This window comes from Scomber japonicus, chromosome 23, assembly GCF_027409825.1.
Source record: "Scomber japonicus isolate fScoJap1 chromosome 23, fScoJap1.pri, whole genome shotgun sequence".
NCBI lineage: Eukaryota > Metazoa > Chordata > Actinopteri > Scombriformes > Scombridae > Scomber > Scomber japonicus.
In genome coordinates, this window is record NC_070600.1 from 11946349 (window position 1) to 12018437 (window position 72089).

Here is a 72089-nt window from a genome sequence, read left to right on the forward strand (position 1 = left end):
CGCTTTCTTTTCTCCTTTTTTTTTTTTTTTTTTTTTTTGAGTTGCTGCTCAGGCAATGTGACAGGTGTCGTTCTATGTGGTGATAGGGCCGCAGACACCGCAGTGAGTCGGTGGATGGTTGACAGACTTCTGATAGTCGCCCATACTGTAGCAGGAGTGTTCATTAAATGTCTTATTTCATGCTGCTTCACTGATGTGCACCAGACCACATGTTGAACAATTTGTTTGTATTGTGTGTTCATCCATTTCATCTAAAATGTTTGATATCGTGGCCAACAGTGACTGAAAACATGCAACAAAACCATAGCACAAAAATAGCACATTAATAAAAAGAGCACAATAAATAACATTCCAGAACTAGACAGTAACCTCCAGTAACTTAAAGCTATTTTACTACACTGTTTTATAGTCTAGTATTACACAATAAACAGTCTCCCACTATTACAACTGATACTAAGTAAAAACACCTGCCAAAACTCTCTTTCTCTTTATCAGTTTTAACGTATCAAACTGTAAAAAAAAAAAAAAAAAAAATGATAGAGGGAGAGAGACAGAGAGATAAAAATCCCCCAAATTCAACACGCTTAAAATCCGGAGATGTAAATCAGGGAACTATATTGAGCAGGAATTCATTAGAAAATGGGCAAACCAGCTGGAACTTGATGAATGTAAAACTAAAAATATTTTACTCCACTGCATAATAAACTGCCTTCATTTAGCAGAGTAAAAATATCAATGATACCACTGATACCCAATCCTATCCAACAAACTACGTAGCACAATGACCAAAGAACTTTGAAGAGGAGATATAATTGATGAGTTTAATTTTAAACTCCTCTCCTCTGCACTATTCAGTCCTCGTGGACATTTCAGTGTGGATTAAACCTATTGATCACCTCCACCAAGTCGGGTGGAGAGGTTAAGCAAATTGCTCATCCCATACCACTCTATAACAAGTCTCCTTCCCAAAGACACTTTCCTCCCAAAGCTCATGTTTCCTGCAGTCATTTGTATTAAACACCCATGAGTGAAGCCACAGAAGGAGTGATAGAGACTCCTCTGGTCTTCCAAAAACCTACTTTTCCCCCATAGTATGATGTCTCTTGATGGACTGGATAGCCTGTGATCCCTGGGTTTATCCCCTGAAACTCTGGGACATTTCAACCAAGCAGTCTGGCAAGCTCTATTGGTCCTCCCTTTCGTCGTTCAAAGCACAGAGAGAATGAGAGGTGCGCCTATATATATATGCATGTGAGGGTGCACGCGTGTGTGTGCTTTCTTTTCCCACGTGCTGAGAGTGTGTGCTCATGAGCTTGTGTGTGTGTCGGTGTGTGTCGGTGTGTGTGAGACAGAAGGAGAGCCCAGAGGATTGACAGCTCTAGCAGTCATTACACGCTGGATTGAATGCTAGATTAGTCCAAAGTGGCTCAGGGTCAAGCGGCTGCCTGCTCCCTTTTGGCACTCAATGACTTTAATACCCGCTACTGTATTAGTCAATTACTTCAAAGGCTAGGCTGCCCTCTCGTTACCTCTCCCACAGTCTTGGTTCTTTTTTTTATCGTATTTATTATTGATTTGTCTTTATTTATACAGGATATATCCATGAGAGAGAGTTAAATGTATTTTAGGGAGTTATTAAAGCATAGGACTATGTGTAGTTCATGTTATAATGTTTGTAGGAAAAGAAAGTTTCTGTTCAGTCTATTAATGTATTTATAAATAGTGATTTCATTTAGTCTTTTGCTTGTAAAATGAATTGAGTAAGCTTACATAGAAGTGCTCACAGGAAATCTATTGCTGATATAGATGAAAATGAATGTTTCCAATTATGATTTCTATCTTATTCTGACAAAATACCACCTTCAATTTATATATATATTATATTAAGAAGGCATCATGAAGGCATTTAATATAAAAAGGAAATGTTTCAATAAATAGATAAATAGAAAGAAACAAAGCCAGAGCAGTAAAGTTTTTCAGTCTTTGGTCGTCTGACCATCAAAACATCACGTGAGGACTCAGTCATGAGATCAAGCTCCTCTGCTCTCCACCTCTCTACTATTCTCTCTGTCTATCAGAGCTCCACTCCTCCCATTAGCTCTGATGTTAAATTGCTCTTGTGTGATTGTGTCATTGGGCTCTCCCTTCCCTTTCTCTTGGGTGACTGATATGACCTTTAGGTACACCGACTGACAATTACTGTCACCGAGAAATTGAATTATTAGCTTTCTCTGCCAACGGAGCCGCGGGTAGGTGTTTGGTAGTTGAGAGTAAAATGCTGTAATTACTTAGCTAAATTGCCATATTATATTTTTTCGCCACTCCTTTTTCCTTTTTCATTCTACTTAGTGAATGATACAAAAGCAGGGTAAAAAAAGAAAAGAAAAGGAAAGGTGTTCAGCTGTGAAGCTTATGAAAGAAGGATTTCGAATGCCTCCCATAACCTTTTCAGGGTGTTGATTGTCAATAGGAACAATTTAAAAATGTCTACAAGGATGGATGGAGGGGTCCGACGGAAAGGTCGCTCTGTACTTGGTTTTTGTCTTTTTGCTTGTTGGTCAGTCTCTCTTTTTATATCTCTCTCTGTCTATTCTTTAGCCTCTCCCTTCCAAACAGTGAACAGCTGATTTGACCCTAACAGTGTTTCTCTTCTGTGGGCCTCCCTCGTTATCACACACAACACTTGCACAGACGCACCAGCCAGGCTGAACATAATCATATTTTGCTCTACTCCGCCTCTGAACAAGCAAATAGGTTCTTTTGCTTAGCAGCTTGTATCGCGGCCTGTCAGATCCCGCAGTTTGATTACAGTATCTCGCTATTTAGCAAAGCCTAAACTGCGCTGACGTTAATTAACCAATATTCCAGGGGATGGATGACTGCGAGAGCCTTCGGAGGTCACATGGTTTCCTCTGAAAAGCCAGAGGAAGAGGACGTGGAGATTTAAAACAGGGGGGAAAAAAACAGAAAGATATGTATACGACATGGAGTCTCAGGGCTCCTTGTTTTCTCTTAACTCTCAGACATGCACTGAGCCTCATCATCCTCGCCTCGCACATCTCTATTAACCTTTTCATCTCTTCTCCAAATACGCAGATGCACGCATAGATGCACAAACACACATCAGGCCTGCAGAGAGTAAACACTCATTAAAAGACACATCCTGGAAAGATCTTGCCCTGCCTTCACAGTATTTGCCTTATCTTAAATGTCAGAAGGTGCACTCATTAGACCATCTGTAATCAGTGTCTATTGTAAGCCTATAGTGAATGTGTTTTGTGTATAATGAATGCAAATCGTGATTACCGTCTTCATTTACAGTAAGTAGAGTTACTGTGGAGAAATAAGAGTCACACATTGTTGTGTTATATTTTTCAACTCCCCAAGAACTTTGAAATTCATTCAACACATTAATTGTCCTTTAAATGCTCCGTTTAGGTGAGGGAAAGAAAATGCCACCGCTGTCATATGTTTTTCTATTTATGGGTGCAGTGATATGATAAAGAAAGAGTTAGATATGAGTACATAGCTGTTTTAGTAGGTTGTGGCTATAAAACACTGCTGTGAACTGAAATATATAAGAAACAGGTACATTGTATATATAGGATCTGAGCACTGAACAATCATGGATAGAGTGATTACGTAATGACCTCTCAACAAAACCTGTACAGTAGATACTTTTTTTATTTTAAAAAATTCCATTTATTTTTTTATTAAATTGCATTTACACACCTATACTGTTGCACAAATTAGCCTAAAACTCTTATTACACTTAAATGTACTTGTTATTCCATGTTATGTGCTTTATATAAATCCCTCTTCTGTTGCCTTTCATGAGATCCTTCCCATCTCCCTCACTTATAAGGTTAGTCAAAGGTCAAAGGTGAGAGGGTGTCATATCTTGAACAAATTGTAAAACCATCTGAGGCAGAGTTGTGATTCGGGGGCTGTATGGGGTAAACTGCAACTGACTTGACTTGAAAGTATGGTTTTGTCCACCTGTTGCTATTTTATTGCTTATCTGGGCTCGGGATATGAATGACTGAAAACCTGGGGGGAGTCTTTACTGCATTTTTTAGGGATTACAGGACACTTCAAAGACTTCGTGATATGTCATGTCAGTGCCATTGCCCCTTGAGTCATTTTGGTCATAGTGGGAATCCCATCTGAGACTGAGACCCACGCTAAAAGTAGTGTGATGGACAGGTTAAAGGCTTGATGCTGTGCTGTGGTGTAATCAGCTTCATTTTCATCAGTAATAAGGGGTTAGCAGCATAATTGTGGATTAGGAGGTTTTAATTGGTGATTGGACTGCTCTGCTAAAGTTTTGGTTGGTGACTATGTGGTCAATGATGTCTGCAGATAATCATCTATCATAATACCATTCAACCTATTGACTCAGTATTCATTTACTTCAAAACTTCCATTAAGATGCTGAACAATTAAAGTAATACTTTGTCATTAATGTCACTATGGCTTTATTTTGTGGCTTGATAATTTAAAATATATTTTACTTTAATCCTTATTGTGCAACTTTGAAGGGTTTTTCAGTACATGCTTTCACAAATCCTCTCCTTGAGTTTTGTGTGGTAGGTTTATGGCTTTGTGACTGAAAATATTTTCTCATTTATGAGGTAGTGCACTCTTATTCTATGATCCAGCATTTTCCTATGAGTATATACAATCTTGTCTGTTACTTTTTGTAAAAAAAATAAAAAAAGTGAAGAAGCAACTAATATTCTACAGGTCTTATCGATTTTTCTGTTCATTCACTACATAGCATCTAAAATAAATGTGCTATGAATCTCTGCTTGTTACAAGCCAGTAAAGACTGAAAGAGAAGTGCAAAGTGAGATGGAGAAGCAGGCAGAAGATGAAAGACCAAGTTGGTGTTTTATTCCATCAGCTATCATGTACAGTTGAGAAAGGTAGGGGCCTAAAAATATGTGAGCAAAAAGTTAGAGGGAAAGACAGAGTGGGGAACAGACACAGAATGAGAGAGCCGACGGAAAGAAGTAGACCATAAGAGAGAAAGACACTGTAAATGAAAAGACGCAGAAAATAAGAGAGATGAAGAGAGGCGTTTGTATGATTTTTCTTCCTTAAGGTCGAGCCTGCTCAACCGCCGTAAAAGAGGGACAATTTGCACGCGCCATAAAGGACATTTATGCTCATTGCTGCGTCCCAGCAGAACCCCATTGCTCTTTGTTTTAATTGTCCATGAACAAGGCATTGTTCTGCAAGATCAGGGTCTGGAGAAAATTTCCTCAAACTTGTTCATTGTTACAAGGAACACATTATAGGGCCTTCATTATTTTCACTCTGATATAAAGAATATGTTATTTGAATTTACATAATTCTCAGAGCAGCTCCAAAGCCACTTCTATAAATAGCTTTATTCAACTTGAGCGCTGATTCAAATGAAGGGAGAAGTCATAATCTCTTACAGTGTTGTATCTTTGTCTCTCTCTCATACCTCTTTTGTGTGTATTTCCACACACAGTAAAGCCTCACAATATCAAGCCTTTGTATATTTTTTATTGTGTTTCTTATGCATGTCAAAATCCCAGTTTTGTTTAGTTTTTTATGTTGTTGTGTTTTTTGGGATAAATGCCATGTGCACACTAGCCAATAGAAAGATGAATTTGTTGTCGCTTGCCAGATCCATCTTGTAACACGGACGACTTTCTGCTGACTTTGCGGCATTTTAAATCAAGTTGTTGTGTAGTACAGAACATTTTGGCAGGGGGTTGTCCCACTTTCAAGCACTTCTCTTGTTTCCAAGATTGGCCTCGGGGTGCTGTAACACAACTCCCCTCCAGCTCAAACACACTGTCGCACATCCGCAGCACTGTCGAGCAAACAGACAAAAATCACACACGGCCCCCTCCTCTGAAATGCACTTATGCCCGGCCCGGTTTGCCCTGAAGTTTGGTTAAAAGTGTCTTATAAGCTCTCGCTGCTTCTGCTTGGCTAGCGTGGCTGTGCCTGAGGACATGCAGTTGATCAACGTGCCATCACAGACGGAGGCAGCTCCAATAGCAGCGCATGACCAACTCCAACCTGACTACTCGGGGTGAAATAATTATATTTTTGTGGTTTGTTGGAGTCCAGAGGTTAGTCACAATGCTTGAAGAATATCAGTGCTTTTTTCCCGCTACAGGAATTACATTTATAGGCAACTCTAGTTTCATTACACTTGATGTTGGCACAGCAATTTGGAAAGGAAGGATGTGATATATTAGCAGTATGTTAATCCCAAAAGAGCGATAAAGTGTATTAAAAATGAAGCCTTGTTAATTCTAATGTTGTTGGTGTGTGGCCCTTAGCACAGAACAGCCCCTCTGTTATTCAGTATTCACTGACGGTAAAGTTTATGTGGTTTCAGAATTATTTCACTACTCAGCCTTATTCTGCTCCCATGGCCGGACCACGCTGCTGGGCGCTACAGTATCCATAAACCCAGCCCGCAGCCTCTCACCTCTCGCCTCTCATTTCTCATAGTATTAATAATACAAAGGCATCCATAAAGTGGGAGCTGTGCTTGTATTACAACAGCACTGGCCCAGGATATAGCCAAGGTCGCCACAAGGCTGAACTGTTATTCTCCCCGCGCGTGGTGAGAGGCGAACCACCGGTCATTCCAACAGATGGAGGTGAGGGCCAAGACTCTCTCTCTTTTTTAAATATGCAACGAGTCAGCCGTCAGAGACCTCTCTGGGTTGTGCCACGCGTAACCTTTTTATGCAACAGCGATGTCATCTGCATTCTTTGTTGTGTTAAGAAGAGTTAAATGACCACTTGGGATGGGTATGGTCTGACCTTTAACCCGCAAGGATAATGAGTGAGATAAGGAGTGTCAGGTATAATAGACTGTTAAGGTTGATAGTATAGCAGAGGGCAAGTAGGCCTCTCATGCTCACTCTCTCTCGTCTTTGCTTTCTGTCTTTTTCTCGTCTGTAAAGATGATGCAGACACAGAGGAGCAATTACAGAGAGAAACAGGCTTCCATTTCCATTTGACAATGGAATAAAAAAGTCCTTGGCCTCCTTGCTTAGGCATGCAGACAGCCAGAGAGTTACAAGCAGCTGAGGAGGGTGACAAAGGCCAACAGTAACCCAGCATCTATTCTCAGACTAATGGTCCTCACAGGTTTCAGAAATATGGTCTCGAAAATGAATTTCATGATATTTCTATTATTCATTAATTCCCAGACAGAAGTAGCGAAAGAGGAGAAAGGAAGAGGCAGAAAGGCGTATGTGATTATTGATTACAATGCTGAAAATATAATGAACTAGGTATGAGGATTGAGTTTTCCTCATATATTTGGTGGCCCCCGCCCGCCTGACTGTCACAACTGTGTGTCTGTCTCGCCCGGTGTCTCCGTCTAACCGAAAAGGGCACATTTGTTGTATCCATGCTGTTGTGTCAAGAAGATGTGTGAAAGAATAGATCCCTCTCCCCCACGTTTGAAACAATCACATGCCGAGGAATTCATTTGTCTTGGTTTGGCTTTGTCTCTGAGGTGACACACAAGCGGGGGGCTCCTTTTGTTGCGCAAAATTGATGCCGCTAACAGTGTAATAAAAATGTCCAAAACTTGCAACGCTGTTTGAGGAAGAGCTTCTTTTGTTCCTGGAGAAGCTCTTGTACAGAGGAGATAACTGCAAGCTGTGTTGGTGGCAAGATTAATATGTTGCCCAGTTAGACCAGGGTGTTTTCTTACTCGGGCTATATCTCTGGTGTCAACATCATAGCTCTTCTTTTGTGTTCCCCACACTTTGAATTTGGCTCTTGATTGTGCTGCTGAGAGGTAAACAGTACAGTGTGCTGACAGATAGCACATTTATCTTGCTGTATAGCCTCCTTTGGTGCCAAATGATATTGCTGCCATCAGGTTTAAAATACTCCACTGCGACAGAGTAGCCTCATTCAATCATTAAAGGTTGACTTATCGGGGGAGTGGGATGATAAATATCATATACAGAGTTTGCAATTGCTGAATATAATTGGTGACAAGTTTAAAATCAGATGAAGCTAATGATTGTTTTTGTTTGTTTGAGGTTAAATAAAGGAAGCAAAGGGATGCTTTAATACTATTCTTTATTTATTTAGTTTTATTTTTTTTCCTATACTCTTTTTTTTTTTTTTTTTTTTGGTTTCATGACAAACGGTAACCTGACACGGCTGAATTACTGAACTGTGTCTGAGGACTAATGAGAGAAATTTCCCCAGAGAATCTTTATCTATTGCTCCTCGGAGAGCACCTTGGGGACTCACTCTCCTGTCTGTCACCTCCACACACACACACACACACTCATACACACAAGGTGCCCCCCCCACCACCACCCCCCATCCCCTCCAACCACCCCACCCCACCTCTCAACACCGCTCTACCCTTCTACTTCTGCCCATCATCCCCTCCCCACCCCTGCGCCACCACCCTCACTCATTGACACCCCTGTTTCCTCTAACACTATCATGTAGCACAGCCATTTCACTTTTGCACCTTGCAATTAAAATCAGAGGAGAGGCGGAGGAAAAGAATACTCTTATACTTTCAACCCCTCCTGCTCCTCCTCCTCCTCCTCCTCTTCCTCCAGCAGCCACCACTCTCCTATCTGCAACACAACCTTTAATGGTTCCTTTTATATCTTTTTTTTTCTTCTCTCCTACGTGCGATACACATATACATAGTACGTGTTAGAAATCCAGAGTTTACGTGAATGGCAGGCATGGAATTAATTAACAAAGGAAATCTCACAACAGCTTTCAGTTGAGGTAGATAATTTCAACGTTTTAGTTTCTGCTCCTACGATAGCAGCCTGAGGCAGCTGTGGTGAACACAGTAGTAAAAAAAGGAGGAAAAAAAAGGTAAAAAGTGAGATTTGTTGTGCCAACTTAAAAAGCATGAGGAGAGTTGAAGAGTCCGTTCTCTTCAGCCCAGCAGACTTAACTCTTGTAGACAGCGTGTCTGTTCAGAGAAGTGGTTTTACTGTGGTGGGCAACACAGACGTCTTGTCCAGCCTTAACGCACACAGACACACACAAACACAGAGATCACATACAGTCGTGCACACCCACACAAACTCACACACCGTCGCACAGTATCTCTCACACACACACAAGCACACACTTGTGAAGTCAAAGAAGCCTTTGATCTTCGGTGTTGCTATACTGATCTCTGCAGGATCCTCCCACAGCTCTCTTGTGTTTCTTTTTTTCTTTTTTTTGTGCATGTATGTGTGCATGTATGCATGTGTGTGTGGCCTGGCATAACTGCAGTGTGAAATCCATGTGGGTGCTTTAGGTTAAAAAGGTAGCATTAAAGTTGATGACTGTATTGTAACTGTTACAAAGAAACATTGTAAAAGAATAAGTCTGGTTATATAAGTATGTTCATGTTATCAAAGCCTGATGCATTATAGTGTATTCCTCTGTGCCAAAGATTTCCATTGTTGTCCTACAACTATTTAAAAAAACAATGTTGCATTGTATAACATGTTCCTTCATTACAAACATAGGAAATGTAGTTTATTCTGAGTCAGTGCCACGATGTCCGCTGCTACAAATACTCACTAGTGCACCAAATCCACAGCTCAAAATAGTCTCCCAAAAAAATGAACAATTTACCCCTGTGACATTTGCTAAAAACTAAAGTATCCAGCTGCTTTAAGAAGTAGTTGAAATGAAAGGATATAGTCATAAAATCCATGGTTTCTTAGGATTTACAGTCTTCAGTAGGATCAAGTGAGTCACAGACAGGCTGAAGAAGTTTGAGGGTTTTTTTCTGTTGTTCATTGTATTTTATTGGCAAAATCAGATCACAGAAAGATCACAAACTAGTTATTGGATTGGAATAATAACTGATTTTCAGATGTAAGAGATGACAATCAGTCTAATACGGGTATCAACATGTGGAAAACATTACTGTTTGTGTGTGGTTTCTAAGGCTGAGTAATTCAAAAGTTGTTCAAAGTAATTAGGATATTTCACATAATGTGGATGATCCAGGAAATTGCCTACAAAATGAAACAGGTGGTAAGTAATCTCTCGTGAAACAAGCCTCGCCAACTGTGAGCCACTCTCTTGCCAGACAAGTTAAGAACACCGCCTGTGTTTTAATAAATGTGAAAGGGATCTGTGGTGTTTGGCTGGAAGGAACCAGTCAACAAACAAGAGCAAAACTGCCGGGTGTAATCTAGACACACACACAAACATTCACACACACCGAGGCCCCGTGGGAAAACATCATCACACATCGAGTCAGAGATCACAGCTATGTAAACAATAGCTGCTGATTAGTGTTACATTACTGTTCAATTTTTTATTTGTACCAAATTGGAAATCTGAGGGGCGCTGAGTTCCTTGATATTAAACATGGATTAGCAATGTCTAAGCTCTCGTTGCCCAGACATGAGGGAGTGTGAGGGGAGACGGAGGGGGGGGGGGGTGTAGACGCTGCTCTTTCCCCTTGGAGGCCATTGATTTCCTGGCTACTTACGGCCTGTTTGTATGTACGGACACACTGAAGTGTAAGCTTGTTAAATGTGAAGTGCATCACCTGTCACCCGCTGGTCCCCGTCTCATCTTCCCGGGGCTTATCAGCGCACACATACACACAGAGGGATATCTGGCCGTTCTGCAAATCAGATTTAGATATTGCATGTGCTGCAGCGTCCTCTGACAAGGCTGGCTGTATCAAGGTCTCATCTATGATATGACGATGGCTGTTACGGTTTGAACACAAGCTCGGAGGGTGACACGGCACAGACTAAATAGGGTGATCATCCACCTCCTCTCCTTCTTCAGGCATCAGAGATAGGTAGCTGCTGTTTTCACTTTAATGGAGCATGGTTATGTATGGATGGTGTGTGGTTATAGATTTGATCTAGAGTTATTCTTCTTTGAACTAGCTAAGAACACTGGTTGAGATCTCCTCCATAGATTCAAATTGTGCTCTTATAATTTATAAATGCATTTTTCATCTCATCCTTAGTAGAATATAGTTTGACCTGACCCCAAAACTATTCATAAGGGAAGGCCCTCTTTTGATTGTTTCTGTTTGTTCCTAAGAACTGAAAGCTTATATTTCTAATGAAACAAGCTTTTCTATCTGGCCTTGGTGTGCAGTAGTGAAGGATAGCCCAGGTGATTACAGTCTGGAGTCTGCTCCAGCTTATTATGCCAAAACATCACTGGCCCCTTCTCCAAATATATCATAAATAATTATTACAGAGTGCATGTTCAGTGCTCTGGGCCATGGATATAACTTGTTTAGTTTCAAACACACCCCAATCAATATAAGCCTGTCATCTAAAATTTATGAGAACACCAGCTTGTATTTTATTTATTTATCTATTTATTTATTTATTTCATTTGGCTGCTTGCGTCCAGCCTCTTGTTCTTAACTAATCTTGCTGAGTGTGTGTACTGTACATTGTTTGTGTGTGTAATTTTCAAGAAACGGCTCGTACCTTTTTGTGCACATGCCGACGTGTGTGTGTGTGTGTCTGTGTGTGCATGTGTACGGCAGCTCGGTCCAGCAAGCAGCGCCACTCGAGGGACCCTGGAATTATGGATTGAGGACAGGAGTCATGCGATGATTGACAGCCGCATTCCGTTGGAGGTGATTAGGTGCGCGAGGCCCAAAGAAAACAGACATGATGGAAATTTCAACATCCCTACTCTAATTTCTGCTGTGGGTAATTATGATACATGATGATCTGCAGACATCATTGGCCACACAGTCCGCTGTGCTCAATCTCTCCCTGCTCTCGCTGTCTCTCTTGTTCTCTCTCCACCTCAGTATCCCACTCACACATGCAAACACACACACACACACACGCTGACACACTTCCATATAAGCAGCCAGGCATCATAATATAGCAGTTTTTCAGTTTGTTTTTCAGTTTGATCGCTAAAGATTTGAAAGGATGAATTCACCACTTACAAATAAATATGTGCATTTACACTGTCACATTTATACTTAGGAACCAAAGCTAAGCTAACCAGCTGCTGGCTCTAGCTACATATTTATTGTACAAAGTGGTATCGATCCTCTCATCTAACTCTTGGCAAGAAAGCACATGAGTGTATTCCCAAAATGTCAAACTATTCCTTTACACAATGGTGACACAGAGTTTAAATTGTACATCTTGGAGTTAGTCCTTCATTCCAAAACTATCACATTTCATTTAACTAAACAAAATTGTAGTCAAAAGCGTAGTGCAGTTTATTGATGGCGAAACTAATCAGGGAAGAATTTAACTGCTGCATTAAATCACGCCGCCAGCCATCCAAGAATCAACAACCTCAACATACACACACTCTTACTCAAACACACACACGCACGCACGCACACACACACACACGCACGCACACTCCGGCAAGATCTGTGTAAGCCACCAGTCTACTATCATAGCTCCCAAGCCACAGTGGAGGTGTTAGGATCTGAAAGTTACAATATTCCTCCCAACAGTTTCTCTCAGCTTCACCTCTCTCATGTACTCTTCACTCTCCACCCCACCCCATCTGACAAAAGCTGCACGTCCTGCTCCCTCTCCCCCCCATGTCAGGTGCGTTTAGCATGGCTTTGAACGCCATGCCTCCATATTTTATTGAACACTTTGTTGGTTGATGCTGGATTCTTCCACAATGCCTAGCGATGGGTTCATGCATTAGAGATGTGAGCTTTGGATGGGGGCCAGAGTAGCATGGAAATAAAATATAAAAGATATTGAGGGCCGGAGTGTGTTTCTCTCTCTGTTTTGGTGGACTGTATAGAAGTCATTGTTATTTAGCATTTCAGTATTAGTTCATGCTTGCTGCAAAAATCTATGAGTGCTCTCACAGATTCTCTCTCAAGGATAAGAGCGCTCATAAAGCTCTTATCCTCGGTGTATCTGACTGTTGCTCATTGACTTGTTTTCTTCTCTTAGCAGGCATGTCTATTATATTGTTTTTCTTTTTTTCAGGGTTTTCCTTGCATCTGAACTCAGTTTTGGCAGTGTGAGGTATTTGACCTCCAGAAATGGAGAGACAGTTGGTTTTACTCTCTGCCGTTCTCATCCAAACTGTTGCTTTATCTTGTTATGACGTTACAGTCTAGCATAAGAAAAGCTGTAAGAAAAAGTAACTGGAACGCATCTGTTACAGCTAACATTATGACACATCTTTGTGACCTTTTGCTTTCAACTGAAACACATTCTTGAGTTGAGTGTGTATAGACTGTGGTTTATTTGCATATCTAAGGTGAAGCCCGTTTGCCCTTCATATACAGCAGGTGAGAAAATACTGATTAATCCCCCAAAGGGGTGAGTGTAAAACACATATCTGCAACCTCCTGATTGTAATGTGTAGCAATAGGAAAATTAGACACTGAAATGTGTCAAGCCTTGAATTAGCACTCCATATTTTAGTACCATTTCCAACAGTGGCACATTGCAAAGGCCTCTGCAGACAAGAGGTATCTCACTTGTTGTCAGACAGCCTCCTATCACCTCTGCATCACTTCTCATACATTTACATGTTTCTATCAGAGCCATTGAGTCAAGAATTGGGTTTTTTTTTTCCACGCTATTTTTTCTTTTGTTTTCACGCAACGTTTTGTAGAATTACAACCAACCAATGTTTGAAAGTAATCTTAAACTCAGAAGTTAATGTTGGTGTTTAGCTATTGGATTCTTGACAAACATTTGTAAATATGCTACTAGAAAATCTGTTCTTGGCTTTTTAATGCTTCCCAGTCATGGTTGCTTATTTGTCTGAGGGCTGCTGTAATTGTTGGGGCATTCTTCGACTACGACGCCACAGCCAAACAGATGTTCCATTTACAACTAACAATTACACACAGAGGAATCTCGGGGAGAGGGAAACAGCACAAGTTTATTTAAACTAAATCTTCACATGACGTGCCCTCTCCAGCACCTAGCAGATTTATTTGAGACGAAACAGTTTGTGCTGATTCTCTCATTTACTTCTCAACCCCCTCAGTCCGGGGAGCAATAATCTGGCTTCCTGTAGACTAAACATAAAATTAAAAAGCAATCTGGCTGTGCCGTATGTTTTATAGAAATCTCCAAAAAAAAAAAAAACTCACATCAGCGACTTTTACAGATAAAAGTGCCACGGCTCGCCAAGTGAAAAGGCGGATAAAAAAAATGAATATCTCTTTTTTTTTTTTCACTCTTCCTCTTTTCTCCTTTGCATATGTTAGAGCAGCTTGATTAACGGCCGGGCCGACCAAAAGCTAATTATTTTATTGAGTTGGGGGACGAGGCAGGATCCCACCCCGGGGATTTGGCTTTGGCTTTGGCTGCAAAATAAAAAAGGGCCCCACGTGTGATGTGTGATTTCTCCCTCCTCCTGGTGCCCGTCCTGCACAGTGACAGCAGGATGAGCCCCAGGTATGGGTGGTCTCATCTCTCGTCTATCAATAAGGAGCTTACTAGCCGTACTGGAAATGGGAGGGAATACAATACCGTTGCAATTTGATTTTAAGCCCCACAGGTCAATCTCCTGAACCCCTTTTTCAGGCAGTTCCTTTTATCATTCTTTTTCCCCATCCTTCAACTCTCTCTCTCTCTTTTGCTGTCTCTCTCTGAATCTTTATCACTCACTTTCTCTTTCATTCTCTTTTGCACTCTCTCACTCACCGTCTGCACTCTTTTTCACTCTTTTTTTTGTTCTGTGCTAAACTGTTACTGTGATTTTATTCTTTTCAGAGCTGCTGGTCTATAGGGGTTTGTGGTTAAATCAAAAATATGCAGCAGTCAGAAGTTCACAATGTGAATGTCATAATGACATTTCTTTCCTTTCTCTAGTGTGATCAATGTTACTCTGATTTCTTTTGTGTATGTAATCAGCAGTTAATAACTATTTTACCTTGAAGTTTTGATGGCTTTAAGTTTCCAAAGAAGTAGTAATCTATGTGTTTGTGCAGGGACTACAGGCTGGTCAAGTTAAGATTTCATCAAAGCAAACAAACATAGATAAGCCAGTTTCCCTTTTAACAGGAGTTCTTGTAATTCTATATCCCATCAACACCTCCCCTGCATCTTTGACACTTGAACACATCTCAGAAGACTGTGTCGTCAGAGTACATTTTTTCTTCATAACTGCATTTATTACATATCTTAATACATTTATGAAAGCCTCAGCAGTATTTGTCTATTTACTCACCCACTGATGATTAATTCAGTAAGGTAGAGTTACTATTTGATGATATACACCATGCAAATCTGCTTATAATGTGTGTCTGTGTGTTCTTGTATGCACCTGCCTTTCCTGGTCTTGTATCTGTGTCGCTGTATCTGTAGTATCTGATTGACCTTGCATCCCTGTCAACAAGATGTGGCCCCTGGGCTGTGAGCTCCCTCAGAAAAAAAAAAGAGACGAATACCTTTTATTGGCCACTTTTATCGAAGTCGACGTGCATGGTGGACAACAAATTGGCTTCTTCGTGTCTCCCTCTCCAAATGCTAAGGTTAGGCTTTAATTGTGGCACCTGGGTTGGAAACCAGCAGAGTTATAGACAAAATAGCGATGCTCATGTCAGTGGACGTGTTGTGAATAGTTCACATAATACCAGTGTATACACAGTGGACACGGAGCCAGCCACCTTTGCTCCTCTCCCCTGTTCTCGCTGAATAAGAATCTGACATAAATTCTGCACATATAAAATTAGTAAATGCCACTGTAGCCGTAGTTAAATATCACACAAACCCCTGGGGAGGAGGGCGGGGGAAGGTGCCGGCAAGTTACCTTGGCCTATTTTTTTGTGTGTGTGTGTGTGGGGGGGGGGGGGGGTGGAAAAAAGCCAAGGGGAGGGGGAGGGAGTTTGACTAAAGGAAAGAAAAAAGGAATGGCGGGAGGTTAGAGAAAAAGAAAAGGGTGAAAGAGAAGGAAAGAAGGAGGGAAAACAGCTGTACATCGTCAGAGAGGGTGGGGTGGGAGTCGTGGCGGGCTGCCTGCGACAGAACGTTGCTTTCAGATACAGAGCTGTCATGCTTCACACTGCCTCCTCTCCCCCCGCTGCTCTCTTTCCTTTCTTCATATTGAAACTATCAAATAAAACAGCGTCGTGCAGAAAACCTCTTTCTTCAGCCTCTCATATGGCATCATTAGGGGTTAAGTGCAGTCTAATCTCTCCCCTAATAAAGTTACTTTGAAGTGAGGAAAAAGGGTGGAGTGGGGCCAGGGGTTGTTCACACAGACTATTTAGTAAATTAGCTCAGCCCAAGCTTCACTTGGGAAGGCTGGAACACTGCTCAATGTGAAATCTGAACCATCATTGTTCAGCTATGTTGATCCTTGACGCAGCACATCAGACATTCTTGCAAAATGTTGGTTGGTGGATTTGGTTGTTGGACACATGTTTGCTCCGTGATCAGTTTACAGTTCAAGAAATAATTTTGTTTGATATTTTTCATTTTGGTTGTTATAACATTTTTGAGCAGGAAGTACCACAAGTAAAATACTTTCACACCAAGTGGTGGCTGCAGACTGTAGAGTTATTTGAGGTAGAGGAAGTCTTGCTTCCATTTTTATCCTCTCACATTAATCCTGCTCCATCTCCACAGGGTTTTTTTTTTCTTTTTCATTTGCATGACTTATTCTCTTTCTATCAGTTTCCCCTACTTTTCTGTCCTCCCACTTTCAGCCCCTCGCTGTGCCTTACCTGGCCCCTCCATCCTCCTATTTCTGTACCAGCCTGTTGCTTCCACAGCCTGAACCTGGCAAGGTGCCAGCACTGGGCGGGGATGCCCCCCTCCTTATTAATTTACCAACAGATTGCCGTGGGCTGCTCACAGTTCACTGACGGGGTGTTTACAACAGTTAAATGACGAGCCGACAGCCATTAAAGCCGTAATGTAGCACAGCATTGCAGAGCAAAGACTCAACTGCCCCTGTTTTGTCTGGCACACAAGATGATACCGAAGCCAGTGCCGTGCCTGTTGTTGGCATTTCAGCTTAATTGGAAGTCCTGGGCCCCAGCCAACACCAGCAGCCAAGATACAAGCCTGACATACACAGTCTTGTCAACAAATACACACAAATTTAATCAACATGCACACTTCCTGTCATGAGTGAGACATGCATACCTACACTTAAATTGAGTGATCTGAAATGGGTGACCTATATGGGGGAATTTAATTTACATGTTAAAATGTTTGTCTTTGATATAGATTAAGTATTGACTAAATGTTTTCTAATGGAAAAACATTTTTATTAATTGCTCAATTTGCCTTAGAAAACATTCATATGTGCTACAGATTGTGTTAAATAAACCTATCATTCTCTAGTTATTCCTTCATTAATTGAAACATAAAGTACAATTTACTCTATGAACAGCTATTGTTACAGCGGCTTACCTGATACAAAGCAGCTCAATGTGGTAGTGATTTGCAGAGTAAATGTTATTGCACTTGCATGCATCAACACCACATGGTTTTGTGTCTTTTGCTGGAAATTTTGCTGGAAGGGGGCAAGATTCTTTCTCCAAAGGGATAATGTTAAATTACTCCAAACCGTTTAGTGTCCAACACACAAAATGGCGTTTTTTTGACCATATGGAACCCTTTATGTAATGTTTTCCTTGTTGATATACAGAATCTGTAACAAATGATAATGGTTTGCAGCTGCAGATGGATGAGGCGCGGTGTCGGTCAATGGCTTGATGACTTCAACATGAGTTGTGTTCCCCATCCTGATGTTGCTCCCCACCCAACATTACCTGTCTTGATGTGAAGTTTATGACTACTTTATTCTATCCAGTTTGGATAAACTGGCAGATGGATTTAGGATGGAGATTAAAAATTGCAAAGAGAAGGTTTGTACAATTCTGAGAAAGGTCGATGTGAGAGAGTTTAACTGTTAACTGTGCAACTGAAACAGGGAAGTAAACAATGTCTTTGCAAAGGAAAAAGTGATTCAATTAGGCCACTTAATAAAGAACGCAATGCCACATTGCTTGTTTTCTAGTATCATATTGATTTGATCTTACATGTCAATGCACAGAGGGATTGATTTTGTTGGTTTTTGAAAAGCCCACAGCCATGACAATATCTACCAGTGTGTGACAGAATCATATCAAAACAATAATAGAGTATATCTTTGATAACTGCATATCATTTTTGGAAGACTGAACAGCTGGTAACCTGATGATTACTGATGTATGTGCATATTGATCCTGTAGATCCACTAACAGATGGATACAAATGCACTTCATGTGAAATCTACTCCTTTATTTTCACCTCGAAGAAGGTGAGATGTCTGGATGTAAAGGAGAGATAAGCAAGAGATGTTGTTAAACTCCTGTCTCAGTCACCTCTAACCAAATTGTTCCTGAAATGGACATAATGCTTGGTACAAGAGGTGGCTTGATAGAGAGCAATGACTGCAAACAGTAAAGAGGAGATGGGGGTAAAAAGGCTAATAGTGACATCTCCTTTAACACAGCATACGGAAACGTGTGCTCTATGAAAGGTGTACTGTCAGTGACCACCAAAAATATGGAGGCAAAGCGGTGACAAGTTGCATTACGGGGCAAATAGCCGAGTTTTTGAGAGGGCCCAATTTGTCATCTCCAATAAAGGCCATTGGTGCTCAACAGTCTGGGCTCATTGCCCAATGGCTGGTTAGAGCCAAACTGATTGGATGTAATGTCTGACAGCTGTCGGGGGTCTACATGAATTGAGTCAACTTCTACGTGTCATGCCAAGTTTCTGTACATCAATATGTATAAGGCGCACAAAGAGGCAGAGAGGGCAAAGGAGAGTGAGAGCAAGAGAGGCTGTTTTACAACAAATGCGCGACTGCCTGTTGTGGTAACAAGAGGCCCCATCTGGTGCTGCTTTAGGTCCCCCAGGCTCTGAGTGTAGACACAGAAGAGCTTGGCGAAGCAGGAGTGGTGATGGTGGTAGTATGCGAGGTTAGAGGGTAGGATATGGTAGGTGGGGGTGTTGTGTGGTTGTCGAAGGGACACCCCAGGCTGTGGAGGCAGTTGGGTGAGAGAGTGTCTGGGTCAAGAGGGTCGACTCTATGGATTACCTCAGGGGTCTGGAGTGTGACAAATGGGCTAATGTGGTAGAGGGAGAGATGGAGGGTGGGCATGACATCAGCCCTGTAGGATAGGTTTAGTAGTTATATACTGTATCTATGTGTAGCCAGTGTGTGTAACCTGGTATGAAGCTTTGTGAAAATGAGCATGATGTGTTAAAATTCCAATACATTGCTCTGTGCACGAGAAGGACCATACTTCCTCACTCTGAAAATATTATGGAAATGTAACTTACTATCAGGGTAGTGGAGGGTGATACATGTTTCCTCTGCAGGTTCATTTGCTTTGCTTGACTTTCTTGGTGTGTTTTTTCCTGTGTGAATCATACAGGTTTAAACTCAATGAGACACTAAATGCTAAGGTTGCATTTATTTGCTTTTGTTGTGTAAGACTCCCGTAATGGTTCAGTTTAGCCAAGACAAAGCAGTTGGTTAATCTACTGCCATTCAACAGTGTTAGCATTTAGTATAAGTATATAAGTATGTATGACCATGTGTAACACTTTTAGGAAAACAGGAAAAACACAGGTGTAGTGCCAACTGTAAACCTGTCAACTGGTCCACATGATGAACACTTGAAAAAGGTTGTTTGTGTTTTTGTCATTTAACACTATTATCACCACTTCCTTATGTAACTGAGAAAAAGAATCTCATTATGTATATACTGTACACCAGATTTCACTTTCTACTGTAGTGTTTTCTCGTGTTGTCATCACCTACTCACCTTTAAAGCAGGTCATGCATTCTTCTTGCAGGTGCATTTATGTGCAGGTAGACTTTTTCAAGGGTGTGCAGTTGCTTGTAACACTCGTGCATGCACCCCCCCTTTTGCCCTGGGGTGTAAGGTGGATCAAACCCTTGGGCTTTTAGTGGATTTTAGAGCTTTGTCACTGATTATCCAGCCATTAGCAGTCTCTGTTTGATTTCCTCTATCGATTAAAGGCAATCCCCAATCAAACAAGCTTTATTGATGAAACAACATAACCTGACCGGGGCCTGGATAAACACAACGAGGGGGGGGGGGGAGCAACACCAGTCTTGTTCTGGAAAAGTCTCCACATTTCATCATGACTGAACACACCGCTGCGGTTTCCCATTAGAGACATGTAGAGGAACTATCATTGACAGCACAAGCAAAGTGATAAGATGCCATATTGTTAGCGCTGCCGTCTTTTATATACAACATGTATCCTATTGATTTCCTTTGATTCAAAATCTAAGCAGGCAGCGTTTGTTTGTCACTGTGAAAATCTTCATATTTCCCTCCTTTGTTGAAGGATGTGTGTCATGCGGATTAATATTTCAAAGTGTGGTAATTCATTTATGACAGGCAGGGGGCTGCTACTGGGGAGAGAGAGAGTAAGGAAGACATGTTTTCATAAGGCATATTGAGAAAGAACAACAACCGTGTCTGTTGATGTTTTCATTTATGTGTTTGTCAACGAGGTGCCATGAACTGCCAACGAGGGAGTCAGAGAGCGAGAGGAAAAGAGAACATGCTAAATAATACAAGAAATTACATGGCAACTTTCTTCCTCTGTGTCGGGAGAACAGATTTGTGTATCTATTATTTACACAAACATCTTGTTAGCTAAAGAGTAAGCAGTTTGTTTACTAAATATGTGTTTTGGGTTGGAAGAAAACACTGCAGTTGCATAATTCATGCACCCCGGCATTGTTTGTTCACACGACTCAAGCATTGTAAAATGTTGTGGTGTCAGGCAGATCCCTACACATTAAAAATAGACTAGTGCAACACAGCTAAAGCTCCTGCTTTCCAGTCGCTTATTCAGACTCACTTTTGCACATTAATATTGCAGATTGTACACTGGCACGCCGAGGCTTTGTGTGTGTGTTTGTGTATGCGCACACGCTTGCATGTGCCTGTTTTTACCTCCTGTTTGCTAATACGCCTTGTCTGAGAAAACAGAAGCAGAGGATTTTTCTGCTTCCCCACCTAAAATTAATCCTCATTTTAAACGTCTGCTCTGGTAGCAGATCAGGCCAGGTGAGAGATTGTCTTCTCTTCCCGCCTTCAGGGCATCTCAAGCTCCATTTAATCCAAATGCCAATTTGTAGCACACAAATCGGGAGAGGTTGGAGCCAGCTGCCTGGTTGGCTGGCTTGTTTGGGCATTTTGTGCACACAAAGGTGTGTATGTATCTGCATACAAAGGTGTGTATGTATCTGCATGTGTGTGTGCGTGTGCACATGTGCGAGCTTCTGTATGAGGGTTTACACTGGGCCTTCTCAGCTTGGTGCATCTATAATTGGAGAGCAGGGAGCGTCCGGAGGTGTGGGGTTGTCAGTCACTGTTTAGGTTGCCCCGGGGCCCCTGGCACTCCTGTGGGTATCAAAGTGGTGCTAATTAAATGTGGGCCCCGCCGTACGGCCCTCCACATCACAGGGCCAACGGAGAGCCCCCGCTCGGCTGTCCTCTCCGTGCCTTTGAGAATCTACTGCTTGCACTAATTACCCATTGTCCAATTGACTTGCCCATTCTCACAGAAAATTCAACACACACACACACACACACACACACACACACACACAGACGAACACATTTCATCCCCTATCCCTCTACCAACCCCCATCCCTGTCCCCATCACCAGCCCCCCACCCCCTCCTCTATATTTATTATTTTATATTTTCCCTGCCCACTCTGTCTTTGGCTAGCCAGCCTAATTAATCTTATGGAAATCTCCTCCAGCCAAGGTTGGCCTCCGATGTTTGTAATTTGATTTGGGGATGATAAAAGTGAAAGCCAGGTTCTGGGATGGTGAAGGAACAGTGTCATTTCTCTGTCCTCTCGCCCGTCCCCCTCCACATCCCAACACTCAGGAGACGCGTGGGGGCTATCAATCTTTCCCACGTGCCCAGCAAACTGATATCCCAGAAAATTAACTTCAATTAATAACAGAAATCCCCTGATGCAGCTGTGGAGGCAAGCCGGGGCTTTGAAGGAGAACCTTCAAAGATGTCTCTCTGCAAGTCTTTTATAGGGCAGCTGGGGAGGGGTTTTCTTTTCATTATCATCAGCCACCATTTGAACACTCACTTTTCCCTTTTTTTTTCTTTTCTTGTCTTTTTTTTTTATTATTGTCATGGACATTTAAATAAAACTGCTGTCAACACAAAAAATCGATTACATTCCCTCTGGCTAGAAAAGCAAAAACAAAATGGCTGTTCATCATGAAACTACACAACCTGGCCTCTGCCTTTGTGTGCTCAATAACTCTCTCCAACGAGACCTTGTTTGTATGAACTGAATATTCGCTAAGGTCAGCCATCACATTAGCTTATTGCTGTTTACAGTGAGGGTGAGGGTGAAAACCTTTGGGTGAGGCTGAAAGTTCGACTTTAATGTGGTATTGAGGAGGCGGGTTGTGAGTCACAATTTACTGTGTTCTAGAGGTTCATGCTGGGAAGCAATTACATAAGACCTTAAAACTTACCTCCTTTCACCTCTTTACTATTTGACATTTAGTTAGAAATAAAAAAATAAACTCAAATGAAGGAATGCTGATTTTCTTATGTTAATATATCATCAATGTGTTCTAATGTAGATTTCAGATGTGGATGTGAAGCGTGCTTATTGCCGAAATATTGTATCGCCATGCACTTTATATTGCCTGATAACAATTATAATTACAGTAACAAGAGTGGTAAATACATGTTTGAGGTCAAGACGAGTTTATTTCTAAACTGTACAATAAGACACGCATTACATATCTTTGCCAGGGTTTTCAGAAATACATTTAAGTAATCCTGTTGTTTGTATATAAAAAACGTGTTTGTGTCAAAATGTTTTAATCAGATTTTAAACGCTCAAATATTTATCGCTGTCACCATCAAAAAGCTAATATCAGACTATAGTTATGACTGAGTGATAATAATAAATATAGTCCTTTAATTTGCACATTTCCTGATGCAATGTTTCATGTTTCTGCAATCTAAAACTTTTTCCATTCTTGGAAAACCACAAAGGTCTAGCTAATGACTTATTAGCTAAATTTATTAATATTAAATTAGCTAATGTTGTTGTAGACTGTCAAGGTAAGAACCCTTCACACCTTTGGTATACCTACACAGGTGTAAACCTCTGCTGCATTCTGAATCACATACTTCCATGTTTTGCTTTTAGTATGCACTGCTGCTGTCCTCACAAAGTATGTACTGTTGCATACAGTATGCATACAACTGGGACATATTACTTCATCTGTCATTGCAGCGTCTGTCATTGCACTAGCTTCTGTCATTGCACTCGTGAAAGAGACATCTGTCTATTGGAGTTTGATCCACTCAGTCCAATCAAATTTTAAAAGTCTAGAAGAGCAGCATGATTTAATTGTTTTATCCCCATTCAGGTTAGCCAGAGGGCTAAACTGGAACTTAGCTGTCTCAGCTGATGGAAATCTCTACTGAGCATGTTCTATGCATGCATGTGCACATAGATTATGCACAGTATGTTTTCATTCAGGTAATATCTTTACAGCAGGAATTGTCTTTTTTTTCACTGAATAGCAGGATATCCTGGTTCATACTGTATTTGACATACTATGTATTGGGACATACTACTTACTTTCTAGCACACTAAATAATATGGTAGTATTGGTATTGGAACTCATCCCTCATCTGAAGACTGTGTGGGTCTGTTCAGTATTTGTTGCACCTACAGTATTGGTTCATGGAGCTTGGTGACCTCACACAATTCGAGTACAGCTCCACTTAATTTCATTCTGAACAGAGGTCTAATTAGCTTATATAAGTGGAAACACCTGTGTGAGTGTGGAGAGCATCTGTAGCCAATGTATAAAATGTGAATGTGACAGTTTTATTCTTTTATTATACAGTACCACAATACAGGTGGAATATGAAATAAATTACTTGAACAAAGCACAGCAGAGTTCAGCTTACAGTGAAAAAAATATCATTATTTTTGAAAACAAGATCATTTAAAATTCAAATTCAACTTCAAAGATAAGCTTTTTATAATATCCCATAATGTGCAGTTTTGTTGCATTAAAAGAACTTGCCTGGAACTGTAAATGGCCCTTGCCCCTGAAGCTAATTTCTCATGCTTGTTGTATCCTCACACGCCCCCTTAACTATTCCCACAGAAGCAGCTTTACTTTAAGTGGCACAAATACAACAAATACACCATGCTTATCGAGTCACAGTCCCCTGCTGCCCTACAATAAAATACAATTCTGTTTTCTTCACGCTGTCTTCTGGAGTGCTAGTATGCCATGGCGGTCACGTCTGGGGAGAGAGCTCTCTGCTTATTTATTTGTGGCTGTTTCCTCGCCTGTCAGGATAAAGAGGGCAACACGGAGCCAGTCTGAGAACATAATTTCACTCTGAGTGCCTTAGCCTGAAGCGCTCAGTGCAAGCACACACATAAACATCTGGCACATACGCACATACTGTATACACAAACAGCACGCACACACACACACACACACAAAACCAAGCAGTGAGAGTGCCTGTTGACCTGCTGAATAATGCTTTTCGACTGGTGAGGCAGTGCGATGTGTGAGTTTCTGTGTGTGTGTGTGTGTGTGTGTGTGTGTGTGTGTGTGTGTGTGTGTGTGTGTGTGTGTGTGTGTGTCTCAGAGTGGCTGGTTAGCAGCTTAGCCCTCCCGCTGACTCCTGTTAAGGGCTAAAGGGATCCATGTCAACAAGCAATAAAGAAGATGCCTCATCCAGGGAGACACGCGGGAGGCAGACGACGCACACTCTCCCACACACACACACACACACACTCACACACTCACACACAACATAATGCACATTCAGAGTAATAGCACACAAACACACACATAAACACATGTACACACAACAGACTTGGCATGTCTCAAATAAAATATAGATAGAGGTGAGAGTGTTTGAAGGGTCTATTAGCGCTGGCTGTTGGGGAGTGATAGGGCTGGGATCAGTGTCACAACTCCACTCAGCTCGTCCGTGCTGCACACTGTGGGGAGCTTGGAGAGCTGCCAGCTGCCTGTTTACAAGCCAGACGTGCGTTTGATACTGGGCTGCTAACACTTGATAGCAGCCAAATCCCCTTCCAATGAAAAATAAACTGGAGGGCTTCCTCTGAAGTGGAATAGGCCTGCACAGAGCTGCTCAGCTCAGCCAGGATGCTGTCTGAGAGCTGCTGACTCAGTTTGTTTGGCTGCCCGGGTGACTGGATCGTTTGCTGATTTAATGGATTGCTGACTGTTGGATTGACTGGCTGGCTGGCTGTGTGGTTGGTTAGTTGACCTGGCCAATCAGCCAGATAAGTCTTGCACTTAACATTCCAAATGATTAATTTAGAGTCTTCATTTTTTAGTAGATGATGTAATTTCATTTAACATGTTTCCTATTAAAAGTAACTTGTTTGACAACTTTTCTAGATTGGAGAGGGTCTGTCTTCTTACTGGTAAAGTGATGGTCTTAATTTGTCTTGTTTTATGGTATTGGCACTTGTTTGAGGAATTTCCCTGAATTGAATACCAATTGAGTTATAGAGTGTTACTCAATTGGCAGATCTTACACATTCTCTGATAAAAACAGTAGAAATGAATAGACTATACTGAAGTAGACATTGTTTTACAGTTCACTTTAATCCTCCATAGCAGGTTTATGTATGTAGGTGGCTGATTCACCATAACATCCTGTTTTGTAATGTGCTGATTTTTTACAGGGCTCAAACTAATAACATCTTAACTGACATGGTGTGAAATATATTTTTAAAAACTACCTCAACTGTTCTCTTCTTCCTTTCATTTCATACACACATCCTCCATCCTAAATGTATCTTTATTGTTGTAACCTTTTGACCCCATGTCCTTGCAAATCATCTCTTATCTTTTATTTCAAAACCACCTACCTTAATCGGTATTCAACCCTTTAACACCCTTTGCTGTGGAGACACCATATTTTTAAGGTTTCAGCTACAGACTTCTCTGCATATTGTAACTGGATTCTGTTTATGAAGGAGTGTCACCATAATGACTCAAAAGATGAGTCAAATCTATCATATAACATATATTCACATAACTTTCAATTGTGCTAAGAGTCTGTGACAGTTCTACATAGTGATAGCATCTCACAGGCAGAACAGTGGATGGCTAATCAAGGATTCTGAGTTTTTTTAAAGAAGATGCTCTCATAATAAAAATATGTTTCTTTGCCCCCAGTGATGTTAGGTTCAAAACAATTCTTGAAAGCAACTTCCAGCAGGACCATTTGTTTTTAAAAAATATACAATTTTAGGCCTTGGTATGTTTTGCGGTGCGTGTTTTTACACTGCTCCTCACATCTCTCTGCCTGAGGCAGTGCCTTTCCTCTAGAGAAGGTTTATATGCAGTGGTAGGCCCTCTGCTTATTGATTACTACTAATATCTCAATGATCTCCACCTCCTGTTATTGGTGGGAAGCCGTCAGGTCCACATGTTGACTGATGGTTGGATAGCATGTTGTCAGGTGGGGAGCGCAATTACAGTGTGATTATGTGCATGTGTATTTTAGGCAGTGTGAATGTGTGTGTGCACTGTACATCGCATCACATGAGCCTCTGTATCTCTCTCTCTTTTTGATCTATAACTACTCATTAATTAGAAGCAATGTTAATTAAAAACACGCTTCCTTTACATTCAATCTGGTAATGGAGGTTTTATTCACTTACATCTCATGTACGTCTCTCCTTCCCGCCTACCCTCTCTTTTCTTCAGAATCAAACTTTTGATTCCTTTCTTATTCCTCTTTCTCTCACTCTCTCTCTCCCTCTCTCTCTCTCTCGCCTTGTCCCTTTATATTAAAACATGTTTGAATTAATTAGGGGTTTTTGATATGAAAACTGACAAAGCATTAGATATTAGATTCATAATCACTGCAATTTCAACCCGTTCTTGCAGACATAAAAATGTAGCACCATATGTATATGTGGATACAAAGCCTCTGCTCTCTGTGAAGGAATAGTTCAACACTTTTTTCAACACTTTTTCCTTTTTCCTCGTGCCTATGTATATTGTAGCATTAATCATTTTCTCCAAGCTGAATGTCACAGAGTGTGCCTGCTAGCCCTGAATAAACACTGTCATCCCTCTGCAGGAATAACCTTCACATATTGCTACTGTCATGTGTATGTGTGTTTGTGTGTGTTTGCCTGCGTATGTACAGTATAGTGTGCATGTGTATGTGTGTGTCTGTGTGCGTCCTCCAGTCTCACTAAAGGTTAGGAGGGCATGTAAATAAAAGAACAGTACATGGCAAGCTGTGAGAATTCGCTTGTGTATCTGTACATTCTCACCAGCCCTATATAGCACTGTGTTGTGTTTGATTAGTCTGAGGTAAGGCAGGCTATCTCTCCTCCCACACACTCACTCACACACGCACACACACACACACACATATATGCACACTCAGACACTTCCTTTCTCTCTTTTTTTATCTATCTCTCCCTGTGTCCCTTTCTCTCTTTCTTCCTCTCCCTCCAACTGCATCCCTCGTTTGTTTTCATTAGTGTGATTGCCTCAATGTCTCCCTGACCTTCAGCCATCTTCAACACTCGTTCTCACACACACACAGACACACACCCACACACACGCATTCCACTGGATGATCACTTTTGATTTTATGACTCATATTTTCTTCCCATCTCTCATTCTTTATCCGTATATTTCTCTCTGGGAGGCAGCATGCCTGCTAATAGCAAAGCAGTAGATGTCCGTTTCGTATATGTTCTTATGAAAAATAAAAGTTAAAAAACTAAGCTCCTAATTATCTTACCCTTTTACCCTTTTTTCCCTTTTTTCTTTTTTTGAAGATTCATAATAGACAGCTGGTTTCAGTGCCTTGTCCTGAGGAGAGAAGATAAATATAGAGGGCTGGAAAAGAGTAAGAGAAAAGAGAAGAGTACAGGTCAGAGGAAGGGAGATGTATTGCTGAGTAGCCATGACCTTCAGCAGTGATTAGGGACAATTAAGGTTTTAACGGCGGTTTGAACCGTAAAACCACTGGGACAGAAAGTAGACGTAGAGAGAAAGAAAGAAAGACATAATAAAGATGTGGTCATTGACATACATTCCATTCATGCCTGTAAATACTTTATTTGCTGCTTTTCTTCAAATCAGTATTTATCAGGGGCAGCGCAGAGACGAAAGGGTTGTTGTGTGTGTGTGTGTGTGGGGGGGGGGGGGGGGGTGAAATGATTAATATTAATTTGAGGGCTGATTGAAGGCAGCACTCGAGTGAAGTGGCTCATGATGATGTCTCCTGAGCAACTCCCACGCACTGCTAACGCCATGAGTGGAAAGAAGAGGAGAGGAGACTATAGAGGAGAGAGGAAGACAAGAGAGGGAGAGGATGCGAGAATTGACAGTGTGAGGAAGACATGCCACCTTCCGCCATCTGCCCACCCACTCTTACCTCACAATATCTCAGAGTAAGATGCACAGGCAGCACAGGCAGTACAGTGTTTCAAAGCAATAAAAGGGCTCTCAGGTGTCTTAACTCACACTGTCACTGTCTCTCCTGATTAGAGCACAAGTTCAAATATCAAATTAAAGCTTCACTAATGTTAATATGGCTAACTGTTTGTTGACCTGATAGCTAGCAGGCTAGCAAGGAAAGCAAAACCCCAAATTTTAAGCATCATCATTGAGTTTAGTGTAGAATTCAGATCTAAAATAGAAAGAAATCACTTCACTATCTTACAGGTATTGATGAAAGATGAAATAAGATGAAATACATTGCTTTAGTGATATATTCATGAGTTTGAAAGCTTGTCAGATGCTAAAGCAATGTATTTTACAACTTTGGAATCATTTGGTGACAAACATTTCATCCTTCATCTTGACAAATGTAAGGCAAACAGTAAAGTAACAGGGTTTAACTTGTGATTGGCCGGCACTATGTGTTGACAGATAATACCCATGGGGTTCCGGACACAGAGGGCTCCAGCAAAAAAAAAAAAAAAATGCAGGGTCATCTGTCAAACTAGCTGAACCTGACTCAACTTTCGAGATCTGCATTTGGCTGGCAATCACGTACTCCCGGTAGATAGCTTTGTAATGTGAACACCATATTTCTACTGTATACTTGGCGATTGTTGCGATGAAAGATCAAATGATTGCGGTTTTGATAAGTTTTCAGAGTTGTGAAAGCCTGTCTCATAGTATTATAAACAGCTGTGCAGTATTTTGGCGTCATATAAGCCTTTAAACTCCAAGTCCAAAGTCTGTTAGATAGACTTTATACAATTTTTTATTTTTTTTTTGTTATGACCCCATAGTAGAGGACATTATCTCATTCCAAGTGTCAAAGTGTGCTCTCTCTCACTGTAGTGATTTACAAAGGCTGACCAGAGGTGCTGTGTTAAGTTATGCTAATGTTCCAGGGATCATCAGAGTGTACTGCGAGATAACATGTCTTAACGTCCACATGGCTTGGAGGTTGAATGGCGTGGAGGCTCAGGGGTTTGGATTGGTACCAGCAGTCTTTTGGGGTGTGTGAAGAGCTGTGGCTTGACAACGCAGGAGGGGAGGCCAGAGGGGCTGGAGTGGTGGAAGCAGTGGGCTAGGAAGGACACCCGTAGGTGTTATGTGAAATTAAGAATGATTAAGGAGCAAGAAAGACCAGGAGCAGTGCTTTGGAGCAAGGCTTGGTTAATGAACATAGCTAGGGGGAAGCCAATATGGTGGTGACTCAGAAGCAAATCCGCATGCATGAAGAGGCATAGGGAGAAACAGATGCAGAAAAATTAGCAGAGAGATGGACAAAAACTCAGGCCCAATGTAGACTTTTTACAGAATAAGACAAAATGCTTTTCACTCTCAGAAATGCTGTTTTTAGAATTATAGAATTGTATCCAAGTCATTTACACTGAGATATCTAACTTAAAGCAGGTGAAGTGCCTGCTGAGAAGTAACCGAGAGGCGAGGAGGTGTTGCAGCGTCCATCATTGCAGCTGACATTTATTTTGGCTCAGACAGCTGATGTAATTAACTTTTAGACCTTCCTGTTCGTGGCTGCTTCTCCGGGCAGGTGCGCCAAAGAAAACAAGGCAAAACTACCCACCTCCCTTTCACCCTTTCAAACACATCCACATTAATTTGCACTCACAAAACTCTTCTCTCATTCCATCTCTTATGCCTCTTTTCCCCTCGCCTTTTTCCTCAGTCTTTAGCTTCCTTTCTTGCCGTCTCTCACTAAAAGTGCGGCGAGGGTGTCTTCAAGCTTCAAGTCCTCGTAACCAACCGTAGTGGCTTTCGGTTTCCCTCCATCAACACAAAAGCGTTTCCTTACTTTGTAACAATTTTGCACTCCGGGGAGAAGCGCTCAGTAGGCCTACGAGTTAACTTCAACCACTGTGACACCCCAGAGTTGCTTAACGCAGCACTTTTCTTTTCATCAGCCTGGCAGTTTTGCATTGGAATGACTGACAACATACAGCCATCAGCTGCATGTTTGTACCTTGTATGTGTCAGGATGACTACAAGAGTTTTCCATAAGTTAGAGGTTTTCACAGGTTCTTACACTAACTTACCCAAGCTTTTGTGTTTGATGAAAAAATGAATAAATGAATAAAAATGAATGCATTCCACATGAGGTGATCGCATAATTTAAAGATATGTCGCCCATCCCCCGTGTCAGTTGCAGCAAGTTTAACCCACCACACCTGTGAGTAGCACTTGGCATCTCCCATGAGAGTTTGGGTATGCAGACCGAGCCACTTTCTGAGGGTGGAAAGGAAATATGTGGGCAGTGCAGGTGTACTTTGTCAAAAATACCCTTGCCTCAGCCATATCACCTTTAATAATGAATAATGATGCCTGAGGTTTGTTTTGTTTATTTGCTGGCTTGGAAACAGGATCTGGCTTATTTTGCAAGAAGGCTGATACAAGGCAGATATGAGGTTATAATGGCTGGCAGATGCACTGGCCTGTGCCGAGCTACGGAGCGAGCGAGGTGTGTGTTTGTACAAGCTGATTTCTCAGACTAAACGGGTATCGCGTCCTACCAGCTGCTTTGGATCAAAACAGTCAGCCCGAACAGGCGGGAAGGGCCCCCGTAGTCCACCTGGCAAAACAAGATGGGACCTCGGCATGACAGCGAATATAACATCTCCGCTAATAAACGAGCAGTTTACTGAGATGACACATCTGAAAGGCCCACGCTCTGTTGTTTTAGCTGTAAATTTAGGCACAATTCAGTCAGTTTAGGGGGGGTGGGGGGATCATCAGAGTTAAAAAAAGAGACAAGAGGAGAAACAGTGAGCTCCTGCTTTATCTTCAGATCGGGGTCAGACTGAAATATGGGATCTAACAAAGGCTACGAAAGCCAGACGCTATATTTAGTCTTGAGGAGTCATGAGCGGTGAGAAAGTGTCTTCACCTCGTCTTCTCTTTAGTTTCTCTTTTCTGACACACACACTAGGTGATTGTGATGACAGCAGCCTTGCCTCACAAATCAACTTTTCAGCAAGCTATTTTGCTCAGTAACTGCACTTGTGTAGGCATTTGGTCTACATTAAACTATGTTCTCATTGTGCATGTGAATGCACCGCTGTTTTTTTGCCGTCATGCACTGTTGGTCACAGTCAGACGCCATCAATTCAGTGTCGTTGTGTCTGAATGAAACTCTAAATCATGTTAGTTATTCAGGTAAACAACTCAGGAATGGTACCCCAGAGAACCGTTGTGTTCAGTCAGCAGTTTGCTTGCAATGGCACGAGAAAGAAAAACATGGTGAATGTGCTCATTTAATGGCAAGTCATATGTTAATTTTAATGATGGGTTTACCCGGTGCACAGGTGTGTTGGAGTGGAGGCTGCGGTAAAGAGGTTAATGCTTTCAGTCACTCATACAAACTTTTAAGTACAGTGTGCAGGAGGGAGAGAGAGAGTTTGGAAAGTACCACAGAAGAAAAAGGGGAAGAGAGGAAAAGGACAAACAGAAGAGTTTGAATGAGTTCTGTGTGTTCCAACAGGTTTCTGCATCTCTAAGAAACCTGCTGGTCTCATTGGCCAGCAGGCTACTGCCATGGGGAATACTAAGGAAATGTCCTCATTTTCTGTTTTTAGAGGCACACCTCTGTGTATATGTGTGTGTATGTCTGTGTGTGTGTGTGTGTGTACAGTATGTGTGTGCCCGAGGTGGGTGTGTAGAAAACCAAACAAAAAACCCCCAAAAAAAGCAAGTTGTGGCTTTTGTTCAGTTAAGCTCATGTGTGTTGAAGTTTTGAATTCATAAGAAATATGTTCTAAATTATAATGTGAAAGGATTTATCTCATTGTTTTCTGGTAAATGGATTACTGGAATAAAACATGTTGATATGTCTGTTGCTGTTCAGATTTTCAGATTCTACTGTACATCTTTACTTTTCATGTCGTGTTTTGGTGGAAAATCTTCACAACAGAAAAGTTTTACCGACAAATTTCTTGCGTAATGGACATCATCATCTTTACATCAGCTTTTAAAAAGCCCTCCACTCTCAGTAGTCAAAGTAAACACATTCCTGCAGAGACAGAATTATCACCTACTATACTCTGTCTTTCTAGCAGCAGTATTTACTTCACCTCTCCTGCCTCTCACTCGCATGATAAACACATACTGTCAAATAGTATCAATCTTTCAAAAGCCACAAGGATAGCATGGCTGGAGGCCACAGCATGGCGTGCGACTTTGTTGCACTATCTCCTCCTTTATCGCCTGCCTGTTACTGCTGGTGCCACTTCATAAATAAAGCCATTACACCAGAGAGAGAGCTGTGTGTTCACATAGACAGATTACACATAAACACGCCGAGACACACACACACACACACACACACACACACACACACACACACACACACTCTGGGCAGGTACTCAGTCTCGTCACTGGGGAGCTTTAACCCTGACCAGCTTAGTTCAGAGGCGAGGGGCTTTATGGGACATTGGGGAGCAGCTTGCATGGAGTAAATAGAATATCCAGTGGTGTCTGTCCCAATCTCAGATTAAGCCTCCAAAATCTCAGTGGTTTTTCAGTCTGACAGAGGTGTACAAAGACACATGAATGCCCACATACATCTCTACTGCACACTCGCAACACGCAAAAGAAAAACACATACACAGAGCCGTGTCTGTGAGTGGGTCCCAGTGCAGCTCAGGGTTTTATGCTGACACTAAAGAATGTGTTCATCTAGGAGTGAAGGGCCTCTCTCTCCCTGTCTGTTACCTGCCTCTCTGCCCTGCTGACAGACTGCCTAACTGACTGACTGACTGACTGAATAAAGTGTAGAGTAGTGAGGATCTGACAGGAATCTCCATATTATCCGTTGCAGCTCACAAAAGGCCACGAGCTAAAGCCCCTCCCAAGCATATTGGCAAAATATTAGTCCAGCTTGAGAGCCAGCTTGCAGGGTGGGCCCTGAAGTTTAGAGAACTGTGTTCCTTAACTGAAAAGTGCAAACAACTTGTGTGTTTTATCATAATGTGTTTTGGCAAATGAAACACTGTTATCCCTACTGTTTTTCGGTCATTGGAGGTTGCTCTGGGTAAGTTAACAAAATGTTGTAGCCCTGTCTTCTGTGTCTGTGAAAAAGAGAAAACTAGAAGGTGAATGATTCAAAGCCAAGCAAAAGTTAAGGATAGTTTAAAAAAGACTGTCCTTCTTCAAAGCTGTAGTCCGCAGAGAAGAATAGGACTGTGTTAAAGATGGAGAGAGAATTGGAGTGTGTCCGCAGGATTCGGAGCAAGTATATGAGATTAAATCTTTGCCCCTTTCTCTCAGTGTTTTCTGCTGCCCTGTCTGGGGGAAAGCAAGGCAGAGCGCATGAGCTGGAGAAACATAATTCATAGAGCGAGTGAAAGGAGTTCATAAAACGATCCTGCCTGAGAGAGAGAGAGAGAGAGAGAGAAAAAGAATTGGTGGCAAAAGAGAGCAAGGGATCACACACAGCCATGAAGAAAGAGAAAGTGGAAAGTAAGGGACAGTAGGAAGTAAATGTGGTAAAACAGATAAATAAAGGTGTGAGTAATATCAGATAAGAGGAAGGGGTGATGATAATAGAAGGTGGTGTACCTGCAACTGCAAACATCTCTACAAGAAAACCAGGGACAGGTATAAGACGATTTGTGAACTTAAATTAAAATTTCTTTTAACATGATGTAAGGTCTAATTATTTATATGTCTGTCTCTTCGTTAGCTCAGACAGCTCTGAAAATACTTATCAATACTTAATCCAAATCACTCATAGTATTTGTAGTTTTTAAATATGGCGTCGTAGCACCTTCAGAAGCGGGCGAGGTTTCTCAGTGACGTGGGTTTCACAGTGCTGGCATGATTGAATTCCAGCTTGCACGTAAGTGTTTTTTGATCTAGTAGGCTTGATCCTCGTGCACCAAAGCACTGCCACACACGTGCTACACTGTAGACACACACACACGGGCACACATGTGTACACTCATGCACACACATCACATTATACGGCATCAGCCAGGCTCAAAGTGGATCATTATTTACTAAACAGGTTGCCTAACAAGAAAAGACTGATTCCCCTGCAGGCTTATATAAAAACCCTGGAAGCATGGCGGTGGAGCAATATCCATCATAATTGATGTGTTGCAAAGCAGATTACACACATTAGCGCACACTGTTCTAGCTATGACAGCTCCAACTGAACATGACAAATTCCATAATGTGGAAAAAAAGGTATTTTACTCTCTCTGGGTATTAAAAGGCATGGCAACTAACAAAGAGGCATTTGCATTTGCAGGGGTAAATGTGCGTTTGAGAGTATGTGTTTGTGTGTGTGCATCCCTGTCTGAATACACCTCCTCCATGCTCTCATCTCTCCTTAATTACATTCTATTTGTTCCACTTGGGGCGGAGGGTCCTGTAAACTGTTTAGAGCTTGGCACAGCTTCCCCTGCTCGGTGACAAGACTTCATTCAACACGGCTAATCCCAACATAGCATTAGCTACATGGATGATGCGTTCGAGGGCAGTGACAGCTGAGGCATTATTTACTGAACACAGCACAACAGATAAGCCCATTGAAATTGCAGTAGCTCATTCATTGTGGGGAGGCATTAAGAGTGTCTGTAGCTGCCTAATCAGTGGGCTGGATGCTGGAGGAATAAATAAGCTTTGGGAAGAGGGGCGGCTTGACTCTCACTCACTCCCTCCTCTCTTCTTACTCACTCACTCTCGGAGTCACTCTCCTCTCACTCTTCTAATCAACTCAACAGCATTACGGCAAATCTGCTACTGGAATTCCTGCTGGCCGCCTCTTATTTCTGTACGAGTGCTTTTAAATTAGAAAAGGTTGTAAATAACGCTTTATTGATTTGCTCTAGATAGAGTTTTCTTTATTAGTAGTAGTAGTAGTAGTAGTATTTTAACTGCAACTGTATTATTATTATTACAGTTTCAGTTTTTTAGGCTTTATTCCTTTTTATGGTCCACTCAATACAAAATTACATTTACATTTCTGGTCATTTTGGCTGGTAAATTTCAATGACAGCATTCTTTCTTGCTCTCCATTTTATCAGTAAATATTGCTTGGAGTTGTGATAAAAAAATCTTTGTTTCATTCGTTTCCATTTAGCTTCATCTTTTTTCATGTGATCCATAATAATTTGACATAATTTCAAACACAGGGTGAAACAAAAGACTTTCCTCATATATCACTAAAAGTCATCATTTACATTTCCTATAATGTTCTTTGAATCTTCCTGAGCATGTCCTCTAATTCGATGTTTCTGTTGAAATCCTTTAATTTGCTGTATCTTCTTTTTTTCTGCCTTTGATTAAACCTAACATATTAAGAGATGTAATTTAAATTATTTTCCTCTGCACTAATTGTCAAATTCATTTTAATTGTAAAAGGAGGCCTGAGCTGCGCTGTGTGTTTATGTGTGACCGAGCTGTTCAGAGCCGTGTCGTTAGCCACACACCCACTCTTGACGACCCACTAATTAACACCCCATGTTAATCACTCTCAACCCAGCCAATAACCAGTGACATGCCATCATGCAGATCACTACATCACCGCAGCACAGCAGTACACCCAAACCAGGCGATATTTTCCCTTTCTCCTCAGTGTTGTGTTGTAGAGACATCTCACTGAGTATTTTGACTTTGTTCACAGTATGAGAGTGAACTGTTTTAACTGTTTTCCCGAACAAGAAGTTAGTATTTAGCAGGACTGTCATTCACAAGGTGATACTGAGGTGATATAAATACTTGAACGGTGACAAAGAAACATGTCACCACCACCACCCTTCGCTCCTCTGAGCCATCTGTGGCTTCAAATTGATCCAGTATGGTTCTCCCAGCCCTATAATTTCTAATAGCACATTTATTTTTGTCACTATACCGAGTGCCACATGTATTAGATCTAATCCATTAGCCCAATCCTACTTTACATACACTGGTTTAAGTACATGTTGGCTAAATATCTTCCCAGTGAATCTGCCGTTCTGGCTGAAATAATGATTTTGATATAAGTTAAGCTGATTTGCCTAAGCTACCGAGTAATTAACTGAACTTAATCATTTCATTTCAATTCATTTCCATTACCTGAATTATTTTTCCAGTCTTTCCTATCTTTTGTAATGTCTGCGTCTGCTTTCAGCTCACTGTTGTCTGGTAGTGAAAGAGCAGGGCATCTGAACTCTGTTACAATACTGACCTCTAGTGTCAGTTTGGCTCGACTCTGGCTCATGTGTGAGTTTTAAATGTGACATTTTAGCAGGCTCATTGGTAGTCCTATCTAAGGTAATGAATCCGCTTTGGACAAATGCCTAGTTTGAAGCTTTAGCCTCCAAATGCCTGGAGCAGGGATTGCCCAGGATAGGGCAGAGGTAGATTAGGAGTCAGTGTAATGAGAAGCAAAGCATCTCTTTAGCTCACCCTTTGTCTTTGCCTCCATCCATTCAAGCCTTGAAGGAGAAGGAGAGAGAGACTTCTTTGGCCAGTGGCAGCCACACGGGCATTGGCTTTATTTTTCATCATCCTCTTCTCCTTTCCTCTCCTCCCTGCCGGCTTCCTCCTCTTTACTATCTCTGTCTATTTTTTTCTCCCCTTTCTCTGTCCGCAGCCGTGGATGCTGACACTTTCTCACGCCATGCGGCCTCACGTCCTCGACAGGGGATTGTCAGATCTGCTAGAATATGGAAAAATAGAGTCTCACTGGTGTGCGGCACATGGGTAATAGGCATAATAGGGTCAGGCCTGCATTTAATAAACAATTACCCATCTATAATAGATGAGTCCAGCTCCTAAGGACCAGCGTCTGCCCTGGGTCGAGAGAAGGAACAGGAGAGGGAGAGTAGGGGAGAGAGAGAGAGAGAGGGAGAGAGAGAGAGAGAGAAGATGAATGAATAATGCAGACGAGATGCCCATCAGAGCGCCCAAACGCAGGGGCCCATGCAGCGCCAATTATCTTCCTCTGCTAATGATGATCATCTTGATGCTCTCCCCCAACACCCCCCCCCCCCACACACACACACCACCATCACCTCCTCCCTATCCCACCACACTGCACCTACTATGCCTAAATCTGACATTTACCCAGCTGCCCTGCTCCCTAAACTCACCAAACATTAGGAAGCAGAGGACAGAGGACTGCTTTTAAATGTTGCTCTTCGTTTTGTTTTTGGGAGGTGGGAGGGGTGGTGGTGGTGGTGGTGGGTGGTGGCAGGGGGTTTCCTGGAGGCAGGGGCAGGTGGGGGCACAGTGGCCATAACTCCTCTTTTGAATTACAAATCAATCAGGGACTTCTCCTCAGCAGCTTCCATTTAGTCCAAGGTCACCCAGATTACACAAGGCTCTGTATTTGAATAGACATCCTAAGATACGTGAAAACAGAGAAGTGAGGAGAAGCTCTTTGGCCCTCAGGATCAGAGGGGGATGTGGGGTGAGGTGGGGGCGGGAGGCCTGTGGTGCTCTGGCAGACTGCTAGTGAAGTAGATAGGCCCCCAGTAGACTGCTTCAGTATGGGCTCTGGGAAAAATACACAGCTATTTTGGCTCCCTGAGGGCCCAAGTCTCTGGTAATAATGGGATCAGAGCCATGACCCTCCCAGGACACTGTACCACTATTGGATATTCTATTAGTTTTCGTCTGCAGTGAAAAGAAGTCCATGTTCAGCTACTTTTCTTACTCAGAATCACATTTGTTTTACTTTTATGTAGCTTTAACAGCGACTAATCAAATTATTTAAAGTTTCCAGGAAGAGACTCCATTAACAATAGCACAAAGTGTAGTGCTACTTATGACAATTGTAAAACCTTGTGGTATATAAAACTATGTACCATGGATATCTTCTAATCATATCTAATGTACTTTATGCATGCAAGGATATTGTAAGCTATTAACATATGCACAAAAAAAGCGAGTCCCATAATTGTTCCTTTTTACCATTTAATCCCAACACTGGAAGATACAGCAGAGATCACATTAACATTTACATTTCAGAATCCCCCACCTCCTTGATACAGCTTCAGCTTTCAGCCTCAGCATCTCATCTGCCTTTACATAATATCAGACCGTATTAATGCTACATATGGAGCTCTACTGTCTGTGCTAGTGTGTAGATTTACATTTTCCTAATGATGTGCTTTCATTTTTCCTCCACTATCCCCCTGTCCTTCCCTTCACCTCCAGCCCGCAGCCCACGGTGATTTAAAACACATACAACTGTACTGCCGTTTTACTGCAGAATAACACAAAGCGCGGGTTGAGACACCTTTGGTCGCCCCAGCCCCATCTGTTGCACATCTGGAAGTGGTGCGCCGCACCAATAATTGGAAGTCAATTTGTTTGAAGTTATGTATTTGGCATCTGGCTCGATTCATAAAAACTCTGGAAATCGCATTAATTTTATAGCATTTCGAGAAGGCCCAGCCACTTTTTTTTTCATCTCTCTTGTGTTCCATCGTTAATGCACGTGGGGCCTTGCTAGTCTAGTGACGTGGGCGTTTGTTGAGCACTGGTCAGGGTGTGGTCCTTAATAAAAGCAGCATGAAGGCCAATGCCCTAAAGAATCATGGGATGAATTACTGCAGTACTTTGGAGAGACAGTATTGATAGCTTGTTTTGCTAATCGTGAAAATGGCACACTCAAACTTTTGCAAAGTTTCACAATTTTACCTTTGACTTGACCTTCGCCTCAGATCATTTCTTATTTTTTTCTAAAGGATAAACTCATCCAGCGCCTACTTTGCCACATTTCCTGTAGACGGGCTGACTGATTGAGAAGCCGCATGGTGTTGTTTGTCACACAGCTCTGAGTCAAGGCTGAAAATAGATATGACACTTGATGTTTGGTGCCTCACTGCCAGCTGTCATATTGTTATTCCCACTCAAATTTCACCTAATTTGTGCACAAGTCTTGTCACAGTCCAGATCCTGATAAGGGTTTTTAGGTGGGGGGTTTTTCCCTCCTTCACTTCCAGGTATGTGTGGCAATGAAATACACTCCTGTGCTTGCAAGTGCATGTGTGTGTAGTATGCATATGTGCGCGTGTGTGTTTGTGCTTGCCTTTACACACAAGCATATTTTGATTAGGCTTGTTTGTGTGCGCTAGTGTCAGGGCCCTGCACGTGTGCGCTCCAAAGTGAGCCACCTCAGCAAGAGGTGATTAAGAGTTGCCAATGGCAGGCTCGACAGGTGAGTGCATTGTAGCACGCTGGCAGCTGTGGCATCTGCACAGGTGACAGCTTCGCCTGCTCAGTGGTGGTGTCAATGTTGGTGGGTGGCAGAAGGTCTGACAACATTGTTTTGGTGACAGAACGACTCCACTGTGAGGTTCACGACATCACTTGCCTTCTTTAGATTTGTCAGTTTATACTGGGAAGTATATGGAGTACCATGGACTTAAGCATATCCTGCCAAAGCACTATTCCATACATAAAAAATACTGTTTACTAACTATCAGTAAAGACATCATGGAAACTGTGAAGAATCATTTTACTTTATTGGCTTTCTTAAATATCCCACCACAACTGTTCTCTATTGTACCACACTCCTGTATTGAGTCTCTTTTACTATCAAATGGCACAGTGTGGAAGTGATGATGATGAAACACAGCCCACTGCTGCCACCTGCTGTTGGAAACATGATACAGCAGCAGTCGTTTCATTCAGGGAGTGAGGTCATTCTTTGAGGGAGACCATTTTGCTGTGCATGCAAAAGTAACACAAAAAGGAACGGAGAGATTATTTTACAAGGTGTACAGTTTTTTTTGCAGATATTATAAAAAGCTGGAATCCAATAGATTTCTCATGAAGGAGATTAGGCGGAGAGCAGAGGGAGTGAAAAGCAAGGAGGTTTGTAGAATTATAAACTTTCCCAAATTTGTTTTACACATTCAAATATATGTTCACCTCTTAAAATATGGAGTTAATGTCTCTAACATAAATGTGTTATCGGATACTCACGCTGTTTTCTCAATCCATCAGTTCCTGTAAGTCTCCAAACCGTGGGCTGATGAACTGTGATATTCCAAATAAAAAGTCGCTTGTTCTGATGTCACCGTTGCCTCATCCGACCACATTTCCTTTTGAAGCCTGCACATAACTGGCCTTGAACTTTGCCCATGATAGCCTTTGATATGGAGAGAAATGAATTAGTTAGGAAAGTTTAATCTTGACTTTCCTATTCAGGGCAGAGTGCTTTGTCTCCTGAGGCAGCTTTAAAAGAGTGTTATTTGAATGTGTGTGGGTAAGTTTGTAAAATAGGTGCTTATTTATTTTTTATATTCTGTCAATACTCTCATTAAATTTAAGGATACTCTTTGCATTATTCTAACCCCAGCTTTGATTTTCATCAACTCTTGTCATAAACTAACTGGATTTGTGTATTTCTCCTAAGTTTAGTAATACAAGAAAGAAGAAAAATCATTGAAAATCTAAATGTAAATTGAGTCTTTTGAAATTTAATTTCAGTCATGCAGACTTTCTTTCTTAGATACTCTTCATGTTCTCAGCATAATGAAAATCTATATTTACCTTCCATAACTGCTTTGGCCAATTACCCGTAAACATCACTCAACACTTTGTAGTTTGAGTGGCTGCACTTTGTAATGATTGATTGGTTCAGTCTTATTTGCAGCTGAAGAGAGAAGATGCGAGCAAGGAATGTTTCGATTTCATTACAGAGAAACAGACGCTAATAACACTCTAAAACATTAATTCAGGGAAGCTTTGATGAGAAATCCACTTGGGAAGTATTGGCGTGTTTTTTTTAGACTGGTCTGTTTGTTGTATTATTAATGCATGACTCAAGATTAGAAAACTACATGTTGATGAATGATTTTTAACACTAAGCATAATGTACAATCTGGACAAAGCACTGAGTTTTTAAGACCTCATTAGTTTTTCATCACTGCGTCACAAACAAACTTACTTCAGCAAACTTTATTAATGAACGGATCATATTCCTACAATGTGAAAGGACACATCTCTTCATCCTGCTTACCTCAAAGGAAACTTCAGATAACAGCTCTTGTTGCAACTCTTTATCCCTCGCCATTATTCATCCTCAAGGGCTCATCAGCTCACAGTAGGCTCATCAGAATTATTACTCCTCCTCTACTTGTCTTTATTATCCAATTTCCCTCCTCTCTCCTCCTTTCTGCCACTCATTGCCAATCAGGCATCTTGTAAGCCGGCCCTTGACCTTCCGCTATAAAACTTCCCAGAATCTGTTTATTCTTTTTAGCCCAGTCATAGACCAGCAAGATCATTTTGTACTTGGTCCACCACTGGTCACTTTGCATCATAGTTCTTCATGTATTAAGCTTTTGTACACTTTACAATTGTCCAGAATTAAGTACAAGTGAAGGAGAAAATAAGAGAACTGTTTTATGGGTATGATATACAGCTATAGTGCTAATTTGTACTCAATAAAATTATGATAAATGCTGTTATTCTGTCAAACTACACCTGGTAGCTTGTCTGTAAAACCTTGTGTCTTATTACTATTTTCTCATATTTAAAGGAATATATGTAGTATTTAGGAGCTGAACTGTTATTAAAGGTTATTATTATGTGTGATGGTGTATGATTGCAGAACAAGAAGCCAAAATCAAGTGTATCAAAAAAGGGGTTTATTATATTTTTCCCACCCCTACTAAGAATAAAAAAGGTAGCATGTTAGATAATAATATATATCTTTTTTTATGAATACATGGATTAAAACATATATAAATACATAAACACTTATATAACAAAAACACTGAAAAGACAGAGACAAGACAGACGACATGTTAGGCATAGCAGTGAGTACATCATGTTACATGTTTGTATCTTTTTTAAGACAAAACCCCGGTGTTTGTATAAGGCACATGATCACACAATCACAATCCTGAATGCAATTGTTTAAAATCCTTTTACAAATGAAAGGACAGTTTTGGCAAGTTTTCAGCGATTATTCTGAATATGTTACAGTGTACGGCTACCACAGTGTTTACCAAAAAGACACTAGACATGGTAATTTATATAAAGGCCGATAAATGTCTCCCTTTTTCTTATGAGTCTGTTTCTGCTCTGTCCGGGAGGCAGAGATACATGTTGACTGTCTATATACTAAAGAGCAGGAGGTCCAATGGGCTGTCCAATGGTCTGGATTTGGATAATGCCAACTTTAGGCCAATTGGGCTCTAAAACCCACCTGATCAACAAAAACTATGCACTTTATACACAGGTGGTATTTTGAAGGCATTGTTAGGTGTGTCAGCTGTCATATAAATTACTTGCAACCCTTGGAGTGGTCATCAATGTATGTTCAGAGCCATTAGTCTGTCTTTTTAAAGCTCTGTGTATATGCCCTTTACCACTGAGGATTACAACTGTGTTGTCACAAGGAGATGACAAGAGTGTGTTTCTGGAGAGGGCACCCATTATAGGTCGTCACCCTCTGCAGAGCTGAAGCTGCTCCTGCGGCTGCTGTCTTTTGATGCAGCTCCAGGCGAGCCTGCCGAGAGGAGAGGGTCGGTGCCAAATGGCGAGAGCGGGTCATCCATCAGGATCTCGTCCAGCCGATGTTCCTCCTTGAGCGTAGCACTGAAGAAGTCTGTGAAGTGGGACAGCGGGTCAGAAAATGTGGTGCAGCCATCGGCGCCTGTGATGTGATCCTGCAGCCCGCCGGTGGCCGGGATGGATGGCACACCAGCCACCACGGCTATCCTCTGGAGGTAGTCGCTGTTGGGGTCCTCCTGGTAGAGGGGCGGCTGCTGGGCCTGAGGAGATGACTGCTGCTGCTGCTGCTGCTGTTGTTGCTGTTGTTGTTGTTGTTGTTGTTGTTGCTGCTGTTGTTGCTGTTGTTGTTTGAGGAGGTGGGAGGATAGTTCAACAGTCCCCAAAGCTGTAGACATGTTTGGAAGTCCATGTGCTCGTGCCTGGATCTCAAGCTCCTGGTAAACACAACAAAAGAAATCACAAGTTAAATATGTCTTCTAATCTTTCATATCTTAAGTTGCTCATTGTACGTCAGTCCACACAGATAACAGCTGAATAAGTACTTAAAAAATGTGATTTCCTCAGTTATGAGCATATTTGCTATGACTGTACAGTGTGGAGTAACACTGGAAGAATCCCCACCACACCTCTTCTAGTCCACTCCACATACCAAAGTTTGGTTTGAGTGAGCTAAAGGGAGTTTGGGTGTTGACAGTCTGCTCCCATGCAATCTTTTCACACATTTTCAGATTAGCACCAGTCACCTTCAAGTGTCATCACACATTTAGGTTGGCCTTTTGTTAACTGTCCTTTTATCGTCAGTGGTGGCCAGTATTTCCTGGATTGGTTAGTCATCCTTGAAGATAATTACAGATTTTGTACTCTTCCCAACATTGGAGTGAAATCACATAAACCACACTATGTTTGTGTGTGATAAGGTATATGTGCACTCCTCTGTGCATGCATGTGCCATGAATCATACAAACATTGCTTCTATTTGTTCCCATACTCTAATTCTGACCTGCTCTTAGTTCCTCCAAAAGAGCCGAGGTCATTCTCTTTATTCATGAGCTAATTAGCACTGAGCTCTGTGGGGTTAGATCTGAGATGGGGTGACCACGGTTGGGTGTTGGGATGGGGTGGGGGGAGGGAAGTTTTTAGGTTTTAGGTAGGGGTCGTAAAGATCTTTGGGGTGGAAATTAGTTTACATTTTGCGGTCGTAAGGCTTTGGGAATTAACATAAGTGTGAAGTGCCTGATCTTTGAGATTATGGCATTATGGCCTCTTGTATAGATAAGGCTATTTATGAATACCTCACCAAAGTGAAAATGAGTGCACTGAGACTAAGTCCTAAAACATTAGTAGGACATTAGTGAGTTGATGGCCAATTCTTTGTGGTAAGAAGTAAGCTCATAGAAGAGGAAGTACATCACATCGAAGGCTGTATACTTTTCACAATGCATTTTCAGCTGCAGTCAAGTCTAACATCTTTATTACCTGGGGGCTATACATCCAGTTGTTGTTTCAAAATTAAGTTTTAAATCTTAAATTATGAAATTGTCTTCATTTATTAGCTTTAATCTGCGTTGTTTCCAAGAGTTTTAACTTTCCTCAGGCAAGTGAAACAGCACCAAAAAGCAGTGCACTGGTATCTCAACTGATAGTGTGCTTCTTTGTTTATTTTTTTAAAGCATAAATAATTTGCTAATAATAATTATATCAGTTTTTTTTAAGATTAAAGATACACATTTACAAGGTGAGGAACTTCCATATAAGATCTACTTTTGTCTTTTTTTTCCTCAGTATTATGATTGTTTGCTCTAATGATGCGTTTTATTACTGTTTCTCATTAAAACACACCAAACACAGTAAGACTTCTGTGTTATTACCTGGATCCTCAGCAGCAGTCTCCTGTTCGCTTGCTCCAGCTTCTTCTGACGGCTCTCCAGTTCCCGAGCATGCTGCTGCTCCTTCTGCAGCCACCTTATGTACTCCACAGAGGCCTTTAGGATAGTGCCTTTGTTCCAGCGCATGTCGCTGCAGAGAGGAGAAATGTAAAAGATAACCTTTTACACAGAACCCAATGATGTCGGCAGAATATCCTCCGCAATAAAAAAAAAGGGGGTGGGGAGGGTGGAGGGGGTAAAGTTTTAACACAGAGGTTTTTTCCCTTTTATGATATGAATAAGAAATAGTGATTTACATGGGGCAATTATTCATCCTTGGACATTACATGGGGACACTGAATGGGAATTTTAATAGAATAATTAAGTAGGTATGTGGAAAGTCCATTCTCGTACCTCCTTGTTCACTAAAATTAATCCTTGAGTAAAAATAGGTGAGGGAAAATGAGCTAAGTAGGAAGACAGAGGGAAAAATGGAGCATTGGACCTAAGGTGCTAGAGTGCAAGTCATTCTTTATTGCTTTTTAAAGAAGGAAAGGTAGTAAAATTGTCCTTTTCCACACAAGTGAGACGTTGGTCTGATCAGAGCTAATAATCTCTTTTATCCGGCGTTAATGGCACGACGACAACGCTAACCTTCCATTTAAATTTGAAGCAAAGTTCAATTGCGAAAGATGGCCAGTGGATTTCGATTCAGCTCTATATTCCATCTCTGTGTTCCAATTGTGCTTCAAACTTTGATTCAAATGGTGTTGCCTGCTTCTTTGCATTTGACCCTTTCCTCATCATTCATGCTTTGAGCTGATCTGCCGAGACCCAGCGAGAGGATGTACAGCTCTTGGAGCGTCGACTACAATGGAAGTTCAAGTGCTCCCTTGAAATATTACTGAAATGTGCTTGAGTACTCATTTGAATTCAATGAACAACGTTTAGAGTGTCTTTGTGCTGAGAATTTAATATGCCAGTTTCTCCCACCAGACAAGTTCTTGCATTTGTTTCAGTGACATAAAGTAAAGGGAAGCAGCGTATTGTTTCAGAAAAAATATCCAGATGTTGCAACTTACGGGTCATTCGATTTTGGTATGAGTGTCCCCAGCTCCTTAATCCTGTAGTTGATGTTGTATCTTCGTCTTCTTTCAACTAAGCAAGCAAAAAAAAAGGAACGAGATGATTAGATGATTGTCAGCTTCCGTGCTCAAGGCTAGCCATAACTAATTTTCAGATGATGAACTGTGATGGAGTTGAAAGCTGGCGGGAGACACTTACTCAAATTATGGTTGTCTTTTTTCTGCCGCTCTTTGGCCATCACCCTTGTGTCATGTTCTGTCAACAAAAAAATAAATCACACAGGGAACGGATTGATTAGCAACGCACACTAATATAGAAACTGAAAGACAACGAACAGACAACACCACAAAAGGTCCAGTCAAGAGGCACACAATCAGTTGTTTTGAGGGAGTTCAGTGCTTGGGTCAACCAGAATGTGGAGTTTCCATGCATTCACCCACGCCACAGACACAAATTGACCTCCTTACACACACACTGAAAGAGCCCAATTTATTCCCTCCAGCATGTCTGCAGCTCATTGTGTAAAAAAATAGTGACCACTTTTAAACTACTTACTGCGTAATTAAGACAGTTTAGCAAATTCACCAATCTGTCCCGGAGAGCGACAAAAATGCCACTGCATCCATATTTGTATTCACATTCTTCCAAATTACATAATTGGGGACCTGAGATTGGATTTCCCAATTTGTCTCTGTTGATTCAATCAAGACAATTTAAACTCTGTGTAACAGCCCATTGTCCTCTGCGCCTACACTCAAATGAAACAGATGGCAATTCACTTATTTGCCCGTTGAGAGCGGAGGGTTCTTCAGACATCCTTTCTATTTCCTAAATCAATTAGGCTTCTTTGCTTGATGCATGACATTAATAAGAAATATCTTAAAGGGTCGTCTGTAACGAAAAGTCTACACGTTTCTACGGCTTATTAACAGAACCAATGACAAGCTGGATAGTGTTTGTCAAACACCAGACACAAATCAACTCACACATTTGTCTGTTTGCCTGACACACATAATTGGATACACACAACAAGTTGCTGTTTATAGCTCACACAGGTACACTGTGTTCTTTTTAGTATGTCGCCCACCGAAAATGAAATAGTTGTTGAAGAGAAATATGTGTAATTTTTAGAATTCCCCAAAAATGTCTACCTCTAATATGTATAACTCAGTGTGATTTTCTTAATTTACAGCAATGTGAACATGCGATAACTCATTAGTTAGTTGTTTGATCAGTGCTATGGTATGAGTTCATACCTGTGTATTCCCTTTTAACAGTGAGCTTTGTGGGGTTAGATGTGGGGCTCATTCCACCATTAGGGGCTTTCATACCTTGTTCACCCCCATAGACGTCCAGCATGCTGCTACTGAGTGACACCTAGGATGAAGAGAGAGAGAAGAGGGAGGAAAAACAAATAGAAAGGGTCAGTTAAAGGGGAGGCATACAAGCACATTTGCATCACACAAACAACCACACTTTTCGCATTTTAACAAAAGCCACAACACAAATAGTTGTTTTTAGCTGTGGCATTGTCTGGCTATTTAAAGCACAGAGGGCATTGACAAAAATGACAGGAGAGTGGAGTGATCAGAGGCTTGCAGGGAAGGTTGTCAGCCCGCAGGCCTCTCGCTTTAGACATCCCAGCAGGGAGTTGTTGTACCCACACAGCAGGAAAGAGCAAATCTAGTGTAGTGATCATTAGTTGTTGCCATGTTCAGATTGCCTGCTTGTCTTGCATCACAAAGAGTAAAAACAACATAACAAAAATGTAACCTAGCTTAAAAATCAGGTCAATAAAGGGTTGCGGTCCTCCAGCCTGACTCCATCTAATCCTGACCTCCAACCCAGGCTTGCTGCTCTGCTCTGTGTAGTTTGACCAGCAGACATGGTGCCTTGATCTGCTAATGCCACCATTTTCAGAACCCCTCCACTTGAAAGTGCTCCTCACACAGAGATGTGCTCTGTGTTGAAAATAGCATCCCATCAGATGAAAAGGCTAGCTAGGTCAACTGCTTGAACAGAGGCAAAACTGTTTTCCTACGGGTCCCTTCTTGTCTGGGAAAGCATGCATCAGTTCTGCGATAATGACGCCTTTTCATGGACTGGGGAGATGTCAAGATATAGCGTGCTGACACACATGTGTGTCTAATTCGCATTTGTGTATTTATGGGAAAATGCTACAGAAGCCACCATGGATTCCATGATGCGCACAGCCAATTTTATTCACGACATGTGTGTCAAATCTAACTACTGGACTGACTGATAAGGATGCATGTTAAGTCAAGAGAAGGGAGGGAGCGGAAAGCAAAGGAAGAAAAAAAGTGAGAGGAGGAAACAAAACAGAAGAAACTGCAGACATTTCAAATATCTGCAGTCGGTTAGCATGTGCAGTTTTCTGTCATTATCTCACCAAGATGGTAGAAAAGGAGGAGGAGGAAGAGGAGGAGGGGACAAAAAGTGCTTATCAAAATGAAACATTGCAACAATTCCCTTACTACTCCTATTGTAATCACTTCAATCCCTCTCCCGTCTGTGTTCCTGGATGTGTTGACACGGCGAAACGACGTGATGCATCGTACTGTATGACTAATTAGGATGAATTGATCCATTTAAGCATGGTATCATTTCTGAACAAGCCCACGGGGAGTGTATGCATTAGCCCAATCCAATGGCTCAGTAACTCTCTCCAACAAAATCTCTCACCCGCTCCACTGTCGTGCGTCTGTCCTCATTTGAAACTTACTGGCTCACCCGTTTCTCCTCCTCTTCCCCCCATGCCTTATCTTTTGCTACCCCCTCTCATTCCTTCTCTGTCACGGTATCTTTTGTGTTTTGCTCAATGTCACTTTATCTGTGTGTACGATTTTTTTGTCTGCTAGACTATCTCTCTGCATATTTAAGGAGTTAGGCCAGATTTGCAGTGTTTCCATCCCATAAACTATCTCAGTATTTGTAAGATAGTTCTTTATTGTCATTACATATATACCTTTGTTCACAAACATCCTTTTTTAACTCAATCTGCATTGTTGATCTTCTTGAGTAATGTGAGAAATGTTGCTAAGCCCCGATGAACTTTGACTCATCTCTAGACTTAAGCTGACCTCAAAGTGAGACAGGTCCCCTTTTTCCCAAGCTAGTGAAGCCTGCACCTGTGTCCACAGTGTTTGAGAGGAGCAACCTCACTTTCAAGTCCCCATTCAACAAAAAACAGAAGTCATTAGTTACGGAACTTGACATAACATAATCACTAATAATGTGAACTAGTTAACAAACAGGGGTTATATTGACAAAATCAATACAAAAGACCTTCATACCAAAGATAGTCAGTAGCAGTTTAGACAGTGTTAGTCTGTAGCTGTTAGAGCAACAGTTAATGTGATTGATACTTACATTGTTTTGCATTATGATGTTAGACTCCATGCAATCCAAGCCTCCATCATTGAAACCGGATTCAAGACTAATTAGGTCATCAATAACTTCATCCATTGGAAACTAAAAGAAAACAGTAATTTCAGTGTACTCATGGACAGGCTTATGATGTTTCTACCAGAATTTCAATACTGTCCAAGTCTGATCTTTTTAAATCTCAACATTCAAACCAAAATAGACACCAGAAAGGGGAGGGACTGCCGTTAGACTAATCCAATAACAGACAAGTCTGCCACCATGTCTGAAGGTAGTCTGCATTGTTTGTGGGGAAAACATGCGTCTGTTATCAAACTAGTTTCCTTATTTTGAAAGGGTTCTCTCATCAGAGACTGTTTGTCTGAAGTTATTGATGAGCATATCAGAGAGAGAAAGAGATCAATAATGGCATCACTTTGTTTAGATGACTGGTTGGAACTACTCTCTGAATTGTTCAGATTAAACCCTGATCCAGGTTGAGATATTGTCATAGTCTTTGATGCTTATGAATTTCAGGATACTGTTTGTTGACTGTACATCCAACTAAAGTATCAGCCATGATTCATCTCTCTTAATGAAAGAATGTAGGCGTAAGACACTTTGAAGAAGTAAGCGTGAACACAGAACTGAATATGCCCTTTGACTGGAAAGTCCTGTTGCGAAATTTACAAAAAACATAATCCATAGTGTATGACCCAGTCTGTGGTTCAAACATTGAGTTGCAATTTCAGTCTTACTAGACACATTTTAAGTTAACTCAATTTCAGTTCCATGTATTCAGCAATATTATCATACGCATTCAGCTCTTGTTTTTGGTCCACTAACCTCGCTGTCGTGATTTGCCATCGTGAGTAGGGTAACAGGGCTGTTGGGATTGCTGCTGTCGCTAACAGAGGGCATGTGTCCATTCCTCATGATGGGAACTGTGGCCAGTGACTGGCCTTGGGTGTGGGGATGTGGCACGGCGTGGCCTCCTCCGGCCGAAGAGGCCAGCTTAGAGCCCAGCGTCAGGTACTGCTTGACAGGTTGGTTCTGGGTCTGATGGAGGTGGAACTTAGAGTTCTCCAGGTGGTTCTGTACCTGCAGCACAAACAAATAATACATAACATACATCAGTTAGTTCACTTCACAGAAATGCTGTTCAGGAGGTGGGAGTCTGTGCACTGTTTCGCACACTCTTGCCACAGCGCTGACTAAGAGCATGCACAGGGATTGTTCAAAGTAACGGTCAGCTTTGCGAGAAGATGATTTCATTTAATACACAGAAATAGTCGTGAGTCAAATTTTTCCCATTATCAGTCATACATGCAGTGCGTATTTACAGACTTATAGTGGTACAGACTTTTGTAGAGTGTAACTTAAAACTTGCATTAACGTGAGCCATGTTTGATATGTGTCTTTTTTGAGAATTAGGAGTTCTGTCACATTCTGTAATTTTAGTTCCAGTTTCAGATTGAAAAATGTGGTCAATAGCAAAAGTATAGCTTTTTCCCCAGAACTAAACTGAGGCTGACAAACAAAATGCAAACTTTGCTTTTCCTGTACCTTTACCTATGCATGCAACTACTCAAGTTTGCCAAAATGTTAATCAAAGCTTCACAAATCAGTTACATTTTAGAAACATGATTCCACAGTTCAACAAAATATTTAACCAAGCAATTCAGAATTCTGCTGAACATTGATATCCTTACATTTGAAGCTCTGGTTGCGTCCCGCATCGTGTAGTAACTGCAGTCAGTTAAGTGTGGCATTCTCAGTAAAAGCGGATAATCTTCAGGTTGGTTTGTTTTGGTGATGCAGCAGGACAAGTTTAGAGATCCAGGTCTGCTGCTGCTATCCTGTTGGTCTGAGTGTCTGTCCTTTCCAGCCCCCTACCAATGTCTTATAAAGGGCCCAAAGTGAACTAATTAGACTCAAAGCTGGGGGTAAGTCTTTATGTTGCGTAGCATGATAATCACTTCAAACACTGGACTGTCAGATCACCCTGGGTTTGATCACTGCAGGATGTCTGCCTTTTGCATTTATCACTAAATCATTTGGACCGCCCTTTTCTGTCTAACTGACCAATCAGTGGTCAGCTCCCGAAGTCCTCTGCTGCCTGCTCCAGGGGTTGTGACAGCACAATTGACCCTTGTTCCCCAATGGGGGTTTTAAATAACTCCTCTAATGCCATTTTTAACCAGTCTTTTTCATTCATTCACTGGTTTGTTGACTGTTTGGTATTATCAGTTTCCTAAACAATAACTACAATAAAGCTATTTTGAGGGTTTTATTACTGTAAATTGTGAGCTATTTTCAGAGGGAACATGTCACCTAAAACATCTAATTTACTTACTGGTCTAAACCTCACAAAGTACCTTACTGTTGTAACTTGCTCTATTAGTTTATGACTTATAAAGTATTTTTGGAAGGATCTAATAATAATAATATGTCTATTTTTATGGTTTTAAGAAGTTATTCTTGTCATTTTTTTGTTGGTCATCTGTGTCTATTACCCAGATTTATTCCTCTTAAAAGTTATTAACTCATTGGTCAAAATAGCATACTTTATGGACTAACTTGAGTTTCTTTATCAGTAAATGAATGCTTTTTACATGACATACCCTGGCTAATTGAGAAAACACTAATTAACAGTGTTGGTATAGCAGATCCATAGACAATGCAATATTACTTGAGCTAATATGTGTAACTAGTTGAAAGCTAATGTGATATTGAAGAATTAATCTGTCTTCAATACATCCATATTTTCTCCTATATTCTGTTATTTGTAAAAAAAGTAGGCATACATTAACAAGTAAGATCACATATAAACAAAGCTTTGTTTTGCTGAACAGTGGCCAAAGCAGCTACTACGATAGTGCTACAGTATCTGCTAAACAGTAGCATCTAGCTAAAATGATTCATTTTTTCAGCAAGCTCACTCAGTAATGTCCATTTTACAGCAATATTTCCCAAAACTTTGATTCTCACAGAAAGAACTGCTGAAATTGTGGTAGCATGCCAAGCTAGTCTAGTTTTCACACTAGCAGTAATTCAAGGTTTTATGAATAAAATGTTAACTAGCACAACACTGCTAACCACATGAACTTTTAGCTGTGGCAACATTGGAGTTGGACTTTATATACTAAAACTCAGCATTAAATTCCCCATGTCAGCTAGAGCTGCCCTTATTCACCACTCATCCACCTAACTAAGAACAGCCTCATCACAATACTCAACTTGTCAGTAGTCACTGAGAGCTCTTATCTTACTTCTCCAGGCCAAACAAGATACCAGTTGTTAGCCAATCAACATTTTTTTCCACTACGGATAGCAGGAGAGATGCCAGGACTGCTACAGACCACATCTGCTTTGTGTGACAGCAGATTGTCCTGGTTTCACTTCAGCTTTCTCACTACTGTAAATGCCGGAGACACGCTTGTTATCCACTTAAGGGAATCTGATTAGATTTAAGGGGTAATGGTGCTTCAGTCACCAAGGCCAACCTTGACAATGGCAGGCCTGTGCATGTGTGAAGAGGACATGCTGAAAATTATCAATGCCCACCATACACATGGGTCAGGAATGAGATAAAAATCTAATCAATCAAGGCTCAGGTTTAGGGATTATTGTAACTATTCTGATGTTTCAGACAGTTTTTCTCTTTCTCAGTACTGCTTCTGGCACCTGCTACAACAACTGAGGCATTTGAAGTTATTAGTAGAGGAGAGGTCACTGGTTCACTTTCCATTTACACACATTTGCACTGTTATTCCAGACATGAAAACCTGTAGTAGTGTGTCAAGTCTAAAAAGTTGTTTTTATAGGTATCAAAGCAGTGATTTTAGTAAATGCATTTGCTGATTGTTTTTCTTTTCTGACTATTTGATGCAATGATGTACATACACTTTTAATATATTTCAGTTTTTAGCATTTTTGAAAATATTAGGGGATCAGCTGCATCCTTCTAACTTCATTACCTTAGTTAATTACATATAAATCACAAAATTAGGTGTCGTGGAACCAGGTGCCCATTACACACACACACACATACTCACACACACACACACAAACACACACATAAACTGTCTCTGACTCTTTCTTTTTCAATTAAACTTTTCCTAACTCTTTCACTTAAATAATTTAAAATGTGATTTAAACAATAAATGAATGCAACAGGTTAATCAAATCCAGCAAATACTCCTGTGAAATCACATTACATTCTTTTTTTTCCAGCAGTTATACAGAATGAATATCTGATTCATGCAAGCAACTGTGTAGTAACCATATCATATCAACCATATACTTTCAACAACAAACTTCCATAAACTCCCCTGTTAATTAAAATCATGACTTTGGCACCAAAAGATAAAACACAAGCTTGAATTACAAACACACACACACACACACACACATACACATACACACAATGCTACATCTTTCAGTTCAGTCCAGTTTGACATATTCTTTTAAAGTATCTCCTGCCTATAACTGTGTTATGTGTTTAATAGTGGTGTGATTTACCTCAAAGTTAAAAGGTGTACTTCTTTAGTCCCACTGAAATGCTGCATTCATAATGGAAGTGTCACACACGATCTTGCAGGTGTTTCTTCCAAAAGCAAAGCTCTTGCCTAACTCAGTTTCAGTCTTACCCAAGTTCTCCTTTCACTTCAGAAAAATCTGGCTAATTATGAAACACTGGGTGATGGTGACATTAACTGGCTGTACAAATTATGGACAAAACCTTGTAGGAGGTTGCAGATTCATTTCTGCAAAAAACCTGTTGTTTTTCACACACATCGATATAGTTACAGAATGTAGAGTAGCAGTGCTCCATTATCTTTTTCCCCCATCTTGAATGTGCAGAGATGAGATGAAAGTGGAACAAAAAGCCTTCTCAGACATGCTTACTGTATTTTTGCTGAGCCCGCTAACCAATAAACAGCTGTAACCACACACCCTAGATTGTGAAATGTAAGGGCAGATAAGACCGGTATAGCAAACTGATCACCAAATTTGCTTTCCACAGTGGCTATTCAGTTATTCTGGTTGTAAATGCATGCCTTTTATAAAGCATAGACAATTTATCTTGCATGCAAAGACATACAAATGCACACATACATGCACACATACTTTTTTTTTTAAGCAACGGTTTCCCTGGCTTATAGCTGTGTTGCTCCCCCTACCTGCAGAAGTTGAAGCTCTGTCAAGGTGATCACTTTGACCACACAACAACGACTCATGGCTCCCTGGACTGAAAGTGTCTCTCACCACAGGAGCTGCAAATTCTTATAGAATAACTAGAACTGTCACAGCTACAGCTGCGCCTCTCACCGTAGCAGCCAGAGACAGGGGTAAAAGAAGAGGAAGAAGAAGAGAGGTACTGCAGGCTCTTTCCTGAACTTTGCAGAAATATCAGAAAGGAAAGGAAGGCATGACACATCAGCTTATTTGGGACCCGCACGGGCCATTTCCTCTGAGTGTGTTTGTACGTGTGTGTGTTTTTGGTCAGGGAAAGGCCTGACAGAGGCAGAAATACAGATGGCAGTAAGGGGGGTTGGAGATGTAATAATTTGACAGTATATGCGTTCCTGCTTGTGGATCACCACACTTTCCTTCCTGCAGAACATCCAGTCCAACTCAGCACATTCTGCCAGGTTATCTCTGTGACACCCACTTCCCTTGAAGGGCATTTCAGCCATTAGACCAAAGTCACTGCTTCAACTAGGGAGACACACACCAAAATAATGTAATCTGTCGAGTGAGCAAATCTACTAAAACACATGGATGCACACATGCAAAAGTTGTTATCACATTGTCACTGTAGGCCCACAACAAAGGTCTCCCCAGGCCTTCCCAGAAAGTCTCTCAGAGAATTCCTGGATACAGCAAAACTTAAAAGGGGTCACTGAGTCATCTCTAGTTTTCCTGTAGTCGCAGCCTTTTATATAATTAAATCAATCAGAAGTCACTGAATACAGGGAACTGGAGTCCAAACTTGAGGATCCTCTCCAGACATGCAGTAATTGTGTGTCTGATATGATTCTTGTGCAAAAAAACAGTATTACTACTTTAAAATTCATGAAATGGAATCGACTCCTACCTATTAAAATCCATAATAAATACATGCAAATATTTCATTTCAGAAGTTTAACTACTGGACACCAAATGATTCATACGTCACAATTGTGTACATTGAATATTGGACCAGAATTTGGCTTCCAAACTAGTTGTGATGTCACAAATTCTGCTCATAGGCCCACCCCTAAAAATTAGACATTCAGTGAACACAGATTAACTAGACACCTTCAGCAGATGAATGTTAAAACAGCCCTCAGTGTCAAACCTTGCACAGGGAAGCTCAAGCTTTCAACTCTAGAACAAGACGAAAAACACATTTTTGAGTCGAGAGGGACTTTAAAATTAATTTAAAATTAAACCTAGCTGACAATGAAAATATTCTGACACAATCATCATAGTCTTAATGAATTAATTAATCTGTGTTGTTATTAAAGAAAACACAATGCTATGTCATACTGCAAGGCACTGTGTTGGCAAATGACATATGTGCAAGCTTACATTATTGGTAAATTAGTTTGTAATGCAAACACCATATTTCTACTGTTAACCTTGTAAAGCAGAGGTCAGAACTCCTTCCACATAATATTATAAACCTCTGTGTTGTGTTTTGGCATCTGATGAAAAACGCATGGGTCTGTGATTCAAATTGGATTTCCTAGATTTCATTGTCTCACCTGTACCTGAAACAACCCGCCCACACCAACTCAGATCATTTTATTTTTTTTAAATGCATAGCTGTTTTTTTCTCTGAACATCACACTTCTATAGTCACTGCTGATTCAGTGATTGTTGCAAAAATTAAATGACGGGTTTATATTTTTTGATACAATTTAATAAACACATCTCAACTAAATTTGAGGACATTGAATATAATAAAGCAAATCGAATCACAATGATTCAGTTAAATTAAACCCTGCACAGATGTTTTTAAAGAATCAGTTCAACACTGTAATACACAAGAAGCTAATGTCTCCTCTCAGCTGTTAAATTGCAGTTTGTCCCACACGTGTCCATGGTAGATGATTTACATAGAGAATGCCAGACTTGATACTATATGTACACTAATCTCAGAGAAAAGAGGTTCTCATTGTAAATAGACTAACAGCCTTTACAGTCTCAGTCAGCTGGATCCATAAGCATTTTTTTATGCTTCGGTGACTGAACATGCTCAGCTGTACTTTGTTGTGTACTTGTGTGTTTGTGTGCGTCAATTTTATACTCTTACAACTTCATCACCTGTATGTTTGACTATTTTTTGTGCACCAAAAGTGGCACCTATTTAATCCTATTGTTCGCCTCGCACGTAAGCCAAAAAAGTTCATAGCTTCCCGGTTTGTTTCCGCATTGTGCAGTCCACTGAATATGCCCAGTTGTTTTTTCCCCTCTGGCCCCGCCCACTAGTTCATGCTCGGCCCATTGTCTTTACATCGTGATGACATCAGAGATTTTTAAATAGCTATTCTCGGCTCAAGAAAGTTTTTAAAATATAAATCCTGTATGGATCAAACATTCATATAAGAAAGAATCATAATTGACCTTGTCTTTTACAATGGTGGTCTTTGGAGAAAATGCTTTATGTGCATGGTATTTTTTTAATGCATGCAATACCATGAGTGACCACTGGGAAAAATTGGATGCAAGACTCTGCAGCGGCGCCGTATCCAGCTCTAATAATACATCCATGATCAGATCTAGCCAAATTCCTGGCTGGCCATTTTTGGCTCGTCTTGGGGCAAGTCACAAGTGCTCACCTTTGTTAGTCCCCTTGCATGGCATGTTTTAAACATCAGGGACTTCCTGTAAGAGTTGGCCTGCTTCTGAGACAACACTTCAAAGTGCAGCTCCCACATCTGAGGACTGTTTTATCCTGCTAGAAAAGGAATGCATAATGGACAAGGCACCACTGCACTTTTAATGATTCTCATATGAATTAAATATTACAGCCATTTTAACTGGATTACACATGAAAGTGTGTGTGAGAGTGTGTGTGCTTGTTACCTTGATGAAATATTGAATTTATGAAAATGGTTTGCCTCGACAGTGGTGTGAAAATAATTAAAATTCACACTTTAAGTAAAGACAACTTACTGGAAAATTACTTATCAGTACTCTATGGGGTACTGATTGTAAACAAACATGATCTTATTATTTCTACATCTAATATTTCTCACAAAAAACTAATTTGTTGTATACTTGATCTCTAAAAACAAAACACAGCATAATATTTGTAGCTAAAAGAAAAATCTACTTAGTAAGCTAATAGCTGTCTGGTTCATAGTGTATGTCATTTCATAGTCACAAATCAGGTGTAATGAGGAATATAAACACAATAGTGTGTTACTGATTGGAAAAAAGGTAATTTTGTAGGAAGTAGGTGGTCTAGGTAGGTAACTGTGTTAATTTTATTTTAAAAATGAAGTGAAGACAGGTGAAAGTAATTTAAAAAAACTATATATGTGATGTACACACATTCTTTAAATAACATGTTAAAGTACACTTAAAATTGCATTTCTACTTTGTTACTTACTCATTTACCTCCAATTTTACAAATAACAAACATTGCATAAACAGTTTCAGTCAACAGAAAGACTTCAGAAAGATAAGTGAGAGGAAAGGAGAAAAAAGAAGGAGAAAAAAGGAGAGGATGCAGTGCAGCCTGTCCTCTCAGTCAGTGCAGAGGAGATGTAATTAGTCAAAATGGAATAATACAATTTTTGCTGCTAAACCAATTAGAGCACACTATTCTCTGTGAGCAGTGAAAAAGGAGCCTGTTCACAGGAACACCTGAGTTTGTAGACTCTACACATGCATAAATCTGTATGTGCACACATTCTTTCACCACATACAAACACCAACAAAGATTTGCTACTTATATATCCTCTTTGATGCTCTGATGTCAGATTAGCTTTTGCATATGCAGTATATCATCTAAATTAGTGTTTAGTAATTGCACTAGCCATCATCATTTAGTCCACTTGCATGCAATGCTGTAATTCTTGTGAAGACTATTAAAGTCAAAAAGGCTTTATTATTGAAACAATACAAGAATTTCCACTTATATACTATCATATAGTATATAATCTAGTATCTTATTAAAATTTTTGTCAACTCTAAATTTCCAATCCCAATAAACACCTCTCTTTGAAAAAGTCTTACTATACAGTGGCAAAGGAAACATTCAGTACAACGTCACTTCTGTGAAAAACAGCCTTCTCATTCATTTCAATGGGGCCAATTGCCAACACAGCGGGCTAGGTAAAATAATGCAGGGTTGTCATCCATCTAGGTCCTGCATTTGTCAATCACATACATGCAGGCGCAAATTCCTAGTGGATTTATCTGTAACATGAACACTGATATTTACCTGGCAATGGTCTCAAAAGATAAAACAGTTGCTGCTGTGAAACTTTGAGTTGTATAATCCTGTCTTAGTACTACACACCTCTGTGCAGTATATTGGCATCTAAAAAGCCCCTTTAAATTCATTCATCTGTAGCTCCAACTTGACTTCCTGGATTGTATTTCATTGTCTCAGAACACCTTACATTATTTAACACAGGGCTGTTCTCGGTTCGTATACAGCCTAATCAGTGTTGACTGGCCAAGCTGAGACCTGTGATCATTGACCTGCAGAGAAGCTTGTTAGCTAACACCAAGCTAATAAAGTTAACAATAAAAAACAGCATGTTTGATTACATCATTCTTTAGTGTCGACATGACCTTTTGAAGTGATGTATGTAATAAGCCTCTGTGTATGTCAACTTAATGACCCCATCCAGAGATGTTTTCAGACACATAAAAATCATTTGTGAGGAATAATAATTTGTGTATCCACAAAAAGTTCAATTATACTTTTAAGTGGAGGAGGACTTTAACATAAACTGTCACAATCACTGAATTTGGATTCACAGACACAGAGGGAAACAGGAAAATGAGACCTAATCTTTGGTCAACTCTCAAACGCAGGTTCAAGCCACAGTCGCAAAAGCTGCTGAGCAACACAAAGCAGAGGATTGTGGGTAAACTGCTGTGTAGTGGTTGTGGTCCTGAAAGGGGCACCTCATCCTTGACCCTCACTGTCCAGTGAGCTAGAACAGGATAGACCGGTGTTCAGCGTTGCTTCTCAGAATGATGTCAGAAAGCTGTACTGTAGACAACTTTAATCTCTCACTTTGGCAGACAGTGAAAAGAAGCCCCGGTGGGCTCCGGCTATGAAGATGAGGTCTTATTAAAATTATGCACATGATTGATTGCGAAACAGTCCCAGCTCACCAAACTAAAGGCCTTTCAGACCTGGGTAAAGGCCTAAAGACAAAATGCTCAGTCAGAGAACGAAATAGGCATCATTATTATTATTATTATTATTATACTGATCCTGTTTATGTTTAACAAAGTTTTTGTATATTTGAGGCAATGTCCTCATATTCCACTTTCATAACAAGGTGCCCTTAAAAATAATGCATGTCGAATATGTACCTATCTTTGAATCACCACAATACAGGTTTCTGGCAAGTGAACAGAGTGAAGATCAAAATCAGCAAATTTCAGTGTAGCTCTGCTGACTTTTGAAGCTTAACATGGCATCAAAAAGAGGATCCTACTGTCCCTAACCAACATAAAGTGCATTTGTGGGCTAAATTCGCAAGCCACTGTTCAAAAGATTTTGGTGGACATATATTGATTACACCCCTCACCCCCACCCCCACTCCTCCTTTAACTTGATTGTGGGAAATTAAATAATGCAATAGCTGTTTAATGAGAACTAAGCAGAAAATTAGATCAACTGTGACCTTACCCGAACTAATAATATATGGTTTGTGCTGTGGACAAAGGGCTGTTTGTTTGCTGTGTTCGGCTATCTTTGTACCCCTTGAATGAGTAAGCTGCTGTGACGAAGGGAGGAGTGCCAGTGCTCTTCTTCCCAGCAATGCAAGAGGGGAAGACCAAAAAGTGAAAAGTGAGGGGAGCGAGATGTAAAGGCCAGAAGATCTCAGGGTTATGTCACATGAAGGTGTTTCCAGTTTTGGTACCAACCTGCATTCACATTATATCATTAGTAGTCTTAACTTCTAATAGGATGTCTTTCTTTATAAGCTCTCTTGTATGGAAGCCCTGAGAGGCAAGTGAGGAAAAAAAAAACATTGTGATGATCAATCAAAAGTGGAAAGTCCAATCAAAATTGTTTTCTGTCCTGTGTTTATGACTTAAGAAAAGGTGGAAAAAAGAGGTTTGGCCAGGATAGTCTCTCTAGGTGGACAAAAAAAGGAAATGCCACAACCATTTTCCTAAATTAAATTTTTTCACCTGTGAACAAATTATTTTTCAGTCAGGCTGATTTTTGTGTTGTACGTTAGCTATTTTAGCCAGACTGAAGTGTCTCATCTATGTTCTAAATAGGATTAAGAGCAATCATTTTCATTTTCTTCCAGGTAAGTATTAAATTCTCCATGCACTCTAAACGCAACATGCATATTAAATGGTGCTAATCTGCTATTAACATCAGCTATACTGAGGTGAGCCCTCAGACCGCAAGCCAGCAAGTGAAACATATATTGTCTATGGCTAACCAGCAGCCACAACACTCAACTACATAGCTAACGTTAGTTCACTGTAATGTTAATCATGTTAATGGGAACACTTCATCCCATATAAGTACAATGTTTAATCTGTAACTTAAAAGGAACACCTATGAATGGAACATTTGGACACGTGGGAATAAAAATATCATTTAATGAATAAGCAGAATAAGCACTTTGGATGCATTTTAAATTGATATGGTTATTCATATAAATTATATAGAATCGGATGCTGTTTATTGAATATTGCAATGATAGTTATTCTTAATCAGACTTCAGTTGACAGTTGAGCCATTGGTACTTAAATAATTCAACCTTTTAATGTGAAAGACCCCTACATTTATTTGTAACAAGCCATGCAACACCATTTGATAAGATTTTTGTTCCAGGGACCCCTATCTGAAAAGACAGTATACATATACATGGTGCTAACTTCTAGTGATTATTAGTATAGATTAACTACTCCCATTTTTATGGAGACCCCCTGGAAACCCCTCAACTTCTGTATAAATATCTGATCATGTTCTGACCCAACACTGTCATGTCCTCCTCTGATCAGGTTCAAGTCCTTGGCCAACAATGGAACCTTCAGGTGGGCTTCGATCCTTGCGTTGTGCACACTATATTTTTCTTACAGACTAATTTAAATGAAATGACTCTACTCCAGTCAGCAATCATTTCATATTGTATATCAAACTTTTTTTTTTTTTACTGAGATCAAAATACATCTCTATTAATGGCCAAATTAGTGTAGTATAGAACATGCTAATCTTATTTTAGTGTAATCAATATTATATTTTTAAGATTTCTCCATTCATTTTCCGGTTACTTTATTGGATCATGCTACTGTGCCAGCCGCCATATTCTATCACTGCAATTGCCAGTCTCGGATAAATTGAGTAACTAGCAGGGCCTGAGTTCAATTTATTGTCTTCATCATTTAGTCACTGCCAATTCCAAGTGTGTTACAGAGTTTGTGACTGCCAACTCCTCTGTTGTAGACTACCATGTACCCCAAACACAGTACACATGCCAGCTACCTAATTTTCTAAAATATTTCTAAATAAGGTTTACTAAACAGTTGCGCCAAGCAACTCGAAGCTTGAATGGCTTGAACCCAGGACTGAACTCAGATACTTACCCGCCAAGCAAGATAAAACAAGCACACACCACAAGAGGATCTCTTAGGTTTGTTCATGTTATAGTGTCTTCACTTTGCCTAACCGTGTGTGTTATAGGTTCCTAAGCTTATTTGCTATAACTGTAATCAAAAGACTACAGTACTTCAATATGAAACGTATTGGATTTTACAACAAATTCCATCTCCAGAAAACTTAAACAAGGTTTCTCCGAATTTACATTTTTCTTTGATTTGTCCATTATTTTAATTGTGATGTACTGTAGATATCTATTTTTATTAGATTGTTGTTTTTCTTGTTTTCTTTTGTTGGTTGTTGTCCGTATTGGTTAGAAGTTGGTAACTTTTGTAAGTAGTAGAGGAGGCCACTTGGTGCACTGAAACAGTATTGCACAATGAAGAAGGTAAAGCCAAAACATATGTGCATTTTTTGCACTTTTGCAATGAATTTAGACATTGACAAGTGAATAAAAAGAATATTCTGACTGATTTGGAACAACCTTTTTGTACTTTTTGCACAGTACATTCCCTAACCTTAACTGTACTGTAGTAGCATTGTGTAAATATTGTAGAAAAAAATGTTTCCTTTTAATCGTCTTCTAACCATGTTCTCTGCATGACCTCATCTCAGTTTAGTTCACCTAATTTCAATTTGATTTTTTTTAATCTTGCAGTTATCAGTGCAGATGTTTTTGACTTAACCCAGCTGAAACTTTGTGAATACTGCTCAGTCTGCTCTGTTCTAACGTCAATGTTCAAGCATGCGTTGCATTTATTCTACTTATGTGTTGATAATGCATGCGTGAACTAAAACGAATATGGCTTTACTGTTTTTTTTTTCCTGCTGTCTGTGAAGTTTTCACGATGATAGATCTGATCAGTGGACCAAAAATGACCATGAAACTTTGCTGTGATTCTGTAATTAACAATCCAGCCTGATCACTTTCATCTCACTATATTTGCTCGACACGATCCGTAGCGTACTTCACATTTGCGTTCACACTTACAAGCACAAATGCTTTAGGGATTAAAAGGCCTCCGTTGTGCATGTGTTAGCTTATACGAGTACAAACTATGTGAACTTCACATTACAGCTGACCATTTTCTGAAGCGTACCATAAGTTTTTAGATTGATTTCCTACCTTGTAAACAGCCATTGGTTTCAGTTCATTTCAGCATGTTATATAAATCAGCTTATGCAAACTTAGTGCAGACAATTCATCACACAGAACATCTACCTACAGTGTCTGTCCATACAATAACTGTCCATTTACATCAAAGGAACATTATCTTATTGGGGCAATGCTTTGTGAGTAGGGGCTGTTTTAAAAGTATTTTGTTGTGTGTTCCTTATTTGCATAACCTTTATGGATGCAAGAAACTGCTCATCCTTGTTTTGTTTTTTAGTTTTGTCTTACTTTTTTATCATTTTGTCAAATATTGTCATTTATGCCTTTATTGCAAAGTTGACAGTGTTATAGCAGCAGTTATTGTTATAGCAAGTTAAAAGGGAGATCATTTTAGCTACTTTTTAGTCGGGTAGTTAATTTCTTTGTTGTGTTTTTTTTTTGGTTTTTGTTTTTTTTAAATCTTAAAAGTAGTCTATGTACACAAAATAAAATAAATGCAATATATAATGTTTACTCTCTCTAAATAGGAACCCATAGCTGCCTGAAAAGAAAAGCAATCAAGTGTGTTTTGGGAAATGGGTATTGGTAATGTGAAAATAAACTTGATTTACTGGGAGAAAGCATGAAAATCCTTTGATCCTAAATGCATTTGTGCTGTTGCAAACTGTATATGTGGAGCTAGCATAGCTTAAGGTAACATCCCTGTGTGTGTGTGTGTTTGTGTGTGTGTGTGTGTGTGTGTGTGTGTGTGTGTGTGTGTGTGTGTGTGTGTGTGTGTGTGTGTCTGTCTGTCTGTCTTAAGCACTCTGAACTTTCCAGAGGTCATGAGTACACTGAGTTTTAGGAAAGGACTCAGAGTAAAGCAGACTTATCTATCTACACATCTTATCTATATGCCTGTATGTCTCTCTTTCTTTATCGGCTTCTAATAACCTATCTCTCCATCTCTGGTTATGGTAATGATCTGATGTGCCGTCAGAGAAGGAACCTGTGCAAGGCTAACGTCAGACGACACCTATCTTTTCATCACAATGGGGAGCCAAAAGACTCACTTAAAAGGCGTATATCAGTGTATTAATTGCTTGACGTGACTCACCCACCAGGTATGGGAAACCCTTTGTATGGTAATTAAAGGACTTGTAGGGGAGAAATCAACTTTTTCTGTAGTCGCAGCCATGAGGAGGGCTGAAATATTTCAGAGTGTGTAACAAGCGGTAAGGCATCTCTAACTAAATCACGTGTCATGTGCAGACAAAGTTACGGTAATTGAGTTAACCACCCCTCCTTACCCCTCACTCTTTCATGGTGCGCCTGCTTCTGTACGTGAGTAGGAGTAATTTCACATGACCTGGGGTTGCCGTTTTTTTCAGACGCTGCACTTTTACGCCTTTGACAGCTATCAGCAAATGAAGATTATGAGAAGAGACAAAATAAAGAGGGCCACAGACAGATAAAGAGAGACACATGGAACTAAATAGGCACTTTAAAGTGAACTTTGGGTAAATGTTAGTCATTAAACACCACACGTACACTCACAGAGTTTGTTCCAGTGTTGTGCACCGTACATACATGAATACTTAAATCCACATTTAACATTTTTTAGCAGAGAATGCAGTCTGGGGATGTGAAATTGTGAAAATACTTCACAATTTTCGATTTTGTGCTTCAGTAATAGTGAATAAAAGATGACATATTTTAGTATCAATGTCAAGATTAAAGTGACATTATTTAAGAAATTATAATTTAAAAGGTTTTTTTTCACTTAAAACTTCACAAATGTTATCTTATGAAATTGCAATTATGCAAAGCAATGCCTTCACGTTTAAGCAGTTAAAACGTTGGTATTATGTTTTTTTTATTATCTCATTAAGGCACATTACTTATTAAATTGACCGTACGTGCCACAATATCTACAGTCATTTTTTCTGTGCTTCTTACGTCACCAGTCTCAGTGCTTCCACTTGTTTTAATCATATTGTATTCCAGTCAAATTTGTACTACAGTGCTTTGATTTGATTCTGTTTAGTTTGGTAATATCAAACTGAGACTTTCAGGGTTAAATTATTTCAATTCCACTCTGAATTTAATTTAAATTCACTTCAGCCCTAAATTTGACCTGGTTGTCTCTTTTATTTTATTTTATTTTCACACGTAACATGTCGTCTTTAGTCGTTATGGTGGCCTTTACATCTATTTGCAACAAGGACGTTCTTTATCTGCAGCATACAAACAGGCACATGACAGGCACACATATTGTTAGAAAATTTGATTTGAAGTAATGGAAATACAGTTGGACTTCTGCAATATCTGAAAATGATTTGATTATGTTGCATTATATGCTACATGTAATGCTGCTGTCTTTGACTTGTTATGAATATCTACATGTTTCTTTTAATCGTATTGTTTGACTCTAAGGCATTAAAGCAGCAGACATTCAGTATATTCAGCATAACCCAGGTGTACCCACAGACACTTAGAGTCAGTATACATCTGAAAGCATTGGAGTAGGTGTGTCAGTTTTACTTACCTGTCCGTACCAGTTATATTCCAGCATCGTGACACTTGTTGCATTCAAGAAGATACACGATAAAAGTTGTGTGTAAGCTCTTTCACAAATACAAAAAAAAAATCTTAAAAATTGTGGCCTGTTGCTCTCTTCTCAGCACAACTGCACAACTCTTAGTTTTCCCTGTGTGGAATTGATGTCATCAGGAGATTGGGGGGCCAGGCGAAAGCTAAGCCATTCCACACACACATTTTTGTCCACATGCACTAGCAAGCATACATACACCCCTGACTCTCCTGTTGAATTTTGGCACTCCCAGGGCTTACGACCTGTTGATAATGAACCTGAACCCATTATTTTGAGTCAATGAATTGAAAGAAATAGGGCAAAGAATGAAAGCCACAGGGCCAATTAACAGCATTCTTTGATGTATTACCCTCGCTCGCCACTCAACCAGACCGCTCTGCGCCTTTTGTCTTTATCCCCTCTGTTATTCATTAATTATTCTGAGCGGGGTCAGAGTTCGTGTGGCTAATTGTGCAGACCATCTCTCTTTGAGGATGGCAAAAGATTCGCCCAACACTGACACTCCCCCTGACTGTGCCCAGCCACCTTGAATTATGCCAATTATTCCAATTCTTTGATTTTTTTTCTTCCTCTCTCTGTTCTATCATTGAACTAAGCTGTATCCCTCTTTTCCCCCTCCCTCCCGACTTATCATAGGTCAGCCTCTATCACTGGAACCTTTATCTTACACACACGCACACACACACATACACAAAGTATTTTGGTGAGGATCCTGGTTGTTGGGTGGATTCAGGACAGTAAAGGCCTTTTCAGGATATGCTCTTGCTCACATCTTTGCAGAACTCAGACCAGATTTTTACATTGTGCACATTTTTTAATGTGTATTACTAAATTCCTGTATTGGTAGTATTAAGTCAGAATAACAGGCAAGTTGTCTGTCACTGTCACTCAACATCATTGTTGCCCTGGTTACAGAGACTCAGGCGTGAGGGGTTTTCTTTGTTGTTGTTGTTGCTTTTGTTGTTTTTTTATCCGCAAATAGCATTACCTCCATCTTAAGTTCACCCATAAATAGACAGAGGCTGTCTAAATGCAGGACTTACAGGCAGACGGAGCACGAGTGGGTCCATCCTGCCAGTGGAAAATGAACAGTTTTCCACAGAGTATTTTCTGTCGCCCATAGTGGACTGTCCAACCTGAAGTAACACCCAACAGGGGACTACCATGTCTAAGCAGGGCAAGGGCAGAGGACAAAGAGTGAACATGGAACACCTCCATGATGTGTGCACCACACTGAACATCATTGTGAAGAAGTTCCAGGAAGGTCATCAATGCAACAACAAAGATGTGGACCCAAGCGGATTACTGTATTTCAGGCAGCTGATCTGCCAAATATGCCCTCCACCATCACGTACATTCGGAACATACCAGCTTCAACAGTGTTAATGGAGAGAATCTTCTCCAGGATGAACAACAAGTGGAGTGAGGTCCAGAACGGGTGCTAATGATGAATGAGCTACCTATCTCTGTGAACTTTAATGCAGTTATCCACCATAGTGGTCTCTGTGGTCTACCAGGTCATTTGCTATTTCCAAATGTATCAATGGGTTCTTGCTTCTTCCAAATATACCAAACAGCTTATTTTGACAGACCATGTCTATGATCAGATGTTTTAATCCTTAATATACTTATTCTTATAACTCCTCATTTCCTTTTCATTCATGTTGAGAGTAGCAGAGGACTTTGAAATTGATGCACAAATTGGTGCATAAAATTCACCAGAATGCAGTATAAGAAGTGTCTGACAGTCAACCATTCATGGCTGAGGACCCCCATACCACCGGCTTGAATTGTGTGTCCCAAGCATGGAGCTGATAGAAAGACATCCCTTAATTTTCCAGACTCCTTTTAAAACATTTGTCTACAAAAAAAGCTTCTAAAGTTCCCATAACTGCTGAAAAGAGTTTGTGCCACAGGATTTTTCACAGTCTGAGCCAGTTTTAACGGGCCATTGGAAACGCATTACTTAGTTTAGGATAAAGATGAACTATTGTGAGTCATGTCACTGTTCCTTTTTACAAAATCTATTTCCAACATGGGAGTAGGTGCAGGTTAATACAACGTATGGCCTTTTAATTTGGGTATGCACTGTAATACTGTTTAGTCCTCTTTTATCAGTTTTTGTTAAGCTTTTTGTGGAAAAGAACCAGTTGTACAGTCTGTTTCGGAGGAAAAATACTTTGACATTTACACTGGACTCCATGAAAATACGGGGAAACAAAGGCAATGCAATTCTGCAAGTGATATCAGAAGAAGAAAAAGAGCTGTAATCAGATTAGGAAATGTCTATGAAGGCAACCCGTCTTTAACATGATTAGGAGAATAGACAGCATATAATGGTTTAATTATCTGTCAGGCAATTTATGAGTCCCTTCATCTGAACCATGAATGTGGACAGTTGTATTACAAATGTATTGTTTTTAAATGGTCCCTTGAAGCCGACTCCAAAGTATACTACATTGTAAATACTTCCAATGACATCAGGCCTATTCTGCATTGATTCAAGATATTTAAAAATGTTATAGTCAGGAACTTTCATTTTTTTACATTTTAATACAGAGTACTGCAAATTTAGAAGATTTACACTCTATAAGGCTTGCAATTTGTTTCTTTTAACCTTAGCTACTGTGAGAGATTTTTGAGATTTGTCTTAGTGTTTGAATAAAACAACAACACATTTCTCAAATCTATTTTTTCTTAATTATTGTTGATGAGATTGTAGTAATAAATCCAACCTAATGAAGATGGATGATTGATGATTGAATTATGATAACCATGAGTCTCGACTTATACTGCCTGACAGGTATGTTGATATGAACTGTATTGAGTTAATCCTTAACATAATGCAACTTGTGTTGATTTGGTCCGATCTATGCCCTCTATGAAATATACACTACTTGCATAGTATTTTACAATATTGTGAGGTTAGATTTGAGGTCAGATCTTTTTAGGCCCTTTGTCTCCTATTTGTCCCTCAAGAAAGAACATGTTAAATCACTCAAAGCCTATATGCTATCCTATTGTTTCGCAAGTCCTTTTGGATGTGTTTTCATCAAAGGAAGTCCCATGTTGCACCTTTGGTCATGGGCAGCCCTGAAAGGTTAGGTCCTCAGGCCGTGTCTGTGTCACTGACGCCACTGTCTAAACACTGTCTCCCTAGCTGACCTCCTTAATTTGGTTGTGTGTGTGTGTGTGTGTGTGTGTGTGTGTGTGTGTGTGTGTGTGTGTGTGTGTGTGTGTGTGTGTGTGTGTGTGTGTGTGTGTGTGTGTGTGTGTGTGTGTCTATTACAACTGCCCATCTTGTCTTTCAGCAGGGAACAAAGTGGGAAAGATGTTAACAAAGGGCCTTGATGAGATCATGTAGTAGCCACAAGCCAAAAACAAGAAGGATTCATTGAAGTGACAAGCTTTTTGATTTTTTAAGCCTGTAGCCTTGTGTTTCCTACTGTCTTTTGGCTTGGGGATGTGTCACTACAGATCATATCTTGTGGTTCCTTTCTTACCAGGAAGTGAGTATCCTAGTTTATCTTTCAGGAAAGTAATTGACAAAGAAAGTGATGGTTTTGGCACAATTTTCTATGTTTTGTGTACCAACATTTAGAACCAGCTACAAGAATAAGTGAAGCCATTCATAAACCACATTACAGGGTTTTACAATGAAGATTTAATTGGAAAAAACATCATATTATCCTTGTGATTTACTTAATGAGGTGTAATATAATATGTCCTTCTATTTTGACCCTCTAAAATACATTACATGTGCTGACATTCAGATGAATGTTTTCCAGATAAAGATCGTTTCCACTAATGCTTTTAAACGACATCATTTTTTCCATTTCCCCTGCCATTTTGCCAGGACATTGTTCTATTACTGATCACTGCAATGTGACAGCATAGTGACGTGAGACGCAAACGCATGCAGATAAATGCCATCCATTCTGAGAGTCTGAGTTTGTGTTTTGCCCCAACTCTTCTTTTTAGAATAAGTATCTAAGCATACTCCATGTGTATCATTGTATATCACACAGTGTGTTACACATGGGGGATCCTGAATACTAATTATGTTGTTCTTATTCCTCCCTCTGAGCTTATCTAGCCTCCAGGGAGACCTCCAGCCTACTCCCTCCCTCTTCCTTAAACACAGATCCCCAAACCCAGCAGGAAGCCTGTACTAGTCCCTGCTTACTCGCTCCCTGATGCTCACTGTCCATTTCCTCAGCCACACACTAACACTACTACTTCTCCACATATTGTACCTTTTTTGCCCCCTTTTGAATCCTATTAGTGCGTGAACTTAGTTTAACTGAAAAAGACTGTCGACTTCACTCAATTAGGCCTAATAGGATTAGGTCGCTGGTATGGGCCTGGAGGTTTAAATAGGAATGGAATTTTGGCAGACACCTGCTCCATCCACTGCATTAATCTTATAAAGGCTATGGAGTATGCAGGGGCCTCGGTGATACCCAGGCTGGAGTGGCTGGTTTAACAGCTGTATTAGGTGCCTGCGTGGGTTCCAGCTCTGATGGCATTAGTGAACCAAAAGGTTGCTGGTAGAGTGGGAAACCACAACTACCAATATGCTTGTTGTTGACAAAGGCACTGAAACCTACGAAAACAATACATATTAATGAATTGAAAGCTTGATGTTGGGAAGCTGAGTTGGAATAAGGGTTTTCCTATACTATCACAACCAAAATCTTGCAAACCAAGTACAAGAAACCTACTTGAACTATTAGAAATGCCTTAAGTATCATGCTTAAAACTGCTGCCACAGGACACAACCTGTACTGATGATGTTTGGAATAGTGGTCAAGGAGAAGAAAAAGGTGCATGTAAAGCGACAGGGAGGCCGCATTGAGACAAAATCCAGCAATGTTGGGAAATCGGCGGCTGTCCATTAATTTAAATGAGGGCATCATGTTTATGCTGCAGGAGTGGGAAATGCATAGGTCTTAGAAAAAAAGCTCATGCGGCCATCAATCAAGAACTTTAACTGGACTAATTTTTGCCAAATGTAACCTGACGTCACATACTATACATGCAAGCAGATTCCTGATTGATAATTTTGTAACATGAATGCCATGTCCATTTATCTCAAGATCATTGTAATGAAAGATAAAAGAGCTGCCACTGTGATAGCTTCTCAAAGATTTTGGCTCCTGATAAGCCCTTATATGCATTAATCTGGTATTCCAACTCGACTTCATGAGTCATATTTTATTGTCTCACCAGTACCTCATAGAATATGCCCCCATAATTGCTGCCCTCTTTGCCATAGTGCCAGATTGGGTTTGAATACAGCCTAGGCGTGGAGAGTAGAGAGCTTGATCAGGCCCATGCTGTTAAGATAATTTCTCACAGTCATTGTCTCTTAATACACAGAGAACAATGGCCTTTTACCATATCACTAATTGCTTTACTGCTTGATCTTATCCACACAAAACCCATTACAACACTTATCCCATCCACCTATTTTATCTTAGATATCAAGAAACATTTTAAAATGTAAAGGTTTTTATCTCTGTAAATATAAAACGTTCAAACATTGTGATAAGTTTTATAAAAATGAATAATCAGCTATCAAATTTAAAGAACACATAATCAACACTATACAGTAGCATAGGCAAAGCAAAAAAGGACTTAAAGAAAAAAAAACATCCTCAAGCAACTCTAGAAACACAAATGGTAAAGAGACAATCAGGTTTCCCATCTAAATCTAGATCTAAACTCAGTTAGGCTCTGGACTGTTTATTTACTGTATCTATACCAATCAGACTTGAAAAGATTTACAATAGATAAAGAATCAGACTTGCATTAGGTCAAGTTTAGATATTCAAATGAGATGGGGCCCCAACACAGAGAGCTCAGCCAAAAAATGCCGGATTTTATGTAGAAGCGCATATTTCCGGTAGATAATTTTCTAACATGGACACAGTGTTTCTAGTGGCAATCTTGAAAGGAAGGATAAAATGATTGCTGCTGTGATAACTTTCTGAGTTAAAATCCTGTCTAATCGTATAATGGCTGTGCAGTGTTTCAGAGTCTAGATCTACCAGTCAAACTTTTCTGGCTTGGTGGTGTGAAACTGAATTCTATGCTATTAAGGAAGTCATCCTTAGTATTTTGTATGACCGAAATCTTTCCTTAATACTAGAGCTGACCAGCCATAATCGCATTTTAAGTATACATACTGTAAGAGTTTTTGGACGATGAG

General features: G+C 40.4%; 1 protein-coding gene across 1 annotated transcript; it reads right to left on the reverse strand.

The window, feature by feature from the left end:
- Nucleotides 1-42885: 42885 nt before the first annotated feature.
- tfec (transcription factor EC) lies at nucleotides 42886-50283 on the reverse strand. Its single transcript, XM_053313920.1, has 8 exons — nucleotides 50204-50283; nucleotides 49364-49465; nucleotides 47230-47350; nucleotides 46172-46228; nucleotides 45970-46045; nucleotides 44891-45038; nucleotides 43360-43456; nucleotides 42886-43263 (listed from the first exon to the last, which is right to left on the reverse strand). The coding sequence occupies exons 1-8, from the start codon at nucleotides 50276-50278 to the stop codon at nucleotides 42944-42946; spliced, it is 996 nt and encodes a 331-aa protein (XP_053169895.1). The 5' UTR covers nucleotides 50279-50283; the 3' UTR covers nucleotides 42886-42943.
- Nucleotides 50284-72089: the final 21806 nt, after the last annotated feature.

Excerpts from the sequence above, each read along its gene's own strand:
- tfec (XM_053313920.1), bottom strand. The coding sequence starts at position 50,278 with ATGCCCTCTGTTAGCGACAGCAGCAATCCCAACAGCCCTGTTACCCTA. Across the intron at positions 46,229-47,229 it reads TGTTAAAAGGGAATACACAG|AACATGACACAAGGGTGATG; the intron begins GTATGAACTCAT and ends TTTTGTTGACAG. Across the intron at positions 45,039-45,969 it reads ATACCAAAATCGAATGACCC|CGACATGCGCTGGAACAAAG; the intron begins GTAAGTTGCAAC and ends TCCTCTCTGCAG.